This window comes from Cucumis melo, chromosome 7, assembly GCF_025177605.1.
Source record: "Cucumis melo cultivar AY chromosome 7, USDA_Cmelo_AY_1.0, whole genome shotgun sequence".
In the NCBI taxonomy this organism is placed as follows: domain Eukaryota; kingdom Viridiplantae; phylum Streptophyta; class Magnoliopsida; order Cucurbitales; family Cucurbitaceae; genus Cucumis; species Cucumis melo.
In genome coordinates this window covers 22,616,298-22,688,386 of record NC_066863.1, presented here as the reverse complement: position 1 = coordinate 22,688,386, position 72,089 = coordinate 22,616,298, and the positions used below count along the sequence as shown (strand labels likewise).

At 32.9% G+C, this 72,089-nt stretch overlaps 3 protein-coding genes and 1 pseudogene across 4 annotated transcripts; 2 read left to right on the top strand and 2 right to left on the bottom strand.

The window, feature by feature from the left end:
• The first annotated feature begins 19,833 nt into the window (after positions 1–19,833).
• On the top strand, positions 19,834–20,998 carry LOC127150153 (uncharacterized). The gene is made up of 4 exons (XM_051087041.1): positions 19,834–19,996; positions 20,087–20,302; positions 20,378–20,569; positions 20,651–20,998. The coding sequence occupies exons 1-4, from the start codon at positions 19,838–19,840 to the stop codon at positions 20,996–20,998; spliced, it is 915 nt and encodes a 304-aa protein (XP_050942998.1). The 5' UTR covers positions 19,834–19,837.
• Positions 20,999–27,519: 6,521 nt separating this feature from the next.
• Positions 27,520–32,350, bottom strand: LOC103493243 (ABC transporter G family member 51-like; annotated as a pseudogene).
• A 12,915-nt stretch (positions 32,351–45,265) lies between these two features.
• On the top strand, positions 45,266–53,213 carry LOC103492975 (polyadenylate-binding protein-interacting protein 9). 2 transcript variants are annotated; one of them, XM_008453574.3, is made up of 10 exons: positions 45,266–46,029; positions 47,871–47,987; positions 48,075–48,122; positions 49,666–49,738; positions 49,838–49,950; positions 50,052–50,111; positions 51,505–51,552; positions 51,650–51,718; positions 52,658–52,719; positions 52,803–53,213. In XM_008453574.3, exons 1-10 carry the CDS (start codon positions 45,766–45,768, stop codon positions 52,867–52,869), a joined length of 921 nt encoding a protein of 306 aa, XP_008451796.1. In that variant the 5' UTR covers positions 45,266–45,765; the 3' UTR covers positions 52,870–53,213. The 2 variants fall into 2 exon arrangements, with proteins under 2 accessions (XP_008451796.1, XP_008451797.1); XM_008453575.2 differs by lacking the exon at positions 52,803–53,213 and having other exon boundaries at positions 45,293–46,029; positions 52,630–52,690.
• Positions 53,214–54,211: 998 nt separating this feature from the next.
• Positions 54,212–55,705, bottom strand: LOC103493242 (exopolygalacturonase). The gene is made up of 4 exons (XM_017045662.2): positions 55,544–55,705; positions 55,153–55,461; positions 54,541–55,056; positions 54,212–54,439 (listed from the first exon to the last, which is right to left on the bottom strand). Exons 1-4 carry the CDS (start codon positions 55,703–55,705, stop codon positions 54,212–54,214), a joined length of 1,215 nt encoding a protein of 404 aa, XP_016901151.2.
• Positions 55,706–72,089: the final 16,384 nt, after the last annotated feature.

The window sequence follows — 72,089 nt, the reverse complement described above, 5'->3', positions numbered from 1 at the left end:
CACTCTCCATTCCACGCGTGTTACAGGATTAGTGTGTTTAACCATATACAACCACTTGAGAAAAAGTTTATATGATTCGTCACAGTCACCGAACACTTTTGCAACCGCTTTTCTTTTACCATCCCATACTCTGTGATAAAGAACATGATATCCAAATTTTGTTTTCATGTCAGACTGTAGTTGTGCAATGCTGATTGATGGTTTTTCTTTTACAGCATCATTAAACTCTCGGGCCATCATTGAAGAATCCAATTGTACATGACTCTGACTGAGTTCAAAATAAAAACACGTGTGTTACTTAGGTAATTTAGTAATCTCAAACATACCATGTGTTTTTTTCTTCGATGCACGAAGCCTCCACGTACACCCTTCTGCCCACTTCTTACATCAAATTGCCCAGATAGTCGGTGTTGATTCCACTACCTTATATGGTGCATGATTCTTAATGACAAAATATTTTACCATATGTTGAAGTGTTTCTTTGTTTTGACATATCATTCCCTTATACAGTTCGAAATTGTTAACAATCACAGGGGCTACAATTGGGTCGTGTTCACGAATACTATCTATTACATCTATATCTATCTGAGTGAGTGTATTTGATGGTAATTCATGTTCATGACCATCAAAGTCAAACTCTTCAAACTCATCATTTGTTTCTATTGAAAGTCCATATATTCATTATTAGCCACCGTTTCTTCATCGTCATATACAGACGATGCAACTAGATCAGAGTCAGGGACAATAACCTGAGTTCTATCTTCGAGCTGACCGAATGGTTCTGAATTTAGGTTTATATCCAAACCCACTCTACTCACATTGACATATAGATGCACCATGTTCGGGATTGGCATTGCAATTGAAAACATAGTTTTCATTGCTTGTTCATTTGGTATAGGGAATGACATAAACCTTATTAGTCCCGAGGGAGTTAGATTTGGATGTCTATATATAATTTCTATATCACTTATGCGTATATTTATACCTACTGATGATCCTACGATTTCAATAAATTGTTCAAAGACAATTTCACTGTTTACACTTATGGTAAAACCTTCACAAGTTGGTTGGTCATAATCAATTCCATCATACCATCAATCATATTACCATTCATAAACAACATAAATCCCAAAATTTTGTCCGTCATTTTCTAAGAAAAGAAAAACACGAATAATATATTATGAAAATATAAAACAACAAAATTATTTTTGATTATTTAACAACAAAATCTAATAAAATTATGTTTTACAAAATTATGCTTAATAATTAACCATAAATCTAAATCCCTTAAATTTAACAAAATCTAACAAAAATTAAAACAATTATAACAAATTATCTTTAATTATTTAACCACAAAGCTAACCAAATTTAATGTTTAACATAACTAATAAAATTTAACAAAACTTAATTAATTAAATATAAATCTAAACATTTTTAATTTAACAAAATTTAACAACAATTAAAATAACAATAACAAAATTATCTCTAATTATTTAACAACAAAATCTAACAAAATTATGTTTAATAAGACTAAAAAAATTTAACAAAATTATCTTTAATTATTTAACAACAAAACTAACAAAAATTAATTAAACATAAATCTATAACCATTCCCTTTAACAAAATCTAACAATAATTAAAATAATAACGATAATAAAATTAAAGAAAAACATACTCTGTCACCGAGGGAGATTTTGTTCTTCGTTGTAAAGAAAAAGAAGAAGATAAGTAGTGAATAATTCACCGGAAGAAAGAAAAGAAAAATATGTGGGAAAGAAGAAGATTGGAAAGAGATGAGAAAATATGTGGGGAAAAGAAGAAAATTGGAAGGAGATTTAAAGAAAGAAAAATGATCACGGGTAGTATTGTTGATGGAATGGCCGTGAAAGACCATTCACGTAAGCAGAAGAAGGCAGAGGTATCAGGAAGAAGCAAGCGTGAGATTCGAATTCTTTTTTTTTTTTCAACGTAGGTCTAGTCTTGAAGACTAGACATTTGTTTTGTTTTTTTGTTTTTTTTTAAATATGGGAAAAATCATTTATACCAAATTTTGAAAAAAAATAGATTTAGAGCCCCAAATCGTCTTTTTTCTTTTTCTTTTTTACGTAGAAGGTGTATAAAGAATCTTGTAAAAATCGGTTAGACATTAGAGTAACCAAAATTAAAAGTTCATGTATAAAGAATATTGAAAAAAAATTGTTTATACCAAATTTTGAAAAAACAAATCGTTTAGATTTGGAATAGGAAAATCTAAATGATTATACCAAATTTTGAAAAAAAAAATTAGATTTGGAACCCTAAATGTAAACGATCGTGTAGACAAATCTAAATGTACCCAAGTAATTAAACGATCCTGTACCAAATCGCGTTTATATTTGCACATTGTTGACGGGACATTTTTGGTATTTTAGACGGTGCCCTTTCCAATGTTTGGTCTCACACCTGTTTTCTTCTTTCCTTTTTTTTTTTAAATAAAGGAAAGACCAGAACTTTGTTTGTTTTTTCTTTTTTTTTTAAATGTAGACACCCGACCTATTAAAAACTACAATATTATAATAAATATTTTCAAAACAATCATATATATCTAAATATTTTCCTTATTTACTATATTTAAATAAAAGGTCTGCTAATATTTAGGTTCCTACACTAATGTTTGGGATTTGAACTTGTGTCATAATTACACTGATAGAGATTTATTGTTGGGTTCTTAATCACAAATTTTGGGTTCTATTAGATTGCATTCCTTTTCTAATTTTTGGTTGCGGCCGCTTGATCCATCTACTAGTTATATTATTAACCATCGAACACACCACAGCAAGCCACCGGAAACTTTGGAAAGATAGCGATCCCGAAAAGAATAAAATCTTTCTTTGGGAGCTTAGTTAGGCAGCCACCAATACTGCTGATTGATCACAGCACAGACTGCCTTATGTTCTCTTTATACCGCTTGGTGTCACATGTGTCGCAAAACATGTTGAATCTTTGGTCCATTTGTTTTTGCATTGTCCTTTTGCTACTAATTGATATTTTGGCTTCCTTGTTGGTGAGTCATCTTTTGGTGATACAAAGAAGATGGTTTGATTGCCTCTCTTTCGTGCTTTTTTGCACTGTTTGGGGTGAAAAGAACGGATAACTTTTCAGTGACACTTTCTTCTTTTAATTGTTTTATGGATCTAGTTTTGCCTACCACTTATTTTGGTGTAAAACAAGACTAGGCATCCTCAACTCATTAAGCTCCTCTTTTCAAGTCAATAATTGGTGATCTTTTATGTAAACAGTTTTGGTGCTGGGGGTTCTTTCTTTTATAAATGAATGATAATTATAATAATAAACAACAACAACACCAGCATCTCAAAAACATGAAAACAAGCGGAAGCAATGCATCTTGTGGTACGTTTTCACCTATGTCAAGAAAATATGAAAAAAAAGATGTTGAGTATTACTAGTAACCCCACCATTGGGGTCAGACTAGCAATCATGAGCTTGAAAATCTCTAAATTGGTGGGTAACAAAACTTAGTCAAACCTAACCAAAACTTAATCATTTCATGCTAGAACTTTGCCAATAAAACTTAGCCATTCTAGGCATAAAACTTAGCCACCCCATTCTAGAACTTTGCCAATTCGCACATGCAAAAGGTCCTACATAAAATCACAAATGATCCTGAAATACTATATGTACAAGGCTATCATTCAAAATTATCATATTCAAACACATAAGAAGGTATGCTTAGTCAACATTTACCATGTCAACACTCAAGATGACAAGGCCAACCACGTTATCATACCAATTTTGCATGTCTCTAGGCATTCTAGTAGTAGCGCCACTAACCTCAAAATCATGCAAGGTATTGTGGAAATAAACTTCCACTGCTTAGATCCTTGTGTAAAACCTACAACATTAACTAAACAAAGCTCTCTATTTTTAGAGCCTAACTTACACTTCAATTTCACTTAAAAAGTCCTTCCAGCAACAGCTCGAACAAAAAATGCTCAGAAAGATTACCCAACTTGTACCACACCAAATCAGTCTTCAGGCTTCAATGGATTGTCCAACTTTGAGCAGAGTGAAATTTTAAAATTTAGGGTCCAATCTACCATAATCATAATGAATTCAAAAGTAATTGGAAACTTAAGACTCAACAAAATGTGTTTTGAAATGCCTTCACCACTGCTGGACAGCACCTAAAAATCCTCCGAAGTTCCAATCTAACACCCAAACCTTTTGGGTAAATTAGATAAACATGCCAAATCCAATGGATATTCCAAAACCACTAACCAGCTGACAATTGACAGTGAAAGAGAGGGAGAGAGAGAATGGAAAACAAAGGAAAGAAGACCCGCCGCCAGCTGGGAGCGACGATCGGATTTCACACAGGAAATAATTGCCCAACTATGTTTTATTAACAATATTTTTAATTTCAATCCGATATATTTTTTTAACAATTCCTTACTTGAAACATTTACAATGCAATTTTCATTTCAATAAATTAGTTTCAATTTTTCTAATAAAAACAATGATGCATATCTTTTACCATCACTTTTTCAAATAGTAATGTAGAATTTTTTTTGTAAACTCACTACTTTTTAGTTGTATATCTTAAAAACTTGATTATGATCTTCATTCAATTAGCAAATACATGTTCATCTTAGACTTGGTGTTTTCCATTAAAGAGAAGAAATAAACACAGAAGTTCACGTTTTGCTTCAGAAAGAAAAGTAAGAGAAAAGAAAACCCAGAAGTTGGTTTCAAAATTAACTACTCACATTAAATAAAATGTAAAATAAAAGGAAGACAACATCGGAAAGGGGAGGAGACGAATACGAACGAAGGGGCCGGCGACTGGAAAACGAAGACGAACGCTGCACTTGGAAGACGCAGGCAGCTTAGCAGATGAGGAAGGCGAGGCGGTTAGACAGAGCAAAGGAAGAAGTCGACGACTAGGCATGTAGGCGCTCAATTATAGCAGAGTGAGACTTGAGACTAAGCATGACGCGGTGGTTAGACGGATGAGAGATGAGAGGGGAGAGAAGGCAGAGCACAGTGAGACTTGAGATATAGAGAAGACAACGTCAGATGCGCTCAATTAGGGCTTAATATGAATAAAAGCTTGGGGTTTTGGAGGCTAGAGCGTGAGCTATGGTAGTTGCTCTCATTGTTTGGGTCATTTTTATTCTCATAAAAATCTGAAGGGTTTGTTTTTTCACCTAGGGTTTTCCTCTGTCGTTTCTCTCTTTCTTCCTCACTTCATCCATTTTTACTTTCTTTTCCTTCCTCATATTTTCTTTTGTCTTCGTTAGATTTTTTTTCTCTCTTCATGATCCATCTTCGTCAATGGGTCTTCATCGATTTGGGTCTTTTTCTTCCTCACATTTTTCTTCTTCATCAGATCTGTGCAGCTGTGGTGGTTCGTCATATATCTATACCAGTGGTGGTTCTTTCTCTTCATTACCAGGTGGGTTTTAGACATTGTTTTGTTTGAAGTTTTGTGATTGTGTGAGTGTATTGAAGTTAATGACCTTTCTCAACGTGCAACTATAAAACCGACGTTCTAAATAGAAGGGTTTTTAGAAGAAGAAAGGTGTTATAGTGTAGTCGGCATTTTGAAGGTTAGATTGCATTAAGGATAGACGACGCGAGGAGGAAAGTATGCTTTAAATCTTAGTAACATGAGGAAAAATAGGAATTTTGGCTCAACAACGCGAGAAAAAAGGGCATGTGAAGGAGTTAGGAAAGTTCGAGAAAATTTTCTGATATTGATTAGTTTGCGGATTACGTGTTGGCAATAATTAAGAATGTTAGGAAAGATATTAAACACACTCCTGTAAAGCACAAAGTAGGAACTGACAAGATAAAAGAAGCTTAAAGGTGACTAATTCGACTTAGGATTAGTATAAAAGGACTTAAAGGTCTGAAAAGAGAAATATTAAGAGAAAATCCTAAGAGTTGTTCTATTGAGAAATCACTAGGCAAGCAGACAAGGATTCTGAAAAATTAGGCGTTACAGAAAAAGGAGACCTAGTTTGCATGAGTAGCCCTTCTAAAAGATTGAATAGAGTTCTGAAGCATTCTAAGTCTTGAATTTTTATGCAACATATAACTCAAGTGTAATTTGTTAATGTTTATGAGAAAACATGATGTTTGAAATAAAGTTTATAAGTTATGCTTCCAAGTTAAAGTTTTTCATATTATGATGATTGTATAAATTGCATGTATGTACACATAATGAGTCAAGGCAACTATGAGGTGAATGGACCAGATGGCGGTAAGAAGTCGGTCGATGCATTGAAAGGATAGCATTTGAGTTGACAACCTAAGCAACGGAAAATCAACCTGGAGTTCTCCAAGGGATGCTGACAATGATATGGATCATCGCAGTAGTCTATGCAAGGGAATCGTTCATGGTCCTAGAAAGTGAAATATGTAAAGGCTAATGTGTGTTTTATATTTTAGATAAGGCATTGCGGAACATGTTTGTGGGAAATGATTTTACTTGATTAACGACATGTCCCAAAAAGGATTTGTAAAATATCACTCACTAAATATTCGACTTACATTTTAATTTTTCCTTCCCTAGGTAACAAGGCGTAAAGGCCGAGTTGAGAAGGGTAAGGCGAGCAACTAGGCATTAAGGCGTTAAGCCAAGCATTCTAAAATTGGATACCGAGAGCTGTACAAGTTCTCGCTTTCCCTTTCACTTGCTAAGGCAGAGAAGGGGGAAGAGCAGAAAAGGGGGAAGCCATACAACCAGACGAGATATTGACTAGTAGGAGTCATCCGTCTTTCCAAACTTTCTGAAGGAAAGGTTATCATACTTCAAGAGATTATAGTAAATAGGAGTGGAGTGGGAGGGTGGAAACCACTATTGGGATTTTTCCGAGGGGAAAGTAGACTTCGAACATAGTTCTCGAAGTGGGACAATAAGAAGGAGTGTAAAGGCTCTTTTGTTATCTCTTGTCGTAGCGAGTGGGACTAGTTCGACTAAAGAGGTTATCTAATAGACGAAACCAAAAGGATAAGCTCTCCAGTGTCGGGTCTCTCATTTTGGGCGTTAAAGGCTTGGAGTTTTAGTCTTAGTTCTTGTATATAAGAAATATTGTAATGTGCATCTTCTGCATGTTGTTAAGTAAATAAAAGAAGTTTGTTTTCATTATCCCGAGTTGTGGAAATTATTACCAATTAGCAGTTTAAGGTTTCAAGTTCGAGCTAAGCAATAAGACTAAGGTTTATGGTTTGGGGCTGAGGGTTCTGAAATTTTTCTTAGGGGTGCCAGGGCTGCTTAGGTCACGTTCATGTCTTGCAACACGAGTGTTAGGACGCATTGCGAGGCGAGGTGTGACAATAACCTTCTATGCTTATTTTTCTCAGTAGGCTATAAACTCAAGTTGTTGAATCAGTCTATCTCAAACTACAAGAAACTCAAAACACATTCATTCAAACAAAACAGAAACAAAAATCACAAAGACCCAGAAAAAGTATAATCGCATTCGATTAAAATGAACAAAAAAGGATGTAAAAAAAAGAGAAGAAATTGTTCGTCACTCTAAGAACAAACATAAGCGCAAACATAAAACCATAACCATTATTTCCTGATACCTCATTTTCAAATGGCTTTGTTTGGGATGTAAGCTAACTACATAGTCCTAAATGGCAATAGGATAATTCATAAAAGAATTAAACATTTGTGAAGGGGGTTTTCACATTTTTTTTAATCATAATGGTAAAATTCATTTTCTACCACCTAGTCCCAAAAAATTCATGTAATCTTTTTCATTCCCTTTTTTTTCCTTTATACTTCTATTACTTTTTGAATTTTTGTAGTTGTGGATTGAAATTTCTTTACTATCCTTAGTATATAGACATTTTCCCCTTCAAATCATTATCCTCGTTTCATGATTTCATCAAATTAACTCTCCCTCTAAAATGACTAATTCTTACATAGTAGAAGTTTTTCTCATTGATGTGTGGATTTGTCACGCCCTGCCCAAAAGTCGCTTCTCACAACTAAGTGAAGGCGTGCCGCCTAGATCTTCCATGCTTACTACGCTGCGTAGTAAACGTTAAATGCCTTAGTAAGCAAAACGATTTCTCTTTTATATCCTTGTTGCAAAGCTTAAACGCCAAGCTTTTCTTAACATAACAATTGAGCACGACTTAATTTCATTAATCATAGCCTTGTCACAAAGCCTTTAAATCTTATCTTAACATACCCTTTTTGCTATTTATGCAACAAACACAAGATAACACAGTGGAATGAATACATAATTTTTTTTTAGTAACTTAGCACTTTTACAAGGTTTAAAATAACTAACACTTTTCCTTACAACAAGACTTAAAACATAATCTTACAGCTTCCCTTTGCCTAGTACAACATGTCCAACTTCACATCCGGTTTACACGCTTCATCATGTAGCATTGCATCATGTAGCTTTTCATGCCACGGTGGTAGAGGCTTTGTGAGACTCTCTTGTCACTGACACTCAGCCTCCGCTCTAGTTACTGCCCATTTCCTTTCTTTGCCTCTTCCGTTGCTTACCAAAGATACATTTTTCCCTATCCACAATCTAATGTTGCTTCTTAAGGCGGGATATTTAGGGGTGTGAAGCCTTCCTTCCCCTAGCTTGGTTCTTCAACTCTATTGTTCTCTGACTCATCGAGCTAGGCCTCACTAACCTAGGTATTTCTCTCATCTTCCTTCGAGTCGGGCCACTCTACACTAAGGAGCAACTTGCCTACCAACCAACTTTTTAAGCGTAATAGAAATTTGCAAGGGTAACGCGCAATATAAGGTTACTGAATAATTCAACCATTCCTCCTTAACTAGTTACAACACCTAAAGTCCATCCTTCGCTTCGCTTCAAAGCTTGACAACTTGGGGAGGGAAAAACTTTAAAACATTAGTCAAACGAACTTAGTGAATGATGGGTCAAGAAATACCTTTTTAGGTAAAACAATAAAATATTCAAATAACAAATATCAAGAAGATTATATTACAGACACATAATTTTCATCGCATCAAAGCACAACCACTATTTCCACAGGTATGAAAGAATTTCACGTATTCAAGCCATCACGTGTTTGTATCAGCCAAAACAATCGTCACCATAAGCACAATTAATTTCCATGCATTCGAGCCAACACGCGTTCATATAAACCCCCCAAAATCATCACCATAAGCACAATTAACTTCCATCCATTCAAGCCATCACGCGTTGTATCAACCACATCAATCGTCACCATAAGCACAATTAATTTCCACCCATTCAAGCCATCACGCATTCCAACTCATTATCAGCCTAAGGATTATCCCCTCGCCTGGGCTTGAGATTCACATTCAACCAATGTCATGCGAGTTACCCGATATATCCACCAATGCCTCGTCACATTCATCCTATTTCATTCAACCAATGTCTCACTGTGACTTACCTAGACTTTGGATTCTCCCCCTCGCCTGGATCTAGAATTCACACTCAACTAGTGTCACGCGATTTATTTGGGATTTCCACCAGCATCTAATGGTAGATCGCATCCTCCCTTGATAAACAACCATTATAAATGGTACACATAAAAGCTAGCACATTTACTTACATAGTATTTCAGTAGCCACCCGAATCACACAATAAGAATCATTATTAGGGTATTTTCGTCAACAGAACACACTTCTCACATATCATGTTTACAATTACGCGAACAACTAAATATGGAAGACATTCGCAAAATATTTCTTCCATTAATGAAAGATTCACAGGTACTAACTATTTATGGAAGACATTTGTAAACGTCTCTTCCCTTGGCTGGTATTCATATATATTCTACTTATGATAGCTACTCAAAGACAACAATGTTTACGAAGATACTCACTTGGATTTGGAAGAATCGCTCACAGACATTTATTCATAACTCATATACACAAACAAAGAAAAGATCTAAACATAAATGGAAAATTTTAAAAATCACGTTGGAATCTTATTTGTCATTCAGAAATATACTTAGTCTCAACTCCTTTCTTCTCTTCTTTTGGATGCCTCTTCTCGCCTAGTGATTTCCTCGACCAACCATCTATCATTCAAAATCTCTCTTCTTCACCTTCATTCAAAAGTTTAACTCTTTCAGAAAAAAAAACTCTTTTTTCCTTTTCGGTTTTGGTCCTTTTGTAGTGACCTCCCACATCCAAGAGTTGCTTTAAAACTTGACAAGTATCTCATTATCGACTCACCGGGCCATGCAGGCAACCCAAACTCAACATGTGGGCTACCCATCAGTAGTGATTGGATTTTTTCCTCGAGACACACACCTTATCTCTTTGGAAAGCAAAACTCTTTAATCGCTTGACCCTCCTATCTTCTCGGGAAGCAGCAAGCATTTACTTCCTCTCAGTGAGTGGTCAAGTCATCCAGACAAGACACATCTTCGCCTTCTTCATTAGGCATAGGCATTTCTTCTTGTATTACTATTCTAATTGCCTAACTCTTAGTGTCCAACACATGCTTCTTCCCCGTCAGCTTATCCTTATTGAACCACTTGCCTTCTTGCGATGGTACTTAAGCATTTTTTTGTGTCACCTTCTTACACCCTTTTCATGTTCCTTCGTGGGATATTCTATTCCCCTATCTAAAATGACTTTCCAACAAGAATTCTCTTCACCTGAACTTCTTTTCTTCAGGTTAGGGCTTCATGCATACTCCTTTCACGGAATATGTTATATGGTCAAGAATCTCCTTGCTTAGTATCCTTGTTGCAAGGTTTTTATTGCATTGATGGTACGCAATCAAGGCCTTAAAGGATTACTTTCTCAAAGACTCACAGTTGAACTCTTCTAACTATAGATATATTTCTGTGTCAACGAATATAGACCAATAACAGTAAGTTAATTCACGAACGTTCGTAACACCACTTGGATCAAATTACCGTTTTGCCCCTATTTTACCCTTGCCCTTATGCCCCCGTATAATCGTCTTCTTATTTTTAGTATTATTTTCCTTTTACTCATGCAGTAACTGCCTAATAACTAAAACACTTGTTTTTATTTTCTCTTTTCTCATGTAGTAAAGACCCTTAAAAAACAATCTACCCCTAATGCATAATAAATTCCATATATACATGAATAAATAAATAAAAAAGCACATTCTATGTCAACATACACGAATTTTTAAGATGAAAGTACCCTTGCATGGTGAGATTTCACTATAAAAGTATCAAACAAATTGATCAGTACACATAAACATAATAATTTTTAAAATGTCTATTTGTTTCTTGGAGAGAGAAACATTAAACCATGTCAAAAAGAGAGCTTAACATTTAACCACTCATTTTATTTGATGGAGAGGTATTCTATCAATTTTTTTCTTTAAATTTTTGTTTAACAAAATGTATTTGTAATGATCAAATTAAAATTTGCGTCAATCACAAATTAGTGGAGTATGTTAATTTCTTTTTTTAATGAGATCTTCGTTGAAAGGAACATGATTTGAAAAAACATAATTTATAAATTTAGAGAGATCGGGTGTGCATTCTGAATTGCTTTTCTATTTCAAGGTTGACCTCCTTTGATATGAAAGTGATGCATCCATTGGTGCAGAAAAAAGGGGATGTGCAAGAGAAGGCGAGGAGGAGCAAAGAAGGGGAAGAAGAGTGAAAATTGGTGGAACAATAAACGTATGATAAAAAAATGGAAAAGAGTTCGTACCAAATATACTTTAAAAAGTATTAGAAGAGTTCAACATAAACTCTCGAGAAGTTGGAATTAGTTATTTAGTTTTTATATAAAAGATTTATTTGAATTTTTTTAATAATGTTATTTTAGAAAAATAATGTCAAAAATAGGGTAAGTAGAAAAGTATTAACAAAAAATATTAATGTCATAAATGATAAACTGTCAAGGACTCGACTTTAAAGTCGTAGAATGGGTCAATGACTCAACATTGAAGTTGTATACCTAGTACATGACTCAACTTATGTCACGTCCCACCCCAAAGTCACTCGATCCAACCAAGTGGAGGTGTGACCACCTAGACACTCAACACATATCTTCTCGCGTGATAACACGTTGAACACCTAGTAAGCAGAATAAACATCAATCATTCTAATCACGTGCTAAAGACCTATTGAACGCTTACGAAAGAACTTGATTTGAAAGGTCCAACTTCATTTATATTTAGCAAAAATTACATTTGAAATAAAAATAAAGAGAGTTCTCACAAAATAAAATATATAAGTTCTTTTCCCATAACAAAAACTTGCTTTTCTCACCTAATTCTACATGCTTTGCGACTGACTATGATTGCTAACAAGATGATGCGACACAATTATGGCATGTCAAGTGATCAAGATGTCAAGTCAAAAGTTGGATGTCATTTACTACCTGGGGGAGAAACAAAACATTTGAAGATTAGACAAAAGAATCTAGTGACTGAGGTTTTTCACCAACATTTCACGTAACAAATTCTATCTTTGTACCCTCCTCAGCTCAAGTGTCACACACTCTTATCGTCGAGGGCAATGCGAAGTAATCTTAACACGTACATCAATTTCCACGAATTTCATTATGCGTAACGCGTCTTTCAATGCCAGAACACAAAGCGAGCAAAGGGCATCTCATACTAGAACACAAAGTAAGTATAAGGCATCTCATACCAAAACATAAAGAAAGTATGAGGTATTCTATCCCAGAACATAGAGCAAGAATAGGGCATACCATACCAGATCACAATGTAAGTGTGAGTTATTTCATAGTATAGGGTACTAAAATCGTTTTGTAACAACCATTCAAATTCATTTTCAAATCTGATTCATTTGTAAGCCAAATCCATTTTTCGAATTTGAAAGAAACATAATAGAAATAATTGAACTCAAGAATTTAAAAGAGAAATATGCAATGATTCAAACATAATGAAAATTCATTTAGTTCGCAAACATTATAAAGAGAACCACTTATAGTCGAATAACCTCCTTCTTAAGCTCTTAGCCAACTCTTTGCCGAAGCTGGACTCGTGGTAGCTTCCAAGATTCTTTGCAACTTCTTCACTCTTTTAGGTAAACATAAGGTAGAAAATAGGCTCTTAAACTGACCAGACTTTCCCTATTTATAAGCTTTTTTCGGTGAAGTTTTTCAAGCCAAAATGATTACCGTTGCTCATTGGTGAGGGTTATCCAATATCAACACACCGTGTGGCCACTGCCACTACCTTGTCCTGAACGAAATGGGTGGCAAGGTCAAATCAAACACTGACTTATTATGTAAGGTGGACATCAATTACTTCGTGGTGAAGAAAGCTCACATCGCCTTCCATCTCAACACATAGCCTTCTTAATGCATGGTTGGAATTTCTACACAGCTTACAATGCAACACTTTCCATCATCAATTCTCTGTTGGTTTTATGTTCTAAAAAACTCTAGATAATAAATGTAATCTGTTGACCGTTATTAATAGTGTTATTATAATTTCAATAAAGCGTTATTGATTATATTATTAGTTTTATCTTAATAACCTAAATCCAGCAAACTAGTATCTTAACCTGTTTGATAAATCGTGAGCAGTATGTAGAGACATATAGGGATCCATGTTTGAGATACAACTTAAAGGGTCTACAATATATGAATAAGGTTGGGTACCTCATCCTGTTAACACTATGGATACGACTCATTTTGTATGTGTCCTTTGATTTGTACGGGTGAGAGTGATAGATTTTCGGCTCAATATGCTTATCATTTTGGGGATAAGACGGAGTAGGGAGTTGGTAACATAATCACACAATATGGAAAATACATTTATTCCCGACTTTAGGGTAACTAGATGAGTGTTCTCTTAAATGGTGTTTTCGGGACTTGAACAAAGAGTGCTGCCCTTTCTATGGTACGAGAGAGGTTTCTATTTATTGGTTGGACCATAAACAGGTTGTTCATTAGAGAAGCACTTGTATTTAAGGAATAGAAGTAACCCAGTGATAAAATGATAATTTGACCCAGCTAGTGTTAAGAACACTTGTAAATGACTAACTTACTATTTTTAGTCTATATTCGTGGACACATAAATATATCTACAATAAGAAAAGTCCAGTCGTGAGTCTTTAGTGAAGTGTACACATTGTTAACGAATGTTACTTAATGTGGTTAATGAGTTTAGTCAATGAATCTCATATCATTGTAGCTTCTGATCTGTAGGTCCACTAGATCTTATTCTTAGTTCGTTAAGTGTAATGAGGTTTATATATATTGGTTATAGTTTGAAATGTTCAAATTTACTTTGAGAATTAATATAATATATGGTGATACATTATAATATAAAGTTTATATTTTAATTAAACTTTAGGGTAATTATAATAGGTAGCAATTTTTAGAATAATTATTAAGTATGTAGCAATATTTTAAAAGAATTACAAATATAGCAAAATCTATCAGTGATACACTTCTATCGTTGATAGACTCTTATGGTTTATCAGTGATAGACCAACATCTACTACATGGTCTATCGGTAATAGACTTCTATCATTGATAGATTTTGATAGATTTTGCTATATTTGCAATTTTTTTAAAATGTTGCTATATACTTAATTATTTTGAATATAATTGCTAAATTTGCAACTATCCCTAAACTTTATTATACATAAATTTAATTTTGGATATAATTCAAAATTAATTTATGAGAGAATAAAATATTTGAATGAGTTCAAATATTAATTTAATGTGAATTAGATTCATATTAAAATTAAGATTAAAATTTAATGTGTATATAACACACATTAAAACTATAGGTTATATATGAGAGAAATTTATATTTAAATATTCAAATTTAGATTAAACTAAATATATGATATTTAATTTACCAATTAATTAATTAATAGTTTAGTTTAGTTTAGTTTAATTTAATTTAATTTAATTTAATTTAATTAAAACTATAGATTATGTGAAAATATTTGTTTGAATATGATTTAATTGAAATATTAATTAAATAAAATTTAATTATTCATTTAATTTAAATTAATAACTCCCCTGAGTAAGGGAGTTATGTAGGGAATGTGGGTTACCACTTATCCTAAATTCTCTTTAACTTCCTCTACTTCAGTCTCAAGATTAGGGAGGTAAGGGTACATCAGATAGATAATAGAGGTGTTTCTAGAAGCGTACTCTACGTATTCTCTCAAGAAAAAAAATTCTCTGTAAAAAAATTCTCACTCCAATTTTTGTTCACAAACCAAAATCTCATTCTTAGGGAATAAGGAGGTTTCCAAGTGATAGTGTCTCATTCTTGATGTTTTAGCAGATACAAGATCGTCAAGCAACGTAAGTATTCCTTTCCTCTTCTTTGTAATTTATATTATTTGTAAAAGCATGTTAGCCTTTAGGTTATAGTAAATTAGCTTATGTAATTCTTTTTCCAATGTAATGTTATTTTTATTTTTTCAATTAAATTGACTTTAGGGTTCTGTTAAATTATTCCGCAACGTAGGATTTTTATCCCTTTATTCTCATCACGTGCAGTCTTAGCGTAATTTCATAATGCGATCAAGGTCTCACAGCTTAGTCGGTACACGGCTCCATCAATTTAAAAACCATAGCCGATCTCCATTTTGCCATCCATCTTTGTTAAAAGAAAAAAAAAAAAAAGGAACTACCTCCCTTTCCCTTTTCAAAGGCTGTAGTCGTCCTCCCCTCTTCATCGCTGTCGCCATCCATTCATCATTCATTGATTAGAAATTCTAAGGTATGATTATATATGTTTTACATATATTTATGTTTATATAATGTGAATGTATTCGTATGATTTTGTTAAATTTATAGAATTTTGTTTACATAGTATGAAAATATTTGTTTTATTTTGTTGAATTTACAGTAGTTTGTTTAATAGTGTGAACGTATTTGTATAATTTTGTTTATATAGGATAGTACTTATTTGATTTTATGGGTTGATGTATATTTTAGGGTTTGACATATATTATTTATAGTTTTGTATAGTATATTGATCTGTAAATTTTAGGGCTTCATGTATGGATTACATTGTTTGTTTTATAATCCATTGTATTGTTTTATAGAAGTGTGAGATTCATATATTGATATGTACGTTTCTAAAACAAAAAATAGATGTTGGGCATATTTTAGACTATAAACTTAGATTGTTTAAATTTTAGGTTTTTGATGTAGATGTACTTTAAATAAAATTGGAGACAATATTTGGATTTTGATTAATTAGTCTTTGTAGAGTTTAAGTGTAATTTAGGCATATGTAGAGTTTTGATTTGGGTATTGAACTATTAGGCTTTGTTTAATTAGAGTGATGTTGATCTTTGATGATGGTCTGTTATTTTTCGAACTTTAACAGTTGATTGAAGTAAGCGTAAGAGTCACGAAATGTTTGAGATTAATAAGCCTAGAGGGGAACATTCATGTTTGTATTGAGAATTCACACAAAATCACTCACAGTTCGATTCTAATTTCATGAGCATTGAAATTCAAAATATGCCTAAAGCTGATCTCGATGTTAAATTCTAGTTATAAACCAAAGAAATTAAATTCTATCCTTTTAAAACCGTACGGATCACATTTGTAATTTAACCTAAAAAATTATATAATTGTTATTCTTTATTATTATATACGCTACGAGAAAATGGAGCATTCCCGACGTCGAAGAGCACGTCGGCATAAAGAACGTCGGGAATAAGGGCTTTTCCGACGCCCTCAACAACGCGTCGGAAGATGCGTCGGGAAAACCATCTTTCCCGACGCACCACGAAGGCGTCGACAAGAATACGTCGGGAAAAGGGGTTTTTCCCGACACCGTGAACAGTGCGTCGGGAGCGGCGTCAGGAATAGGGTTTTTTCCGACGCCGCGTGAAACGTCAGGAAAAGGGGTTTAATGAGCGTCGGGAATTCCCCTTTTCCCGATGCATTTTGAGGGATGTTCCGACGCCACGTCACTGCGTCGGGAAATCCCCTTTAAATTCGTTTCAGTTCTGTGAATTACAGAACCGAAACCGAGAGGAGGAGAAAAAGAAAGGAGAAGAGTCGCCGTCGTTCAAATTTCTTTTTGTTCCGCCGCCGTCCGTCACCGACCGCCCTCGCCGTTGTTCCTCACCGCCGTCTGCCACTTTAGGTAAGTGAAATATGTAAATTTATTTAGTTTAAGTTTATGTTTTAGGGTTTTTTTTATGAAAATTAGTTTAGGGTTTTTTTTTATGAAAATTAGTTTAGGATTTTCTTTTGGAATAGATTTTTGTTTGTTAAATGTATTTTTGTATAGAGTGTGTGTAATTTGTGGTTGAATTGAAATTTGAAATTTGAATGGTTTAGGATTTTTGTTTTAGAAAATTGAATAAAATTGAATGGGGGTTGAATTGGGGGAGGGGGTTTATTGTTAAATTGAAAATTGAATTGGGAGGGGGGTTTATATTTGAATTGAAAATTGAAAATTGAAATTGGAGGGGGGGGGGGGGGGGGGGTTAATAGTTAAATTGAATTAGGGGGGATGTATAGTTAAATTTAAAATTGAATTGGAGGGAGGGGGTTAGTTAAATTGAAAATTGAAATTGGAGGGGGGGGGGGAGGGGAGTTAATAGTTAAATTGAATTGGGAATGTAATATGTGTGTTAAGATTTGTTTTGGCTATCCTGCAGTTATGGTAGCCTGTTTGTGTTGAATATTTTTATTGTTGATTTCATATGGCTATCCTGGAGTTATGGTAGCTTTTTTGTTTTGAATTTGTTTATGTTTGGGATGGCTATCCTGCAGTTATGGTAGCCTTTTTTGTTTTGAATTTGCTGGTATCAAGGGATGGTAGTTAGGATAGCTTGAAGTATTTTGTTGTTAATAATTAGGTTGTGTTGGCTATCCTGCAGTTATGGTAGCCTTTGTAGTTTGGAGGGGTTTGTAGGATGCGAAGATATTTTGAAGTATTTTGTTGTTAATAATTAGGTTGTGTTGGCTATCCTGCAGTTATGGTAGCCTTTGTAGTTTTGAGGGGTTTGTAGGATGCGAAGATATTTTGAAGTATTTTGTTGTTAATAATTAGGTTGTGTTGGCTATCCTACAGTTATGGATAAGGGTTGGATGAAACTTAGAAATAAGTTATCCCTTGAGTATAGACATGGAGTGACCCAATTTTTAGAATTCCCCTTTTCCCGATGCATTTTGAGGGATGTTCCGACGCCACGTCACTGCGTCGGGAAATCCCCTTTAAATTCGTTTCAGTTCTGTGAATTACAGAACCGAAACCGAGAGGAGGAGAAAAAGAAAGGAGAAGAGTCGCCGTCGTTCAAATTTCTTTTTGTTCCACCGCCGTCCGTCACCGACCGCCCTCGCCGTTGTTCCTCGTTGTCGTCTGCCACTTTAGGTAAGTGAAATATGTAAATTTATTTAGTTTAAGTTTATGTTTTAGGGTTTTTTTGATAAAAATTAGTTTAGGGTTATTTTTTATGAAAATTAGTTTAGGATTTTTCTTTTGGAATAGATTTTTGTTTGTTAAATGTATTTTTGTATAGAGTGTGTGTAATTTGTAGTTGAATTGAAATTTGAAATTTGTATGGTTTAGGATTTTTGGTTTAGAAAATTGAATAAAATTGAATGGGGGTTGAATTGGGGGAGGGGTTTATTGTTAAATTGAAAATTGAATTGGGAGGGGGTTTATATTTGAATTGAAAATTGAAAATTGAAAATTGAAATTGGGGGGGGGGAGGGGAATTTATAGTTGAATGGAAAATTGAAATTGGAGAGGGGGGGGGGGAGTGGAGTTAATAGTTAAATTTAAAATTGAATTGGAGGGAGGGGGTTTAAGTTAAATTGAAAATTGAGATTGGGGGGGGGGGGGGGAGAGGGGAATTTATAGTTGAATGAAAAATTGAAATTGGAGGGGGGGGAGTTAATAGTTAAATTGAATTGGGAATGTAATATGTGTGTTAAGATTTGTTTTTGCTATCCTGCAGTTATGGTAGCTTTTTTGTTCTGAATTTGTTTATGTTTGGGATGGCTATCCTGCAGTTATGGTAGCCTTTTTTGTTTTGAATTTGTTTATGTTTGGGATGGCTATCCTGCAGTTATGGTAGCCTTTTTTGTTTTGAATTTGTTTATGTTTGGGATGGCTATCCTGCAGTTGTGGTAGCCTTTTTTGTTTTGAATTTGCTGGTATCAAGGGGTGGTAGTTAGGATAGCTTGAAGTATTTTGTTGTTAATAATTAGGTTGTGTTGGCTATCCTGCAGTTATGGTAGCCTTTGTAGTTTGGAGGGGTTTGTAGGATGTGAAGATATTTTGAAGTATTGTGTTGTTAATAATTAGGTTGTGTTGGCTATCCTGCAGTTATGGATAAGGGTTGGATGAAACTTAGAAATAAGTTATCCCTTGAGTATAGACATGGAGTGACCCAATTTTTAGAATTTGCCAAATTTCACGTTGATGCTTACGGACGATTGAGGTGTCCATGCAAGAGATGTTTGAATTTAAATTTGAGCTCATTAGAGGGTGTGGAAAGACATCTGCTGACTATAGGAATATCCCCCTACTACACAGAATGGGTGTATCATGGAGAGTCATTAAGCTATAGAGGTACAGAAAACTTTGAGGAAGGAACTAGTAGTAATCCTTTTAATGAAGGAACTAGTAGTACACAATTTAATGAAGAAGGTGATATCTTTGGTATGCTAAATGATTTACAAGCCCCTATTGAACATGAAGAGGAAATAGAGGAATTTCGTTTGGAAGATGAAATGGCGATGAATGTTGGGGTAAATATAGATGAAGATACAACAAATAATATATTTCAGGACTTATTGAATCAAGCACGTAATGAGTTGTACCCCGGTTGTTCTGAATTTTCGTCGTTGAATTTTTTGGTTAAGTTAGAGCGCATTTCGATGACGATCGCCCCTGGAGCGGAGAAGCCTATTTCTCCACACGCCGTTCGCTTCAGCCAGGCGATAGGCGTGTGCGTGCGAAAGACATTTCCCGTCCGCTGTCTTAAGTGGGCGGACGTTGGGAGAGAATACATTGAGGTCGTCAAGGGCGACCTCCAGGTAATTAAATGCACTACACATTTGTATATGATTTCATTTGAAACATATCTAACTTTAACCAATCTAATGTGTTATGTTTGTAATGTGCAGCGATTGTTTGTGCTTGATTTCAATGATCATGCAATGAACAGGTTTGTTGAGCATCAGATGCTCACGACCTTTAAAGAGTTTCGGGCCGACTGTCATAGACATTTCAAAAAGTACAGTGACCCGGAGGAGGCTCGTGCCAACCCACCAAACGCATTGGTTGGACGTGATGAGGATTGGCACTTCCTTTGCGACCATTATATCAGCCGTGCATTCCAGGTATTTGTCATGATTAATTATGATAACAAGTTTTAATATGTATAAGAAATAAACAATATAATTGTTTTAATGCAGGAGCAATCACGGACAAACAAGGCTGCTAGACAGAAGCAGCCTTACAATCATAGTAGCGGGTCCAAGTCGTTTCTACAACGACAGTATGAGCTCGCTGAAAGAAGAGGGCAGCCGGTCGATCGTGTGGAATTGTTCCGGGAAACACACGTTCGAGCTGGGACATTCGTGTCGCAGGCTGCCGAGGATGCGCATGTAAGTTATACCCTTATTAATTATCCACTTTTATTATATATTTTTGCGCATTACCTAACATAATTTTTAAATTTGTTGCAGAATCAAATGCTGGAACTCCAATCCCAGCCTACCCCAGAGGGTAGTCAGCCACTCTTTGAGGATGAGATATGTGATCAGGTGTTGGGTAGACGACCAGGCTACTCAAAAGGCCTTGGTTGGGGACCCAAGCCGAAGGCCCGCAGAACGGCAAGTGCAAGCAGTTCGTCGACATCTTGTTCGCAGTCCACACAAAAAGAGATTGAATTACAAGCTAAACTTCATGAAGCTTTGGAACGGATTGAAGTACAATATAGAAATCACCAAGCATTAGCTTCACAAGTGGAAGCTATGAAAAAGATGATTGAAGACCTAACTCGTGCACAACAGGGACCACCACATGATCCCTAGCTCTGTGGTACCTCGTTGGGAGATTTTTCATTATGTTTATATTTTTTCTATATTGAGAACTATATTTTGTTGTAGTCAACTTATTCGTATTATTAATTTTAATTCTATTTTTTTAATTTGTGTTTGTATATTTATTAATTTATTTTAATTTAATCCAAAACGTCGCGAAATTTTTTTGAGCAATCCGAACATCATTGTGAATGTTTGAGCAAAATATTATAAGGAAAAAAGTAAAAATAAAATATTTAAAAAAATATAAAAAAAATATTTCCCGACGTTCATTACGTCGGGAAAAAAACGTCGGAAAACAGGTTTTCCCGACGCCGTCGATACCGACGCATCTCCCGGCGTCGAGAAAGCCTCTCGCAACGCATTTCTCCCGACGTTCTTCCCGACGCCGTTTTGTACGTCGGGATATCCTTTCCCGACGTACTTTTCATTTTCGCCGACGTATTTGTGCGTCGGGAGTACCCCCGTCTCTTGTAGTGATAATTTATAACCTTATATATTAATGTATTATATAACCTTTTTTATAACCTTAATAAATTCAGCATAATGGAAACCAACAAAACGATAAGATATTTGGACTCCACTGCTATCACCAATAATAGCTATCAGTAGCCATGCCCAACCACTGCTCACATGCTTCTTTTCAATTTTTTCGCCGAAAGCTATCACTAATAATAGCTATCAGTAGCAACTTTAAATTTTAGAAATGTGTTATATATCAATTGCTATTACTGATAGTTATCATCATTGTGATACCACCTAAAATGTATTATCTTCCTCCGCTTAATTCGCAATTGTTTTTAGGTTTTCTGAGTTTATCTTATTATTTTTAGGTTTTGAGAATCCAGAGATAGAACAAGGTGTTATTTACAAAATAGAGCTAAAACGGGTGTTGGCACCAAAATCAAAGTCATAAGGGTGTATGCTCAAAGTGAACAATATCATACCATTATGAAAACATATGAAGGATATGTTGTCCTAACAAGTGGTAGGCGGTGTGCTTTGGGAAAAAGAGTGAGTTGGGATGGTTGGAAATGTGACCGAAGTCCCATAGGTATATATAAGTGAGGACATGCAACTATCTCCAACTTCCATGAGGCACCATTTTGGGTGGTACAAAAAAGAAAGTCATAGGGGTGTATGTCCAAAGTGGACGATATCATACTATTGTGGAGATATTTTGCTACGATGCACAATACTCGGAGCATAGTGGCGCTAATAAACTTGAAAGTGTTAAGTTTATTTTTACCAGGATATAAGTAGATTATGGTCTATCATTGTCGATTATAGGTTATTGGCAATAAGATTTTATCATTGATTGACTTTAAGTCTTAAGTTCGGTGATTTGTTTATTATGATTTTAACAAATGGACAAGAAAAAAAGTTATCATGGAAAGCTGAAAAGAGAAAATGGCAAAAATAACCTTGAAACTTGAAGGTTCATATACCAAGCAAAATATTAGAAAGAAAAAGAGAGAGAGAAGGTATTCATTATTTGCTAGTGTATTTCTAAGTTATGTAGCATATTTATAACTTTTTTTTTTCTTTAAACCGAGAAAATGAAAGTCTACCTTCAAAGTCATTGTCTAACTTAATCTACATGTTATACACCATATATCACTGAAAGCGTATCAGTGAGATGTCTAGATTTATTTAAGGAAGGAGCATTTTGACAGTTTTTAAATTTGAAAATGACCAAAATTTCACACTCGATTAAAGAATGCTTTTAACTGTCATTGAATATCCTGCGACGTTGACCAAAAGCAATTGTAATAATCACTCGTAACACTCACAAAATAAATCAAAACACTAGAATATCCCATCATAGTTGGAATAAAAATAATGAAAATCTCAACAAATGTTTTGTTCCGCTTTACACCATACGAAAATACCTTTTTTTAAAAAAATATTTGATAATGCACCCAATGTCAATGTGAAAATTAGTTTCATTGCATTGTAACGGGGACTTCTCCAATACACAGTTCTTTGTTTGCAGAGAGGCAACTCATGAATTGAGATAATTTATCTTGAAAATAAGTTTATTCAAATTTTAATGGCTCTTCACCCTCAACAAATGTTTTGTTCCGCTTTACACCATACAAAAATACCTTTTTTTAAAAAAATATTTGATAATGCACCCAATGTAAGGCCCTAATTCCGTACCACCAACACGATAAAGATCCTGCGGTAGATATCTACGAAAGGATTGTTGATAGTGGGACATGTTTCACAAAAAGATTATGTGATGGATGCGCCACTACGAGAAGAAAGTACACGGCAGGCAATTAGGCAAATTAGGGGTACCTCACCTAAAAGCAGTTATGTGACCCTATGATGTCAGTAGGTCAGCGATTGATTGGACCGGCTAGCCAATCTGAATTTAGGACAAGGGTTGGATAGAAACACATGGCGTTTTGAGATTTGGCCAATTCTCGCTGCCGAAAAGACTAATCATTCTAACATGGGAAAGCTCACCAGGAAAGACCTATAAATAGAAGAATCTAGACAAGTTTGAAGTTGTTTTTACCTAAGCTCACTTAAACGAGAATTAGAAAGACTTCTGAGGATTTCTGAGATCCAAAACGAGCATGAGTTCGACGAGGATTACGAGAAAGTGCAAAGGAAACTCTTGGCTCAGGAAGCCAGGCTGAAAAACTAATTGACTGTAACTGTGAGTGGTTCTTCTCATAAAATGTTTCCAAATGAAAAGGATTTCTAAAATATGTTGAATCCTTAAATATATTTCTAATTTAGACTATGAACCATATGATTTTCCTTATGCTTTTTAATCCTCAAAATGCATATGACTTATACATGAATTGGATTTATTATGCATTGAAATGATGTGATGAAATGATGCATTCTGAAGATTGCATGAGATCCGATAAAGGTTGTAGTGAGATGATCATACAATATGATATGAATTATGACAAATGATTTAAAAGAAGTATTTTTGGAGAGATTTTCCAAAAGAAAAAAAAAATGTTTTGAAAGAACTCTTTGAGTCTTATGTTGCATTTATGTTTAACACGTTGTATTTGTTTTATTGATCTTGACATTGTATATTTGAAAAGAGAAAACTAATGTTCTTGAAATAATGATTTCACAAGAATGCATGAGACGGCGTGAGGTTTGAAATGAGATGATCTGTGTACCATATACGATAGAATGCATTATCCTTGCTGTGTGATCTGGAATAAAATACCTTATTCATGAATAGGATGTCTCATACTTGTATGACCTGGTATCAAATGCCCTTTGTTTGCTGTATGATCTGGCATTGGAAAACACGTTATGCGTAGTAGAATTATTGATGGAACTTTCTTTATGCATTGAGATTACTCTACATGACTTGTGAGTGGCAGAATAGTTTGTTAAGTTTGCTATTTATTTCACAACCCCCATATTACATTTTGTATTATTTCCCAAACTTGTGTTATTTTCAAACCTATATTATTTCTCAACCTTTATATTATTTCCCAATATGTATTATTTGTTGCATTATTTGTCAACCTATAATATTTGATGTCTGTATTATTTGCCAACCTGCATTATTTACTGTATAATTTACCAAGTTGTATTATTTCTCAACCTGTATTTCTTATCTTTCACATTGTTTTGCTATATGATTATTATTATTATTTATTTTTCAATTTCTATAATTACAAAATGTATGAAATAATTCATTTGTTTTTAGCCACGTGAATTTAAAATTTCGAGACGGGAAAGAAGTAATGTTTATTTATAGATTTTATGATTTAAATTCCATAAATACATGAAAATTCTCGTTTTGAAAAATTAATTAGTAAATTATTTTTAAACAAAATATATCAACAATTTTATATTTTAAAATGGAACTGAGCAGTGTTTTCTTTAGAATTTATTAATTCTTTAGATACATGAAATTTTCCATTAAATGTCTATAATGGAGATCAAATATCAAAGTTTGATATTTTAATATTCTTGAGGTGAATAAAAAAAATCATCTTTTAAAACAAAAAATAAATTTCATATTTCTAACGGCTCTCATGCCATCTATAATTATCAATTCACGCTTAGCTTTTTTTTTCTTAGATATGAATTGAGATCCATGGAACATTTAAAAAAAACTAAATAAAAACTCTGTTTTGTGAACCTTTGTAATTTATATTAAAAGATAAATTTTGGTAACTATTTTTATAGGTGTTATAGGATGCTAACAACTTCCCTACACTGATTCCCGAACCTAAATCTGTATTTATGTATACCAATGTTTCTTTGGTGACCAATTACACCTTAATATAGTTGATGGCGACTCTGAACCTATTTTTTATTAAGATTAAATAATCGAGGATGTCGGTTACTTCGCGTTGCGATCATGTCGTGACAGCTTGTATATATAAAGTCTTTTTTTCTCCTCCAGACTGATTCCTGCTTTTATTATGGGCAACAAATTTTGATTTTTGAAATGCTTTTTTTATTCGTATAGGTTTTTAAGAAGTAGTTATGAAAAGTTCATGACCATGAGAAACTTCTCTTATATCTTTCTTATGGTGTTAATATTATTTAATATAAATATTTTTAAAAAGGTTGAATGGTATATAAGATTGAAAAGGTAAATTGGATTAGATTTTTACGTAAAGTAAATAAATAATAATTTACTAAATTATTATACATAAAACTAACAAAAGTGTAAATTATTTACGGCCCGGGTAACAAGACCCATAAAATTAGCCATTTTTTAAATATTTCTGGTTTGCTCTTCCATCTTTCTTTTCTTTCTCGTGATTCGTCTTCCTCTTATTTCGTCTTCCCGTCTTCTCGTGCGATTTCGTCTTTTTTCTTTTCTCTTTTTCTTTTCTGCGATTTCTTTCCATCGTCTTTTTTATTTTTTTATTTTTTATTTATGTCGTTTAATCTTTCCATCGTTTTTCTTCTTTTCCTCTCGTTTTTCTTCTTTTCCTCTCGTTTTTTCACTTTGATTTCTTTCCATCGTCTTTCTACTTTTCCTCTTCTTTTTTGCTGCGATTTCTTTCCATCGTCTTTCTTCTTTTCTGTTTTTCTTTTACGCGTTTACATTTGGGTAACCAAATCTAAATGACTGTGTATAAGACTGTGTACAACAAAACAGCAAAATCTAAAAGATCGTGTATAAAGAATCTTGAAAAAAAAAATTCATTTAGATTGGAGTAGCCAAATGTAAACGATCGTGTAAAAAAACAAAAAATTGTGTATGAAGAATCTTGAAAAAAAATCATTTAGATTAAAGTAGCCAAATGTAAACGATCATTTAAAAAAATAAAAAAAAAATATCGTGTATAAAAAATCTTGAAAAAAAATCATTTGGATTGGAGTAGCCAAATGTAAACGATCGTGTAAAAAAAGTAAACGATCTTGTAAAAAAAGTAAATGAGTAAATAAATCTAAACGATCGTGTAACAAAAGAATTAAAAAAAGAGTGTGCCAAATTTTTTTAAAAAAATCATTTAGATTTGGGTCCCCAAATCTAAACGATTGTGTAACAAAATTAAACGATGAAATTGAAAAGATAAATTGTAGCCATATCTAAACAATCGCGTATAAATTGTAGTCATATCTAAACGATCGCATATAAATTGTAGTCATATCTAAACGATCGCATATAAATTATAGTCAAATTTAAACGATCGCGTTGTAGCCATATTTAAATGATCGTGTATATATTGAACCATATCTAAACGATCGCGTATATATTGAATCATATCTCAACGATCGCGTATATATTGAACCATATCTAAACGACCGCGTATATAAATTGTAGTCATATCTAAACGATCGCATGTCAAACAATAACCAAATTTAAACGATCGCAAATATATTACGCCTGCGTTATTGACGGCGTGGTTGACGAGGAATTTTTGGTATTTTACATGGTGGACCTCTGGGTTTTTTCCGTTTTTTGAATTGTTTTGTAGAGTGCAAATATTTTGTCGCTTTTTTATATTTTTGTAAAGACTCCTTAAACTAATTTATTATTTGATCAGTATAAAAATAAAATAAAATAAACATTGTTAGGTTGTTTTATTTTATTTTCATTTGATAAAATTGTTAAGACTTTGCATTGTTTTTAATTTTTTAAAGTGTTGTTTTAATTGAGTAACATCAAGTTGTATTGTTATATTTTCTTTGATAAAAAAAATGTTGGGATAGTTGGAAATTGTTGTTATTTATATACTTTAAATTTTTTTAAAAAATTATATTTAAACACCTTAAACTTAATACATGGGCAGAAATGGGGTTTTCTTTTTTTCGAAAGAGAGGATGCCAGGATTTACTTTAATATGATGAACCACTAAGTTAATGATAACACTAACACTAATTTTTATTTTAAGAATATATAACCTTTCAAAGATCACTAAATTCATAATGTAAGAATAATATTCTCCTCTACAACTTTGATTAAATCAATACATATAAAAGCAAAATGTAAAACTAAACGAATCCAATAGTTTGTTTTGAAATGATCGAGAAGAAAAGGAATATGTTGTTATGATCTATCTATTCTGAAAATTGATGAGTTTAAGTGAGGTTGCATAGATTGAGAAGAAAAGGAAGATGAAAGCAAAAAGCTCGCCACTGAAACTCCAATCATTCCATCACTATATCCTAAGCTTACTTCAAAATATTGCTTCACAATTCCTTCAAAACCAGGTCCTTCAATCATCGTCTCTACATCACGAAGCTGTAAACTTATAATTCTCCTTAGTGTCCATGAAACATGACAAACATAGTAAACCCAAATCCACCAACCTGGAATACTCTAATTTACCATCCAAAAACAAAACAAAAATATCAAAACCAAATTAAACGACGCAGATATTAAAATAGGAAATTGTTATAAATAACTTTCAAATATTTCATCTTTCACAATTAATGAATTTTCTGAAAGGGTGCTAGTCACGAAAAACGAAAAAGTTTTTAAAGCTACTTCTGACAATCTTTCCATTAAAAGATGAGTAATTATTTGTCGTTTTAGGGACGAGAAAGCCATTGAAGAGATTTGGTAAAGAGTAAAATAATGCAGAAAAAACAATAGTTGTCGTATGTTATGTAGAAGTGAGTCCACCAGCCATCATACCATAACAAGTGAAGTATGTGAATGTCAAGAACATGAAAAGGATATAAAGTGGAAACTTCCCTGCAAAAAAACAAATCATATTCCAAAATTATATATAAACCAACATTTAAAATAATTTTGCAAAACTTTGATTGGTACAACAAAATCAAATCTTACCTAAACTTCTTTCAAAATTAACCATTAAATATTTGATAACTCCAAAGATTATGGTTTGTGCAACAATGTATAGAATATGAACCTATTGAATGTGGTTAGAAAACTTAATTAGTGAATTGGTTGTTGTTATAAATAAATTGTTTAGAGTAAATTAATGAATTACTTGTGCTAATGCATGAACAATTGGAGAATATATTCTAGCTGCTCTCTCACGGTAGAATACTGTTCTTTCAATGGAAACAATTGGTTGAAGCATTATTTACTCCTAAGAATAAACATGCAGTATAAAGAGCTCCCATTACAACGAACAATTCTTGAGTTGAATTCCTTTCCATACCAATATTCCAAAATACTAATCCAAATATTAATGCACCAATCAATGTGAAAATTAGTTTCATTGCATTGTAACGGGGACTTCTCCAATACACAGTTCTTTGTTTGCAGAGAGGCAACTCATGAATTGAGATAATTTATCTTGAGAATAAGTTTATTCAAATTTTAATGGCTCTTCACCCTCAACTGGAACACTATAATGTTTTATGGAAGCTCCAATATCTTTATATTGTTTTGAGTTTTTGTAAATGTCAGCAAAATCTTTCCCAATTCTTTGCTCAAAAGTCGGTGTTGTAACCTCTAACATCCAAGTGCTGGATTGTATGATTTTGGTATTTGAGTACCTCCACTAATTCTCTGAAAAAAACCAATCATTAATCCATTAGATCAAAATCGAAATAGAAACAACCTGATTTTCTGTTCCAAACGAGATTTTGAAACATTTACCTCAAAATAGTCGATTATTATATGCAAATGTGTTCCTAGCTTTCCCCCGAATATAATTTTTCTTCCTCGTTTCATAAGAATTAGCTGCACAAGAATAATGTCAAATCATAAAATATGCTAATTACTATATTCCCAAGTATGCTAGTGAAAAGATTCAAATGAGACTATGACCAACTAACCTCATCAAATGCCTCAAATATGTCGATACTAGGTTGACGTATAGTACAAACAAACTGTTCTTCCAGTATCAACTGTATTACGAACAACTCGCATTACAATGGCGGTGGCGCGTGCATCAAGTCCAGATATAGGTTCATCCATGAAGATAATGCATGGAAGGATTTGCAACAAGTTAACTGCAATGGTTAAACGTTTCTTCTATTCTATTGATGAACCCGTGCCAGGAATGCAAACCAAAGCATGCCTAAGTGTGTCTAGCTCAACTAAACTCGTTACTTCTTCTACAAACTCCTAAATTGATTAATCTAACGTTACAAAATCGACAAAAAATGCATAGACATCAAAGAGTCGTGAAATCAAATTTACCTTCTGTTTTTGTTAGTAATTTTGTTAGGAAGACGAAGAGAGGAGGAAAATAGGAGGCTTTCTTCCACAGTGACTTGAAGTGAATGAATATCATTTTGCTCGACAAATCCTGATATTTTAGCAAAGTTATTTTGGTCTTTGGGATAACCTGGAATTCTAATATCACCTTCAATGTAACCACTGGTTTTTCATCCAGCTAGAACATCCATTAATGTTGGTTTTCCTGCTCTAACTTGCACCAACTAATGCTGTTAGAACACCAGGACGAAAGACACCACTCACATTTGATAACAAGTGCAACTTCTTTTCTCCTATTGATGATCCTTTTTCTTTCAATTCCTGTTATAAAAAAATAAAATGAAAATTAAGGAACTTAAATACACAAATAATCATATCATATGAACGTAGTTAATGATTTTTAAACCTTATAGACTAACCTTTGGAGTATCAACAAAATAACTAACATTGTGAAAAGTCATTGTTAATGGTTTGAAAGAAAGAATCATTCCTTTTTCTTTCTTCCTTGTTGCAACTGATGGTGTTATACTGTCTTCCGAACCTTAACAAATTAAATTAACCACATAATCTATAGTATATATAAAAGTTTAGATGAGGAGAAATTTTTTATGACATTTTTACCTTTTCAGTACTGTATCATTTTTTGTTATTGCATTGGTAACAATTTTATCTTTTCACTTTTCTATTCTTATGTTAATTGAAGAATAAATGAGAGGATTTTATAAATACCTTATGTATTTATTAGATTAATTGTAACTCATGAACAACTTATAGTTCAAGAAAACCAAAACTCATCCAACTTCTAAAATGAAAATAATCAATAATTCATTTTCCTCTTATAAATTTGTAACTAATGAATAGTTTTATAGCATAAGAAAACCGAAAAGTTTATCCTAACTATTAAATGCAAAAAATTAATAACTAAATCGGTTAACTAATATAATTAACAAAACTTTAGAAATTCTTAAATGATATCAATTAGTTGAGGTTTGGATGGCTATAAGAATCCATTTTTCTACATCCCAAGTGTGAAAACAACAATTTAGATAGCATTCAACTAATTAGAGTTTCAAGGTAAGCCTTTTCTTTTCTCTCTCTTTTTATTTTACTTATTTATTTATTTTAGTTGTTTTAAGCTTTTTTAATGTGTTTGTTTTAAAATTATATCTCTAGAAAATCGTTTACATTTCATCAACGTTTCAAGTTGATATTGATATATAGAAATTGCATATAACATATTCATTGTTTATCGAGTGTCTAATCAATCTATGCACCCAAGACTAAGCTAATTAGATCGAGGGATTTCTGGATTTGGTCTAATATGTAAATCCACAAGTATTAGTAAAAGTAAAAGCACATACGAAAGTCCATACAAACAACAATAGAAAATGACAATACATCCTTAATTGATAGGCTATTTGGTAGTGATTTACGAAATCTCATCAATTGTCATGCATTATTTAAGAATACCTATATGTACATGTATAAGAGAAAAACTTTGTTTTTGCCACTTCTCTTGATTTGTATTTTTATTCCATCATCAACTCTCTTTTTTAAAAGTTTATAGAACTTAGCATATAAAACTAATGTAACATAATTAATTCATTTTTCTAATGGTGTCAAAGTAGAATTGTCTAACAATCATGTAGCGTTCCTTTTTTAAGAACTATTTATTGATTTAATTTTAAACACCATTTGGAAAGAAAACTAATCGCTCGAAAATGAAGATACTCAACAAAGAAAAGGTTGTTATCATAAAAAATAATCTAGCTAATAAAATGAAAACAAAATCCAAATTTCATGTGTATGACACGTGTGAAAGACTAGTTGTTAAAAAAACACAGAACTAATATATAAATAAGGCCAATTCTCTCCAGGCATATCTATTGGAATTATGACTTACCATTAACTTCAGCAAAGTTGGCATCTTCAACAGGTATTATATTATAGGTTTGGGCTTTTCTTAAAGTTGCAAATAATGAAAGAATAAAAAAATTAGGAAAATATTTCGAACGAAAACTAGGATCGACTTGAAATGGTTTAGCAATTAGTGACTAATTAGAAGTTAGATGATCATTGTCACACTGCAATTTATGTCCTAATTTGTGTACGAAATTTTAAAGAATTTCTACAAAGAAGAATTTTGAAATATCTATTAAAAGTCAAAGATATACTTACGATGAAGATAAGTCAAAAGCGAAAGTGAGTACAACATTAAAAAGGATTGCATAAACAAATAAGACACCTACACCCAACCAATATCAAGAGTTGCTACTAGGGATACTAAGTGAGTGAAGAATGTTGTATCCAACCGTTTCATTATTTCCAAGCAATAATGCTGATTTCTGCAAACTATAAATTTACCAAATTAAGTCAAATAGTAATAATACGAAAACATTGTGTTATAAAGTTTTGAATATTAATACATATGTGTACCTCCATCCACCTTGCAGCAGTAAATTCATTCACAGATATTGCACGTTGGTCATAAGTTAATGGAGACACCCAATAACCCCATGACCACCATGGCAGCTTAATCATTGCTGAAATTAAAGTGAATTTAATTTATTAATTACTTATGTAATAATCTCACTTAATTAAAATGATATAATTAAGATAGTGTTACCTTTTGGTTGCATAAATCCACCAAACAAAAATATGATTAATAAGGCAGCTGAACCAAATGTATTGACAACGACCATATCCCTTGTTATGGATGTTATCATACGAAATAGCCCCAATGCCATTTGATGAGATGAAAAGAGCAATAACATGGATTGAAAGAACCTAAAAGTTTTAATTCATCATTTTAATATAAAGTTAGTAATATTAGTTTTAGGCAAATGATTCTAAAATAATCAAAAGTAATGGATGATATATACTATCGGAGAAACAAATTTTGATTTATGAGACGTTTTTTTTTTTTTTTTCTAATTTATTTGTATAGGTTTTAAGCAACCGTTTTAAAAAATTTATAACAATGAGAAACTTTTCTTATATGTTTCGTATGGTCCTATTATTATTTAATATAAATATTTTAAAAAGATTAAAGGGTAATTAAGATTGAAAAGGTAAATTGGATTAGATTTTCGTATAAAGTAAATAAACAATAACTCATTAAATTATTAATATAAGATTTAAGAAAATTTAGACAATTACACGATTTAAGAAAATTTAGACAATTGTCTAATAAAAGTCTTTAAGTTTATTTTAAAATTTATTTATATTTAAATTTATTTTTTAAAAATCTTTAAGCCCTAGAATAAATTATAATTAACATCGTAAATTTATACAAACAAAAGAATAAATATGTCATCTCAAAACAAAGATAATAAGCATCTCAATTTTCGATATTTTTAAATAAGTTTGAGAATCTTTTGTCATTAATATTATGGCAATATAAATGATAATTTGTTCATATTGTATAATTTTGTAAGAAACAATAAAAAAGATGTCAATTCGTTCGACGTTAATATTTGAATATCTATAAATACGTAAAAATCCCAAAATTAGTTAATAATAACATAGCATTTTACTATTATTAATATAGTGTTTTTAAGTATAATAAATTGAAGTAAATCAAACCTAAAAATACAGGTGTCATGGAATTTTAAGGACAAAAATTATTTTGCCCTTTTTTTCTTCCTTTATTTCATTCCAAAATTACTAAGTTGACAAGAAGACTAAGATTTCATTGACTATTAGGAACTTAGTGTTAGGTGAGTCCTATTTTAAGTGATGAGAGAGTATCAATTCCACTTATTTGAGATGACATTTTTTTCCACTTTTGACTAATCTAACCATAGACTAAAATTTTCATTCATTCAATTATATTCATATTGTTACTAATCTTTTATCGATATATGAGAGTGTACTATCTTACTCTCGATGATAAGATCATAATTAATGGTTATATTAATGACAATAAAGTTTTAACTTGCTTGAGAAGTACGATTTTTTTATTAGTTAATACAAAATTTTATGAGTCTTTTATATTTTTCATCTTCTAGATCATATTCTTCTAAATTGATATTTTGTTGATATTCTATTGATGGTTTGATTCGAGTTTGGAACATTTTGTAGATATTGTTCATATATAATTTTTGTTTTTTTTTTCTATAAGTTAAATTACAAGTTTAGACCTTGATTTTTTAAAGTTTGTATTTTGATAATATCTAAATTTTCAAATTGTCTATTTACTCTTCTTATAGCTTTAGTTGTAATTTAATTTTGTACCTAATAGGTCATGGACGCATCTAAAAAATTAAGTTATTTGATATATTAGATAAAAACTACTGTCATTGTTATTTGATAGATTCAATGATGATTTTTAGTTATGGAATATGATTTCAATTTTATGAATTAATAATCAATTTATTCATTTAAGTTTAGTAAAAATTTTAATTTTTTTGCATGCAAATTAATGCATAATGCTTTTATTATTTTCATCATTTAATAAATGATTATTATTTAGATTTCAGCTTGAAGGGTCGGTATAAAGTTGGTTTAGTGGTCATTTTAAAAAGTTGTGTGTCTTGTTTTTAATTTTTTATTTGGTCTTTAACGATCATATAGAAATGTTCTAGCTGTGTAGGATACATGACTTGTCTAGCTAAGAGATTTTTAAATGTTTTTATCTTCTCGATTGACTCTATGAAATTGCACATATATATTTGATAATTCATTTTATTATATTAATTTAATTAAAATACTTATATTATAAAAATTTATTTATTCTTTTGTGCGTCTCTTAATCTTTTGACTAAATGTTAATTGTTATATTGATTTGAGTTTTAAATTTTAGAGGGTAGTATTTAAATTAGAACCTGAGATTTAGTTTTTCTAATAAATGTTGTTAATTAACTTTTAAGGAGTTTTGGTTTTTGGAAAACAACAAGAACTATCTACTCATAGTCATAGTGTAAGATTTAAAAGTACTTGATAAAAATACTCTCTTTAAAAATAGTACAAAAATATATTAATAAATTATATTTTTAATATTTAGTAGAAAAATTATAGTTTAATTTTAAAGAAAAAATATACCATGCAAATTTAATGCTATGCATTTCAACTATACATAAAAATTAAAAAGAAATCATATTTTCAATATTAATAGAAAAAGAAAAGTAATAGAAAAGGAAGATGAGATATTTTTGGTTGACAATGATGGAAAAAAAACATCAGAGAAACATGCAACGGAAGACAAGGATCATGTTTTGCTCTATATGCATCTAAATGATTTAGAAATTAACATGTTGTAACTAAGTGACAGACCTAAACGAAGAATATAGAAGATAAACGATGAGCTTACCTTTGTAGTTCTCAACTTCTTCGTTCCAAAACTTTTTCTCTGGCTGAAGATCACGAGCAAAGGACAACCACTATGTTGACCTACTAATCTCAAGACTAAGAACCGAGTTGTGGAACTCACTTTTATGAAGGATATCTTAGAGAGATAGAAGGAGCACTACAAGAAAATGGATCATTCCCGACGCAGAAAACGACGTCGGCATAAGGAACGTCGAGAATAAGGGTTTTTCCGATGCTGTGAACACCGCGTCGGACAAAGCGTCGGGAAAACACTCTTTCCCGACGCACCAAGAAAGCGTCGGCAAGAATTCGTCGGGAGAAGGGTAAATTAAATTTAAAAATCAAACTATTTCCAACGTCGTGCACAGTGCGTCGGGAACGGCGTCGGGAAAAAGGGTTTTTTCCGACGCATTATGAAGCGTCGGGAAAACCTTTTAATGAGCATCGGGAATACCACTTTTTCCGACGCTTTTAGGGGGATTTCCCGATGTCGCGGCACTGCGTCGGGCAATCCCCTTTTTAATCATTTCAGTTCAACCGAAACCGAGAGGGAAAACGAGAGGAGAAGCCGAGAGGGGAGAAGAGAGAATCGTCGTCGCCGTTCCGTGTTTCGCCGCCGTCCCTTGCCGCCATTCATCCGCCGTCTGCCACTTTAGGTAAGTGGAAAATTAAATTTTATTTAGTTTAAATTTATGTTTTAGGGTTTTTTTTTTAGGAAAATTATTTTAGGATTTTATTTTGGAATAGATTTTTGTTTGTTAAATGTATTTTTGTATAGAATGTGTGTAATTTGTAGTTGAATTGAAATTTGAATGGTTTAGGGTTTAGGGTTATTTAGAAAATTAAATTGAGGGGAGAGTTTATAGTTAAATGAAATTGAATGGGGGTTGAATTAGGGGAGGGGGTTTATTGTTAAATTGAAAATTAAATTGGGAGGGGGGGTTTATAGTTGAATTGAAAATTGAAATTGGAGGGGAGGGAGGGAGAGAGAGAGAGAGAGAGAGAGAGAGAGAGAGAGAGAGAGAGAGATTTATAGTTAAATTGAATTTGGGGGGGGGGAGGAGATTTATAGTTAAATTAGGGGAGAGGGGTTTAAGTTAAATCGAAAATTGAAAATGAAGGGGAGGGGGGGTTAAGTTAAATCGAAAATTGAAAATGGAGGGGGGGGGGGGATTTATAGTTAAATTTAAAATTGAATTGGGGAGAGGGAGGTTTAAGTTAAATTGAAAATTGAAATTGGAGGGGAGGGGGGTTAATAGTTAAATTGAAGCCGGGGGGGGGGGGGGGGGATTTATAGTTTATGTTTTGAATTGAAAATGTAAAATGTGTGTTAAGATTTGTTTTGGCTATCCTGTTTGTGTTCAATATTTGTATTGTTGATTTGAGATGGCTATCCTGCAGTTATGATAGCTTTTTTGTTTTGAATTTGTTTATGTTTTGGATGACTATCCTGCAGTTATGGTACCCTTTTTTGTTTTGAATTTGCTGGTTTGAATGGGTGGTAGTAGGATAGTTTGAAGTATTTTGTTGTTAATAATTAGGTTGTGTTGGCTATCCTGCAGTTATGGTAGCCTCTGAAGTTTGGAGGGTTTTGTAGGATGCGAAGATATGTTGTTAATATTTTGAAGTAGTAGTTTGTTTTCTATGTCCATAGCCATTATATCATATCGACGATCAAATTTTATGGAGACGGACGATATGTTCCTCCAGTTTGAGGACAATTTAGATAATAACATCACGGGAGGGTCGTCATCTGTGGACGACAATACGGGTGAGTCTAAGAATTTTTTTCATTTTAACTTACAAATATTTCATGTTCTTTTTTCTAACTTTATATGTTATTATCGATTTATTGAGCAGAGTCTTCTTCTCAACAAGCAACTCCGACTCCTAGGAGACGTGCGCAATCTCAACTCTTGGAGTTAGAGCGCCACGTTGCAATAAATGGGCGCATTCCCATGACGATCGCCCCTGGAGCGGAGAAGCCTATTTCTCCACATGTCGTTCGCTTCAACCAGGCGATAGGCGTGTGCGTGCGAAAGACATTTCCCGTCCGCTGTCTTAAGTGGGGCAAACGTTGGAAGAGAATACATTGAGGTCGTCAAGGGCGACCTCCAGGTAATTAAATGCACTACACATTTATATATGATTTCATTTGAAACATATCTAACTTTAACCAATCTAATGTATTATGTTTATAATGTGTAGCGATTGTTTGTGCTTAATTTCAATGATCAAGCAATGAACAGGTTTGTTGAGCATTAGATGCTCACGACCTTTAAAGAGTTTCGGGCCGACTGTTATAGACATTTCAAAAAGTACAGCAACCTGGAGGAGGCTCGTGCCAACCCACCAAACGCATTAGTTGGACGTGATGAGGATTGACACTTCCTCTGCGACCATTATATCAACCGTGCATTTCAGGTATTTGTCATAATTAATTATGATAACAATTTTTAATATGTATACGAAATAAACAATATAATTGTTTTAATGCATGAGCAATCACGGACGAACAAGGCTGCTAAACAGAAGCAGCCTTACAATCATAGTAGCGGGTCCAAGTTGTTTCTACAACGACAGTATGAACTCGCTGAAAGAAAAGTGGAGCCGGTCGATCGTGTAGAATTATTTCGGGAAACACACGTTCGAGCTGGGACATTTGTGTCGCAGGCCGTCGAGGATGCGCATGTAAGTTATGCCCTTATTAATTATACACTTTCATTATATATTTTTGCACGTTACCTAACATAGTTTTTAAATTTGTTGCAAAATCAAATGCTGGAACTCCAATCCCAGCTTACCCCAGAGGGTAATCAGCCACTCTCTGAGGATGAGATATGCGATCAGGTGTTGGGTAGACGACCAGGCTACTCAAAAGGCCTTGGTTAGGGACCCAAGCCGAAGGCCCGCAGAACGGCGAGTGCAAGCAGTTTGTCGACATCTTGTTCGCCGTCCACATAAAAAGAGATTGAATTACAAGCTAAACTTCATGAAGTTTTGGAACGGATTGAAGTACAAGATAGAAATCACCAAGCATTAGCTTCACAAATGGAAAGTATGAAAAAGATGATAGAAGAACTAACTCGTGCACAACAGGGACCACCACATGATCCCTAGCTCTGCGGTACGTATATGTCTCTATTATTCTTAAATTTTTGCAATATATAATTATGTACTAAACTTAGTTATTTTTATACCATTTTTAGGATCAAAGGTGTAGAATGACGCGCATACGCACGTCGTTGGGAGACTTTTCATTATGTTTATGTTTTTTCTATTTTGAGAACTATATTTTGTTGTAGTCAACTTATTCGTATTATTAATTTTAATTCTATTTTTTTAATTTGTGTTTGTATATTTATTAATTTATTTTAATTTATATTTAATTTGTTTTAATTTAATCTAAAACGTCGCAAAAATATTTTGAGCAATCCGAACATCATTGTGAATGTTTGAGCAAAATATTATAAGGAAAAAATTAGAAATAAAATATTTAAAAATATATATATAAAAAGGATTTCCCAACGTTCTTTACGTCGGGAAAAAAACGTCGGCAAAAGTGGTTTTCCCGACGCCGAGATATGCGTCGGCATAGACGGCGTCGGGAATACCTTATTACCGATGCAAGATATGCCAACGGATATCTTGGTGTTGGGAAAATCTTTCCCGACGCCGTTGTTCACACGAGATTTCCGGAGAAATTTGATTCGTGGGGTTGAACTTGTGTTGATGTTGTATTTATGTTGATTTGATGCAATGTGGTTCGATCTCTAGAATTTGATCCTCTGATTCTCTCTCGGCTGGATGCTTACGCTTGATTTGAGGAAGCGAAGCACGTGATGTTCTTGGAGTTGGAGTCTTGGAAGAAAGCTTGTATCTTCGAAGAAGCTTCAATCTTCGAGGGTGTTCTTCAAGTTAAAGTCTTGGAAGAAAGCTTGGATCTTCAAAGGAGCTTCAATCTTCGAGGATGGTCGACTTTAGGAGTTGAGGAGGCTTCTATCTCTTGGGAGAATTCTCCACAAGTTGTTCATAATCTTGGTTGGGTCAAAATATTATTTTACCCTCGAGATTACGTCTTACTCCTTAAGACCCACTGATCCACTATTAAATAGTTGGTTTAAGGTCCAACCTATGAACCTGAATCCTTCTCGGGCCAATGAGAAGATGGGGCCCCTTGTTCAAGACTTAGATTTAGACCTTAAGGAGAACAACCTATCTATTATCCTAGAAGTGGGTAGGAGTGAATTCCGTCTTACACCCTATGTCCCTAGCTATCCACTCGGTCTTATCCCTGAAATGGGAGGCTTATTGGGCCAACGATGATGAGCTGCTCTCACCTATGAAAACCTAAGGATACACTGAATGAACAAAAGTTCATAGTTAGCTTAGGATTAAGATCAAGTTACCTAGGTTATTAAAATTAAAATAGTCAGTTTATAGTTTATGGCGTTATAACTAAAAGTGACTATTTCGTGGTTCCAGTCTTATGAAAACCATTTACATAGGACACCCCCACTCCCATGTCTCTACATAAACGATTCAAGATTACATCGTTTGTACTAACTACGGAGCGGGCCGCATCCATAGTGTTTTTCCAGAATAAGGCGCCCAACCTTATTCATACACTATAGACTATTTGGGCTATTAACTCGAACTTAATCCATGTTTATGTCTCTACATAAAGATTAAGTGTATTGAAAAACTTAGTAAAATAGTCTCAGAATCTTAATTTATTGGTTTTAAGATTATAACATTCAATAATAAATTTTATTGAATCAAATAACAAAATACGAGTTTTAGGACATAAATTCCAACAAACTCCCACTTGGCCTAAAACTCCCAGTAGGATATACAAAGTTAGAATTTTAACAATGAGAGAAGAATATATATGAGTACAATAAACATATATATATTAAACTAGGGCATATTCCCAATAAGTCTCCCACTTGTCTTAGTTTACAAAGAACATAGACCTAAACCATGGAGGTGGCTCTCAAACACTTTAACCGTGAGAGCTTTTGTAAACAGATCAGCTATGTTTTGCTCGGAGGAGATTTTTGTTACTGTAACATCTCCTCAATGTACGATTTCCCTGATAAGATGGTACTTTCTTTCAATGTGCTTTCCTCGCTTATGACTTCTAGGTTCTCGTGAATTTGCAACTACACCACTGTTGTCACAGTATAAGGTGATTGGCAGATGCATATTTGGAACAATTTCCAAATCTGTTAAGAACTTTTTAAGCCATACTGCTTCATTTGCTGCTTCACAAGCTGCTACATATTCAGCTTCCATAGTGGAGTTAGCAATATAGGTTTGTTTTATGCTTCTCCATACTACTGCTCCTCCATTCAGAGTGAAAATTGATCCCGATGTAGACTTTCTAGCATCTTTATCAGATTGAAAATCAGAGTCAGTGTATCCAACAAGGATTAGATCCTTAGAACCTTATACTAGCATGTAGTCTTTTGTTTTTCTAAGATATTTTAGAATATTTTTAACGGTTGTCCAATGATCACGTCCAGGATTGGACTGATATCTACTAACTATCCCTACTGAATAGCAAATGTCAAGTCCAGTACATAACATTGCATACATCAGGCTCCCAACAATAAAAGCATAGGGAATGTTACTCATATCCTCAACTTCTTGAGGTGTTTTTAGACATTGTTCTTTTGAGAAATGAATTCCATATCTGTACGGCAACATACCCTTTTTGAAATTCTGCATCTTATATCTTGACAACATTTTGTCTATATAAGATGTTTGAGACATGGCTAGTGTTTTGTTCTTTCGATTCTGAACTATTTGGATACCAAGAACATATTGAGCATTTCTCAAATCTTTCATTTGGAATTGCGTAGCTAGCCATTTCTTAATATCAGTTAGATGACCTATATCATTCCCAATGAGTAGAATGTCATCTACATACAGAAATAAGAATCTATAGTGGATTTGATCATCCTTTTGTAAACACAAGGTTCATTAACATTTTGTTCAAAACCATAAGATTTGATTGTAGTATCAAACCTTATATTCCAGGATCTAGATGCTTGTTTTAATCCATATATGGATTTTTGAAGCTTACAAACCTTTTGTTCTTGACCCTTTTGTATAAACCCCTTTGGTTGGACCATATAAATACTCTCCTCAAGATTTTCGTTCAAAAAGGCTGTCTTGACATCCATCTGTCAAATTTCATAATCATAAAAAGTGGTGATGAATAAGAGTATTCTAATCGACTTTAGCATGGCAACAGGAGAGAAAGTTTCTTCATAATCCACTCCCTCCTTTTGTGTATAACCTTTAGCCACTAGTCGAGTTTTGAAAGTCTGTACTTTACCGGCTTGGTCTCATTTTCTCTTGTAGATTCATTTACAACCAATAGGTTTTACATCATTTGGTTGATCTACTAGAGTCCAAACAGAATTGGAATACATAGATTCCATTTCGAGGTCCATGACTTTGACCCATTGATCACAGTCCACATCATTCATTGCCTGTTTATAGGTCAATAGATTCTCTATTTCATTATCAGGTATGACAATTTGAGCTTCACTTAAACCCAAATAGCGATCAGGCTGTCGTACAACCCTCTCACTACGTCGAGGTTCTCCCAACTCTTGAGAAAGATGTGTTTGACAAATATTCCTAGTTTTATCAACTATTTAAGTGGATGAGTTAGGTTTATCTGTAGTATTTTTGAAAATTTCTTCTAATACTAGTTTACTACGAGTTTGATGATTTCTTATGTGGTCTTTCTCTAAGAACGTAGCATTTGTCGATACAAATACTTTATTTTCTTGAGGGTCATAAAACAAACCACCTTTAGATTCTTTTGGATAACCTACAAATAGGCATAATTTTGAATGATGTTCCAACTTTTTAGGATTTTGCACCAACACGTGTGCTGGACATCCCTAAATTCTAAAGTGACGTAAACTACCTTTACGCCCTTTCCATAGCTCATAAGGTGTTTCAGAAACACTTTTAGAGGGAACATTGTTTAAAATATAGATAGCTATTTCTAAAGCGCATCCCCAAAAAGAATACGGCAACTGAGCAAAACTCATCATAGAGCGAACCATGTCTAACAAAGTTCGGTTTCTTCTTTCTGATACACCGTTCTGCTGAGGTGTACTAGATGCAGAGAGTTGTGATGGGATTCCATGATCTATCAAATAGTCTTGGAATCGCAAGTCCATATACTCTCCACCTCGATCTGATCGAAGTGTCTTTATTGTTTTACCTGATTCATTTTCAACTTCAGCTTTATATTCTTTGAACTTTTCAAAAGAATCAGACTTGTTCTGAATTAGGTAAACATGACCATACCTTGAATAATCATCAATAAAACTAATGAAATATTCATATCCTCCCCGAGCTTTGGCATTCATTGGTCTACAGAGGTCCGAATGTACGAGCTCTAAAGTTGTTTTGGCTCTAAAACCTTTTCCAGTAAAAGATATTTTGGTCATTTTTCTTTCAAGACAAGAATCACATGGAGGTAAAGAGTTATCTTCTAACTGTCATCAATAAAACTAATGAAATATTCATATCCTCCCCGAGCTTTGACATTCATTGGTCTACAGAGGTCCGAATGTACGAGCTCTAAAGATGTTTTGGCTCTAAAACCTTTTCCAGTAAAAGATATTTTGGTCATTTTTCCTTCAAGACAAGAATCACATGGAGGTAAAAAGTTATCTTCTAACTGACTTAGAAGTCCACTCTTAACCAATCTCTTAATCCTATTGAGATTTATGTGACTAAGTCTTAAGTGCCACAAGAAGGCATTGGAAGAAACTTTTTGTCTTTTATTCTGAGTTTCAGCTGTTCTAAACATTTCAGTATTTAAGACAAAATACATAAAGGTATTTTTCATTTCGGAAAATGAACGCTTCATTAATTTCAAAAGATATTTTATACATATATTCTAACATATAAGAGATAGATATTAAATTTCTCTTCATTTGAGAAGCATACAAGACACTCTCGAGCATGAAATATCTATCATTAAAAAACAACTTCAAGTCTCCCACTGCTTTAGCTGAGATCATTTCTCCAGTTCCAACTTTGAGAGTGATCTCGCCCTCAGAAAGCCTTTCCCAAGAACTATTTTCCTGAAATAAAAAGCAAATATGATTAGTGGCTCCTGAATCTAATATCCAGGTAGAATTTTGCATTTTCTACTAAACATGTTTCAAGAACAAGTAAATCATATTTACCTTGTGCTTCCTTCTCTGCATTTTTCTGAGCAAGGTATTTTGGGCAGTTTCTTAACCAATGCTCATTTTCACCACAGTGTAACACTTACTTTTTTCTGTAATCTTCTTTCACTTGTTCTGTTTGGGAGTCTTCCCCTTTTCCTTCTTTTCTATCTTTCAATTAGGTTTTGAGGGTCCAGCTTTAGATTTAGAGGACGATCCTCTTGAGAATTTTCTTTTTGTAGTAGCAACATTTGCTTCTACTCCTTTTTCCTTACCCATGGTAAGATTCTGGAAATGTTGGAGCTCATTTAGAAGGGTTGTCAGATTAAACTCTATTTTTTCACTTTAACAAACAAAAATTGTGCGTTTATATGTTTTTCAATATAAATTAAATTTTATAAAATACCAACAAATATTGGGCATGTTATATGCTTCTAAACTTTGAATCTTTCATTTTTATTGTTTTGTACTTCAAATTTTATTTTAAAAATTCTTTAAATTTCAACTTTTAATTCATTCCAAAACACATAAAGGTAAAGTTAAAAGTTAACAAGATAATTTAAAAAACGTAATGGATTCTTTTGTATTAGAGAAAAAATGACTTTCAAGATATTATTTTAACATATTTAAAACTTTTAGGGACAAAAGTGGACTTTTATAAAATTTGGGACATAATTCAAATATAGTCCAAAATTTAGAAATATTTATATAATTAAACCTACATGAAGCATCTTCATTTTTAAAAAAAGAAAGATAAGACTATTCATATTCTATACCTTTATTATATCTATTTTATTGGTCAATAATTATATGCATAGCTTTTTACAATACATCTAAATTTAGTTTAGCTTTTGATATTCCAAAACATTTTAAAACTTTTTGAAATATTTTATTATATGTATGTATATATATTTGTTAAAATTTAGAAAATAACCATGATAGATAATACTATCATTTTGTTAAAATTTGCAAAGTGAATACAACTAACTTTTTGTTGCAGAAAGTTCCATAAAGAGGGGACAACTTTTACATTTTCTAATGTTGGTGTTTGTTATATTTAACACAGTTTTCTTGAAATTTAAACATCATTTTATAATACAATTCTTTTTTAAAAGAAAAAACAGTTAGGAGCAGCTACGTCATCTTTCTTCTTCACTATGAATATATTATACACTTTCTAAATAATACAATAAATTATAAATTATAAACTTTCCCATCCTTAAATATTAAATGTTTATTGACCATTTAAAATTTATATTTTATATTCTATAATGTATGAATCTATTTGATAGTTTTTAAAATTCAGTTGACTCTTTTTTTAAAATTTTAGGTAACTAACGTATTTCAATTTTGTATTAAATATATGATCACTTTTAAAATGTATAATATTTTTATTAGTCATAAAATTGAAAATTTATGATATGTATTTAAAATTTAGGGATAGGACTAAACTGGACTAGACAACTGATCAATTATTTTAAACTTAAATATTACATATTATAACAAATCTCTCAAAATCATCTAAAAATAATTTAGTTTTTAACGAAAAATCAAACAAATATGGAGAATTTGCTTTAAAGCACAAATAGATACATTTTGAATCGTAGCCAAACATAGTCCAAATTGAGTGAAAATGACCATGCTCCCAATTTTGGCCTCACAACTCTCATGCATGACATAATTTGAGAAAATTAAATAAACAATGTTGGACGTGACCTTAAAAATGTATCGCACACTTATTTATATATAAAAAAATATAATATAATATAAGTATAGCCATTTAAATGATTTAAAGGAAGTATGAAATATTTATATATATTAATTTAAAGAACTCTTTGGTTAACATATGATTTATTTTGAAACTTTGTTTTTAGATATTTAATTTTTGTTTTTATTTATAAATCATTGTATTATCTATGTAACAACTCTCTAAACTTTTTTTTTCAAAAACATTGAAATAGACCAAATAAGAATTATAAATTCTAAGTGTGGCATTTTAATTGAGGTAGAATATAAAGCTAATAAGTCAAACATCAAAGGATGATTTTTTTTTTTTATATATATATATATATTTAAAAATATTAATTTTGTAAGTAACGGAGAAATGGATATGTCATCATTTACGTTTCTTTTCTTTGTCCATTTTTGTATTGAGATGAAAACGTCCCCACAATCTTCACTCACTTTAAGGCGCACTCTCTCTCTCTCTTTTCTGCTAGAGAGGAATAAACCCCCAAGAGAGATGTGAGTTTGGTATTAGTAGGCCAAACCCAAACCCAAATTCTCAATTCCCTCCTTTCTCTCTCTTTGATCAATTCCCCTTCCCAAGAACCCTAATTCACCTTTCTCTCTTTGATTTTTTTTTCAAAAGAAAAAAACTATTCTTTTTCTTCCCCATCTTCCCATTTCTGGCCTCTCTCAAATGGGGTCTCTTCAATTCTTCTCTTAAATGTCATCCTCCATCATCCCAATTGGAGTTTATCCGATTGAGAATTTCAACATGGACTCACACACCCTTTTCTTCCATTTCAATTTTGTTTGCTAATTCTCTCTTCTCTTTTTGTATATTATATACCTTATATACACTTTATATAAATATATATTTTTTCCAATTCTGTTTTTTGTCATCTGCGTTTGATTCTATGGCCGCGGTTGCTGAGGATTCCAGTGAGGCAGCGGCTGTCAAGAATTTTGATCATAACATGAATCCCAAATCAGAATTTGATGCTCATAAGCTTGCTGAAATGTTCAGCAATTTGAACCCTTTGGCTAAGGAGTTTTTTCCATCCTCTTATTCTCATCATGATCGCCAAGATTTTCATTTTTACTATCAAAATAATAATCGATCGTTGGCCAAGAACTTTCAGGTCGCCGATCAACTGTTGCATAGTGATAACAATCGCAGGGTATTCTCATTTTTTTTCTTTTTTTCTCTCTTAATTCTTTAATCTGATCTGCTTTTATTGTTCTTGTTTTGATTTGGGTTGTCCAAATTCAATCCATGATTTAAGTGTTGGAATTGGATTGAAATGGAGTTTGTGCATAATCTTGGATTGTCTGTTCTGATTGATTGATTGCAAATAAATGTATTTATGTTTAATGTAATAAAATTTACACTGGGGTGTCTGAATCTGTGGGAATTTTTCAAAAAGTGAGTTCTTGGAAATGATCAGTGTGCTATTAGTATTATTTGTTGTCATTACAATGAAAATTATTGAGGATGTATTCATTCAACCGATAATTTAATTGTCAGAATTTGATTCTGTTATACTTTGTGTGTTTGATCTGGGACTATTTGTTGTGCCTTGATGATTTCAAGTTAATGTGTATATGTTTAATGCGATGAATTTTACTCTGGGAGTCTGGATCAGTGGTACTTGTGTTTTTTCCGAAGTGAGTTCCTGGGATTTTTTTAGTATTAAGGTCCTTGACACTGAAAGTTATTTTAGTAGTCTTTGTGTATCTTTATTTCGCATAACAAGTGAATTGTACTGCAATTTTTAGTAATAATATCATATCACTGAATCCTATAAGTTTCAATCACGACTGAGATCAGTTCAGAACCTCAAGTGAAAATTTTATGGCTTTGGATTCTTTTTTATCACGCTGGCTGTTTTTTTTTTATTATTTATTTTATTATTATTTTTTTTATGAGAATGTCTGTCAATTAACAAGTGTTTGTATTCAATCACCTTCCAATTATCTTTTAAAGCACCTCTGGTCTGTTTGGTAAAGTGCTAACTAGTTTTCAGTTTAGGTTGCTTCAAGTCTTTTATTATTGCGGATGATATATTGATTTTTACTTCTTTTCACCTAACTTCTAAAGATTATCATGAAGAGATTCATATACTATATATTATTTTCTGTTTTTCACTGATACACCCTGTTTAGCTCTTAAAATGAGGAGCATTTCCTTGCTGACTTTTCAAAACAATGAGAATTTCTTTATACATGAATTGAATAACATTGGTGGTGCATAATAATTATTGTAGATGTTGTCATTTGCGTTAAGTTCTTATCTCTGCATTAGATGCTTAGCTCCTGTTTCAGTGTTATTTTGTCTAGTATTGGGCTCTTAAGACTGGTAATTTTCACTTAAAGTTTGTGTTGGGCACGTTGAACTAGGATTAGCCCATCTTATGCAATATTAGTTTGACAATCTAGTCTCTCTGTGCAACTGTATAGTTGTTGCCAAAATTGAAGAATGGAGCAGAACTACCAATCTTACTATCCTCTGTTATTATTTACTATTAATAATTTTTTACCTTGTTGATTGTATGAAAATATCTGAAAATGTTTGTCTAAATTGTGGCTTGTTAATGTATAGAACTAGAAGAACTAGGACAATCCATTTTTGTAATTCTTGTAACTTATTGACTGTGTTGAAACTATCTGAGCTCCATTAGCATGCTTGAGGTTAAGTACAAAAGATATTACCATACAAAACATATAGTTGGACAATTGGACACATGATAGCGTGTAGTAATATATCTCCTTTGAATCCTGTAGCACTCTCTTTCCTCCTATAGTTATTGTGTTGCATCTTATTTGTTTTCATCTGCTGCAAAAAGTTGCGATGCTTTTATAAAGTCCTGTCAGTCAATAAAATTCTGTTTCTTTTCAATTTTAGAATCATGGATATAGTATGCAATTGACGGAAAAAAAAAAAAGAATCAATCACCATGATTGCAATTGAATGTTATTGAACTTTTCCTATGCTATATGTTAACACTCCTCTCTCTTTCAGAGAAGGCCCGACTTTAATAACCAGGGGAGAAGAAGAATGAATAATAATAGATCTGTCAGAGCTCAGCAAGAGGAAAGTATAAGGAGGACCGTTTATGTATCTGATATTGATAAGGATGTGAGTGTCATATCTAGCTTAGCCTCTTATTAGTTATTATAATGCATCAAGATAATTTTAAATGAGGATCTTGTTTTTGAAATCTAGGTCTCTGAAGAGGAGCTTGCTAAGGTATTCAGAGAATTTTGTGGTTATGTAAGTATGCTCAATCTTTATTCGAAGAATTATTTCACCTCACATATTTTGGTGAAATAAAAAGGTTTCCTATGTATTTTGACAAGCGTGAACTATGATTCACTGAGACATTTCCTACACCTTCCTCCTTTCCCTGTCCCACAAACAATAATAACACACACATGAAAAGGAACAAGATTCTTTTTTAAAAAATTAATTTTTATTCTTATATTTTTTAAATGATAGGAGTCGATTGTCTTTAAAAAAACATGACAATAAAAGGAGAGGGAAGTGAAGAATTGACCAATAATTTACTAAATATTCAGTTCTTTTGTGTTGTTCTGCCCATCACCACTGAAGTAAATCAATTCAGCTAACTTCTTTGTTTTTATATATATTGGCTAACTATATTGATCTAGATGGGCCTATCTACGAGTTTCTTATCCCCAGTGGATTTATTTTTCAGTTTTTGGTCTTCCCTCTTTCAGTTGCAGATCTTTCGCATTCCTTTGCCTATTCTCATTCTTGCAAACCAAACATAGCTAAGGTCCAATGGAGAAATGGGTACTGTCATTTTGTGGGGATGGGAGATGTCTAAGTGGATGTTTTTTATTGATGTTGTTAAAGAGTGATGTCAAGGTGGGTTGTTCAGGCCTAGGTTTTGGCTTTCAACTAACGTTTTCTGTAGCTATCCTCTTATTGGTAATCTTATTAATGAAAAGACAGGGTTTGATTTGTTTTATATTGGCCATTGGATGATATGAGCTATTTTTTTGAAGTAGATGCATATCTTCGCATGATATCGTGATTAGTCCTTTCTTTTCAGGAAATAGTGTACATTTAAGGTTTCAGGATGTTGATAACAAGATTATCTTGAACACTAATCAAGTTCAGATCTTGATGTTCAAAAGAAGATACAAATGTGCACTTTCATAGAAATTATGACTTTTACATGATAAAAGTATATTGAAAAGATGAGTGTTAAATTTTAGCTCAATATCCTAACATGCATGTGAAATTAGAGTCCATTTACATGGTAAATAATTAGAAATCTTTGTTGTTTATGAAAATACAAGGATTGCTTGTCATTTTGACTGGCAAATTGGTCTATCAAGTATAAGTTTCAGTCCAATAAAAAAAAAGTGTCTGAAGGATTTCTAATAGCATGGTTGAGAAAAGAGGATCCCGTGTCTATTTTCACTATGAGGATAATGGATCGTGATTAACTGTGGGATATTGTAATTACAAATTAATTTGGAAAACTAATTATTCCCGTTCCATATGTTAAACCACTCTTTTTTCTCAGATAAGTATAGCATTCACCTTTGCGTTGGTTATTGATGTGTATGGCATGTGCTTGTGTATAAATAAAAGCCATGCTTTTATGGCAAGAGATGTGAAAGTTGTGCCAAACTATGTTTCATTTAGGTGAACGGTTTTATAAATATGGATTATTGTGCTTGAATGAGGAGCTGTTCTGGTTTAGATTTTTTATCATTCTTCAGATTGGCTTATGAACTTAATTGAAGATATTGTTTATGTGTAAATTTTATATTGTTGAAAGGTTAATGATTGCCGAATATGTGGCGACCCCCATTCAGTTCTTCGTTTTGCTTTTGTGGAGTTCGCTAATGAGCGTAAGTTAATCTTTGCACCCTGAAATTTTTTCCAAGCACTTTTCTGAAAAGAAGTATATAAGTTAATCTTACATGCCACCTGGAATGTTTTGGCAACAGATAGTGCTAGAGCAGCCATAGGCCTTAGTGGGACGGTGGTAGGGTCTTATCCAGTTAAGGTATTACCTTCAAAGACTGCTATTCTTCCTGTCAATCCTACCTTTCTCCCCAAGGTAAGGTGTTTCCTTATCTCTTCCTACATGGATATATACTTCCCACCAAAAATTCTCTCATGACCTGATTTGATCTTTTGCTCTTTTGTGTTTAATCTCAGTCAAATGATGAATGGGATATGTGTACAAGGACTATCTACTGCACAAATATTGATAAGAAGGTATTGTTGCTTTCTTCAGTAGGATCATATGAACATGATTAATGTGAATCTTGACGTGTTTGAAATGTTCGAACAACATAAAATTGAAAAGAAGAAAATAAGAGTTGCTTCACTTCATTTTTATCCTTTGTTTTTCCCACTAAAGAACTTTAGAAGCTCTCCTATTGGGCTCCTTAGCTTCCAAAAGCCAACCTCAACTGTGTTTTCCCACAAGAGCATATCTTTTCTCATGTTAACTTCACCTAGACCATCCTTAAATTTTAAAGTCATAAACTTTTGGCTCTTTAACCACATGAATACTTAAACATCACCTCTTCTCCTTCTGCTCCTCCTCTTTTATTATCTATCCATCTATGTTAATTGTGTCATAAATGTTTGGCTTCATTCTGCTCATAAACATGTCAGGCACGTGCTTCATCTGCTTGCAGTTTTTAAAAGATATTACTTGGTTACATTTTTCCAACTAAGAAGAGATTTAGCACAATTAGTGAAGAAGAAAGGACCCATAGTTTCCACGGATCCCCATAAGTCTAGCATATTTCTTATTTAATCAATTATTTCAGCTATGATGTTGGGGTGACCTTTTATCAGTCCTTTGACTTCTATTAGTCTTTTGCACATAATCTTTAATTCAATGGAACTTTGTTACATACATTTAGAAAGATCAACTCCGTTGCTTTTTCTTTCATATCTCTGCTCTTGTACTGGAGATTTGTTTCTCTAGATTTCTCTAATTTTAGAAATTCAACAACTGATTGTTTCCTGGAAGAATTCAACCGTGCAAAGAATTCTTTCAGTGGAAAAACGAGACATGGTTTCTGAGTGTTGTTATTTTCTCCTCTTTTTTTTCTTGTTTTAAATCTTATTATCTTTGATTAGAAGTAAACGGGGTTGTTGAGAATTTTTTTAAGAGAAAACAAAACAAAACAAAGTCCTGGATTATGCAGTTACATAAAATATACTGATCTATTATCTGATGAGACAATGGCACAAATGTTTCTAATTTTTTAGACCATGTACTACTTTTTGCCACCCATACCATACACATTTGATTTACTTCAATTTTAATCTGAGCTCAACAATTCCCTGTTCCGCACACATGGTCCATTTGACTCCCTATTAGCCGATCTTTGTATTCCATCAAAATCTGTGAAAATATTGGGCTGATGTGATATCTACTATGAATAATGGGATATTGTCCAATGAATTTGATGACCAGCTCCGACTTGTGCCCTTGTTTACATTCCAACTACATCATTTAGCGAATAGGCTGCCATAGGTATATAGTGGAGAAAATTGGTTTTCAGAAGCGATGGATGCTTTGTGAATTGTATGGATATCTGGATCTGAAAATATTTTAAATTAAATTTGTTTTATTTCTTTTTGTTTATAGGTATCTCAGGCTGAAGTTAAGAGTTTCTTTGAAACATCTTGTGGTGAGGTAAGATATAACTTATAAGCAGATGGCATATTTTCCGTGGGTGTTTTCGTGTTTTTAACCGAATATTTCGAAAATAAAATCTTATCTGTGAATTTAGGTAACTCGCTTGAGGTTGTTGGGTGATCAGTTGCATTCGACCCGTATAGCTTTTGTAGAGTTTGCTCTGGTAAGCTTTTTCTCATTACTCGAAAGTTAATAGTATGTTTAAAAGATATAACTGATTAGTTGCAACAGATTTTATCTAGCGGTATAGCTTTTTCTAATTCATGCCGTAGCCTGCCTTCATTTGGAACAGGTTTCTATACTTTTATTTGGTAGTGCGGATATTTTGTATATTCATTTTTTCTTAAAATTTAGTGAAAGCTGAAATTTACTGGTGAGCCTCTAGATAATTCTTGGTCTTTATCAATTATATGCATTTGTATGTCTATATTAACTTTGATTATAATTTTCTCTTGGGTTGTTCTTGTTCATTTAATGTCCCTGTAATTTAACATTAAACAAGACTCAATCATGAAGAAAAGAAACCATCAGCAAAAGTTTTTGGGCTACAATCGAACTAAATACTTTTCTAAAATTCAATTAAGAACACGTCTAGCCAACAAAGTGAATTTTGTCCTATCATTCCATTGCAATGTCCTTGAATTGCTTCTTCTATGTGAAGCCACAGCATCTTTTCTGTTTCTGCATTTTATTTTATTTTTTTCAAAATGAAATGAAAGTTGATGTTTTGATCTTGTCTTATGCTAGTTTTTAACGACAAAGAGGACTAGTATAAATCTCTGAAGATTGTATTATGCAACTTATCCATTTATGGGGAGTTGGTTTGTTTACTTTAAGAAACATCTTTTGCTTTCTTTAATGATACATTCTTAGTTTGTTTGCATTTCTTAGACCAGTGAACTCTCACATTCTTAAGTTAGCTAAAATCATATTCTCTTACCTGACATGAATGGCGATTATCATTTCACTATTTTCATTACATTGATGAGTTATAAGCATCATTTGTTTTCACCGATGACGACTTGCCTAGCTTTGTTACGTACATAATGGTTGCATTTGTTTCCACTTTTGTAGTAATAGTTCTGTTCGTTTCTGTGAGCAGGCAGAGACTGCTCTTCAAGCACTCAATTGTAGTGGCATGATCTTGGGTGCTCAGCCTATCAGGTATGGTCAAATTCTCTCACTATTCTAAAATATTGATTTGATTCATGCATTTGTTTATTTACATTGATTGTGGAAATTTGTAGGGTAAGTCCGTCTAAGACGCCTGTTAGGCCACGAGTTACTCGGCCGGGAAGCATGAAGACACCTTGAAAAGCAAAGTCTCCAATAGGAATGGATGAAATTTCAAACAATGTATGAATTGTCCCAAAGTGTTGGTGATACTTTTCATTACGATAGTTGGTTGGACAATGAAATTCAGACAACTTGTGAATTGTTGAAGTGTTGGTGAAACCCATTTGTCACAAAAGTTGGATATAGCTTATGTGGCTGAACTTTGTTCATAACTCTTCTTCAATTGAAGTTCCATTTGACTGAGTTTCAATCTTTGACAATTATGTTCCCTTCCCCTTCACTGAGAGCTGAGGCCTTGGTTTTTCTTCAATCACTAGTTAATGGTTTTTTTATTATCTATAGAGTTGTTGGAGTTATTACCATATTGCCTACTTTCATCCCTTATATCTATAGAGTTCTATTGCTGGTTGTTCTTGAATGGATTACTGGTTTTTCTAATAGCTATGGTGTGCTTTATTTAAGGTTTGTTAGGTTTAAACTGTACTTTTATTTTTTCTGTTCATGTATGTTTTTTTTTTTTTTTTTGTTAAATGTGGAATATGTACTTTTAAGATTTTCAAGTTTATCCTTTAATTTTGAATTGGAAGGTGAAGTTTGAATCAACGACATTTAGAAGTTTATTTGTAACATCAAAGTAATTGCAATTGGGGCATGTACTCATTACAAATTCTTCGTAAAAAATAATACTTACATTTAGGTTTGCTTCTCTTTTAAATCCAAGACGAGTCTTTTATATATTAAAAGTATTTTAAATCTCTTTCAAAATAATATTATATAGTTTAAGAGAGGACTCAAAATTTGGATCCATGAAGGGAATTATAGATGCTCAACCAATTGAGCTATTCTTTCATTATGTTTTGATCTTGAAAAATAAAACTTCCAAATGATATTACACACTAAATAAAACTTCCAAACGATATTACACACTGACTCAAATATTAGCGTTGAATATAGTATAAGAGTTTGATGAAAATAATGTCTTTGCATAATTCAAAAGCAAAATGAGCAAACTCAATACATTGTGAGTGGTTTGTGTCCTTCTATCTTAAATCTAATCTTTTCGGTAAAGTGAAAATCAATCTTAAAGTGGTGAGAGGGCATCTTTATATTACCAAGTCTAAGGAAATTTCTTTTGTAAATCATTATGAAGACCTACCACATGTTTCATACAAAATTTGGAATTAATTGTCATATTTTGCATTTCTCCCGACCTTATCAGAATTGGATTATATTCCTAAGTGTACAAGTAGCTTCTAGACCAATCTCCAGACCAGTGTTGAGAAAATTAAAAAAGAAGAGGGTGGTAAAGAAAAAGAATTAAAAGATAAGGTTAGTTAGTAAATGAATTATGGAAAGAGTTTTACAAACAAGAATAAGGGCTTTGATTGCCATAAGAGAAGCCATGAACATGAAAACAAGAAGAAAAAAGTTGTCCTACATCGGGAGAGCTCATGAGATTGATATTATCAAGCACTATGTTCTTGCATGGCTTCCTTTTACTGCATCTCAATGTCACTGCACTCGCTGACTTGCTACTTCCCCATATGTTTTTGAATGTCACATAGCTTATTTGTATTCTTGAAGATTCCTATAATCCAACAAAATCACCGTATAAAATTGTCAGTCAAATCATGTACGTGTCACTCTTTGAAAGAAAAAAAAATCTCGAAGTAGCTAGATGATTCTTACTTGTTGATTACAGGGAGAAACAGGGCAATATTCTTGATCTATGATGATTGGATTTTCAACTCCATCCATGAATATATCCTCGTAGTAAATGTTGTAAGCATTGCCCATTGAAGGTGCTGCCCATGTTTTAATTCTCACACCATCAGTTGTATTCTTAAAAGTACAATTTTTCACTGTGATCCCCATGACATCCTCTTCATCCTTATACTTTCCTAAGCTTCCGATGCTAATCCCATGTCCTGGCCCGCAAACAACATTCGAAATGTAGAGATTCTTGCTTCCTGACAAGATTGAAATGCAGTCGTCACCAGTGCCGATGATCGAGTTTCTGATATCAATACGATCGGAGCTTCCAATTTTTATTCCATCAGTGTTGGGGCTGTCTCCAGGAGCGGAGATTCGAATGTTGGTGATGTTCATCTTGCTACACCCAAAGAGCGTGAAATGGCTGTTCTTGCTATCGATTGATCTCAAGTTGTGAACTTTTGAATTTGTTATAAAATCAAGTTTCATAGTCTAAAAGAAAAAAAAAAAAGATCAATTCATGAATATTGTTTGAGATTTTAGATATAGAACTGCTTTTAAAAAAATAAAAAAATAAAAAAATAGTACCGTGGGAAGAGATTGGCAATTGGGGTTGTTTTTGCAATCATTTCTTGGCCAAGCTATAGCTCCTTGACCATCCAATGAACCACCTCCACCAACAGTCAAACGATCGACATAACGAAAATTGATCCAACTGTCACCATATAGAGACGACATGTCGGTTGAAGCCTTTAGAATGCCCTTTATTATAAAGGCCGTATGCCCTTCACATGGTCCCAAAAAAAGCACTTCTCCCAATTTGAAAGTTCCTTTTGGGACATATACCCTTCCCCTCCCCTTCCATTCACATGCATCATTCCATGCCTTTAAAAATGCCTTTAGAAAACAACAAAAACAATTACCAAAACAAGAAAAGAAATGAAAAAAAGATATAGCAAACGAAAAAGACGAGTTTTACCTTAGAGTTATCTGTCATGCCATCCGGGATAGCTCCATAGTTAACAACGTTGAAGAATTTGGGTTTGCCTGCAGCATAATTGTGAGCTTCTAATTCTTGGATTGAAAACAATAACAAACCGATCAAAAAGACCTCAAAGACATAACATTTCTTCAAACCCATTTTCTTCTTCTTCTTCTTCTTCTTCTTCTTCTTCTTCTTCTTCTTCTTCTTCTTCTTCTTCTTCTCTTGTTTTGAAATGGGATTTGATGATGGTAGTGATTATATTGATATAATGTTGTTAAAAATGAAATCAGGTTTGATATTTTGTTACCAAGTTTGTACACAATAGTTTTTGGTGTATATATATATATTTTTTTTTCATCCTCTTGCTTATTTTGGTAATTTGGTATGTTTAATACTTTTTTCCTTTTAGTTTTTCTTGATTATCCAAAGTTGGAAAAGGATTTTGTAAAATTGGAAGAGGTTTGAAGAGGGGGGATTCAGTTTCTGGTGTAAAAATTTATGCAGTGATATTCCTGTGAGGTCGGGTTTAGGGTAATCAAAATGATGGACGTTTGGATCGAAGAGGGAGAAAAATGGAATAGGAATCTAAGGGGTGTGGATGGAAAGAGAAGATGGGAATGGCTGTGAGTGTTGTAGTAGTGGATTATTGGGGATGGTGTTAAGTTGAGGCCTAAATTTATTTAGTTTGTATGATATCCCATAATTAATAAAAGATTTTATACCATTTGCATTCATTTATTTTTGGATAAATTGCATGATACTCCAATTGCTACTTGTGACGTTACAACAAGATTAATAATAATAATTTATAAGTATGGTTTCTAAACTTATTCCTAATTCAACTCACATTTAGTACGTGTTAGGGATTTTTTTACATTTTCAAAATATTACATTTTTTTCGTTCAATTTGAGTTTAGTAAATTTCAAACCGTTAACTTCTCAAATAAATAAATCAAATTAAAATCAATTCAAAACTTTACTCTTTCTCTTCTTCTTCTTCTTTTTGGTTGAATTTTGATTTTAGTTTCTACTTGGCCATTATTTTCTTTACTATATACTTATATCTCGAACTTTTCACATGTATTACTTTTTTTGTTCATTTTGTGTTAGTTTTCTATTAAATAGTTTGAAAGACTTAAATGAGTTATAATTAAGTTGATTTTCATTAGTTTTATTTTCCAAAATTGAATATTTCCCACGGTTGAAATTAACTAAAAATTGCTTACATGAACTCAATTCAACTAGTAATATGTAATTGAGAATAAGAGGTCTTAAGTTCAAATCTCTCACCTCTAAGTTGTATTACAAAATCTATATATATTAAAAAGACTAAAAAGATGTATTACAATTTATTTTAAATTAGTTAATTAAAAGTTATACAAAAGATTTGTTACTAAAAGCACAACCATATCAAAGTAAAAAAAAAAAAAAAAAACACACACACACACATATAACACATATATTATAAATCTGAACACGACGAATTGTGGTTGTCTCATTTAGACAATTTTACTCATCCTAGTGCCGGAGTTTCAGGAGTAATTGTCTCCTAGGATAAAATAGATCACCTTTCTTCTAAAGATAGCCCCAGATCCAGAAAATCAACGAATGAAACTTTGTGGATGTACCAAACTTCAACAATTTTGAAAATGGAGAGAAACCCTTTTTTGGAGAAGGCAAAATATTATGGAAACAAAATGTTGTTCTCACAAATTGAAAAGAGTGCTTAATTAAAAGACTTATTCGTAGTCATTTGAATAGTTGTGCTCTTTCTCTAATTTGGTTAGTCTCATGAAGTGAAGCAACCATTCATGAGGGAATACCATTTATTCCAACAATCCCCCTCATAAATGGTAATTTGACAAATTAAGATAGAAAATAGAAGAAAACATTCAGTATTTCTAATGGAAAATTTGCATCAAGATAAATAGTAAAAACTTTGAACTTTCCCTAATGAGCATCAATCGAGTTTACTTGGTTAATCAGTGACATGATGCCTTGAACTGTCAACTATTCTAAAGTAAACTAAGACAATATGTATCACACAATTCTCATTATAATAAAGTTTGTTATCTAATTGTGTCTGTTGGGATTTTGTCAAAAAGATTTTATGATATTATCTTTTATTAATAAGTTATTTCCAAAAAGAGAAAAGATCTTCTTTTATTTTAGGAATCTTGTATCAATATCTTTTTTAGATTATTGAAGAAATGTGTATATATATATATATACATACTACGAAACTTGTGGTTTTTGTTACGGCTAATGGAACAATAAGCTCCTGCAGAAGTTTAGCTGAGTGTGTAGTCGCAGAAGCTACAAGCATAAAGAAGGTAGTGCGACTTATTATCTATGGAATCAACTTGTTGACCCGGTGATGAATTAATGATGAGTAATGTGAAAGACGAAACAATGATCAAAGAGATCACCTTAAACTCAGGGGGAGTATGAAGATTTTGTCAAGTAGATTCGCTCATATGTTCAGAGGGAGCATGAAGTCTTAAGCTACTAAGCATATTAAAATAGTCATATATTTTAGCAGAGATCACTTGATGTATTGATGTGTATTGACTATTGTGAATCTTAATAATATTACTCATCTGAGCTGTGTACAGCTCCCTAGTCGTAGGCCATATTTCCCGAACTGGGTTAACAAAGTTATCTATGTTATTTTCTTCTGTTGTCCCTTTAGCTATTACAATAGTTAATTACTTAAGAATTAACTAAATGTTTATTTAGTTATCTCACACTGCTTTTTAGTATCCATTTTGACCTTGGATACAACATGCGTCACACCTCCTCCCAAGGTTAGCCCACACAATCCAAAGAAGGTGTGACCACCTAGGCTCTCAACACCTACCCCGTCGTGAGATAACGCATTTGGCGCCTAATAAGCAGAATTACCTTATCTTTGTAATGTATACCATCAATTCCATTACGCATGACAGGTCTTCCAATGTCTGATCAGAAAGCAAGTAAAGAGCATTTTATACTAGATCACATAGCAAGTATAAGACATCTTACACTAGATCACAAAACAAGTGTAAGGCATCTCACGCTAGATCACAAAAGCAAGCATAAGGTTTTATTCATAAGGTACTAAAACATTTCACAAAGCATAAACCATCATCCATTTTCAGAACATGCTCATTTATAAATCAAATAGCAATATTAGATAACATCAATACTCAAGAGTTTAAAGATGAGTTGAAAATCATTGGAGTTCCAAAGAATTTTAAAACCACTCACAGTAAAGATAAAGTTTTCTTCTAGTCTAAGCACCTGACCAACTCCTCGTCATCCTTGAACGCGAGACTAAATATGAGGAAAATCTCCTCAATGTCTTGCAGTTTCTTCATATCTTACTTAGCTCAAAATTCGAATTAAAACTCTTGAAACTTGCTCAGAACTCTTTTATTTATAGACTTCTCTAGTGAACACTTCAAGATCGTCATGATCACTTCTGCCCGACGATAAACTTCAGCAAATCGCATACTGCCACATAACTCTTTCACTGTCCTAATTCTGGTTAAAACGGGTTGTAGGGCTAGAATGTTGACTTACCAAGCATCACCTTTCAGTCAGAAGAATGACGTCAATTACCTTCTTATTAAGAAAGCTTTGGCTATCAACTACTAGAATGCATAAGAATTTCCTCAATGCCTGATTAAAACGCCTCATTGCATCAAGTCACAAGAAACACTTCTGCGCTTACTGCATAAAGTTTTATCATGTAGCATAGGACGGCGATCAGGGTCTCACAACTATACTACCTTCATATTGGAATTTTGTCCTTGAAATTCGATAACTTAAGTGAACAGTTGAGTACACTTGGTTTTCATAAGTTCTTCACTTTCCCACGTAGCCTCCTCAACGCCATGACTATTCCATGAAAACTTCAACCATAAAGATAATCTTTGTTCTCAACACTTGCTCTTTTCTATCCAACATATGTAAAGGTCATTCTTCATATGTTAAGTCTTCCTTTATTTCTAAAGGTTGCTCTTGAAACACATGCGAAAGATCTTAAACATACTTTCACAACATGGAGACATGAAATACATTATGAATTTCAGACAAATTCGCAAGCAACACTAACTTTTAACCATTGGTCTCACGCGTGCTAGAATTTCATAAGGTTCTATATATTTTGGACTTAATTAGCTTTCCTTTTCTTCCGAACCTGATCACACCATTCAAGGTGATAACTTAAGGAAAAGCTTATCTCCAACCTCAAATTCTAAAGCCTTGCAATGATTATTTGCATAGCTCTTTTACCTGTCACATGCAATTTTCAAATTTTCTTTAATCAACTTAATACTCTCTTTCTTTGCCTGATCCAACTCTATCCCATATAAATATCTCTTGCCTACTTCCTACTAGCAAACTGGTGTTTTACAACGCCTTCCATATAACGCCTTATAAGGTGTTAAACCAATGATAGAGATATAACTATTGTTATAAGCAAACTGAATTAGTGACAAGCATTCCTCCCAGCTCCTCTTAAATTGTAGGACACAAGCTCTAAGCATATCCTTCAATGTCTGAATAGTCCTTTCAGATTGACCATCTGTCTGAGGATGAAACGCAGTACTAAAATACAACTTGATTCCTAATGCTTCTTGTAAGTGTGGCCAAAACTTCGAAGTAAACTGCAAATCTGTCAGAAACTATGGATATCGGGGCTTCCTACTGACTCATAATTTTATCTACATAAAGCTTGACCAATTTATCCAATGAAAAGGTTGTCTTTATAGGAATAAAATGCGTTGTCTTGGTAAATCTGTCAGATGACCCAAATTCCATCAAAAACTACTAAGTGCTTTGGCTAATCCAAATAAAAAATCCATTGTGACATGTTCTCATTTCTACTTTAGACTAGGCAACGGACATAATAATCCTCTAATCTTTTAGTGTTTCTGTTTAACTTGTTGGCATATCAAACACTTAACCACAAATTCATTTATTTCTCATTGCATACCTAGCCACCAATAGTAAGGCTTCAAGGTTCTGTACATTTTTGTACTACCAAGGTATATAGCGCAAGATGAACTATGCACTTCCTTTAGAATACTTTCTTTCAACACGTTATTTCTTAGAACATACAACTTTTTCTTCTTAACCAATGCGCAATCTTTTATGAACGCATAATCTAAATGCCTCTCACATCTAACTTCTTTAGCCAACTTCCTCAACTTTGGGTCTTCGGGTTGCTTCTTTATAATTTCTTCTTCAAGTGTAGGCTTAACTTGGAAACATTTTTTTCAAGTTCCCAACAGATCCTACGACCAAAATTGCCTCGCAACTTCTTAATTCTTTGAATAAGGCTACTCTTTCTTTGCTTGCAAGACTAGAGCCTTAACTAACTCAACGCATCAGCCACAACGTTGGCTTTTTCGGAGTGATAAACGATAGTGCAATCATAATCTTTGATTAATTTCATCCATCGCCTCTACCTTAAGTTCAAATGTTTATTATCAAATATGTACTTAAAATTCTTATGATTAGTAAAAATGTTATATTTCTCCCTGAATAAATTATGTCTCTAAATTTTCAACGCTTGTATTATAGCTGCCAATACTAAATCATCCATTGGATAATTTTGTTTATTAGCTTTCATTTGTCTTGACATATAGGCTATTACTTTTCCTTCTTGCACCAACACGTACCTAAACCTTGACGTGATGCGTTGCAAAACACATCAAATTTCTTTTCAAGTGTAGGCTAGGCGAGAATAGGTGCGGTAGTGAGTGTATGCTTTAACTAACTCTTCTTGCACTTTTTCATCCTTTCAGACTTTGCTGCTTTCTTTGTTAATTCTGTCAAAAGAAGTGCCAACTTAGAAAATCCTCCAACAAAATGTCTATATTAACTTGCCAAACCAAGAAAACTTAGTAATTCATATATTGCCTTAGAACATTCCTAACTTTTACAACCTCAACCTTTTTTTAATCAACTTTTAGCCCTCAATTGATATATCATAAGTCCAAGAAACATGACTTAATTTAACCAAAATTCACATTTTCTAAACTTGGCGAATAACTTTTCTTTCTCGTAAATTTTGTTCGTCAATTTTGTAAGGCAACTCTCAAATGTTCAACATGTCTTACAGCATTTTTTGAGTAAATCAATATGTCATCAATGAACACAATGAAAAATTGATCTAAATAGTGATGAAACACTATATTCATCAAGTACATAAAAGCAGTTAGTGCACTAGTTAAACCAAAAGGCATCACTAGGAATTCATAGTGTCTATAACACGTTTTGGAGGCAATCTGACTCCCTAACCTTAAGCTGATGATAATGTGAACTCAAGTCTATCTTTGAGAATAATGAGGCCAGCTGGTCAAATAGGTCATCTATACGCGGTAAAAGATACTTATTCCTAATGGTTACTTTGTTCAGTTGGACTCTATCTCTCTATAAGGTGGTAACCTACTTAATTTCTCAAAAAATACATCCAAGTATTTATAAACAATTGGCATACTCTGGGGATCTTTTCTCTTCATTTTAGTGTACACTATATGAGCTAGGTAGGCGTTACAACCCTTATTCATCAACTTCCTCGCCTTTAACTATTAAGATAATATTCGCCAAGTTCACTTTCTTGTCGCCTACAAACTTAACTCTAACCTTACTTGGTTTCCTAAATACTACCTCCTTATTAGAGCAATCCATGGAACTATGATACTTAGTCAGAAAATCCATCCTCAAGATTACATATAGCTCATTAAGATCCAATAAGATCAAACATAGACGCATTCTCAACTTTTACCTCACAATTTTTACACGCGCTAAGTCAACTACCAGCACCTTGCCTGTAGGCGTGCTAATCAACATTTCATCCTCTAGAGGTTTTACCTTGCGATGCAAGGATTTAGTATGCAAAATAGAAACAAAAGAATTTATGGCTCTTGAATCAAACAACTAAAAGCAAGAGAATTACAGATTAATAACGAACATGTAATCACGTTAGGAGGATTTCCGGCCCCCATCTTTTCGTAGCACAAACCTTCCCTTGTTGCCTTAACCTTCCTAGCCCTTTACACTTGACTCCACTTAGCGCTTCTCCATTTCCAGCAGAAGAGTGTGGCTGATTTACTGATTACAACGCTACCCCTTGATCATTTTAGGTTACAAAGCTAAGACAATTCCTGATGAATTAGCTTGGTTGACCACAATTGAAACACACCTTTGGACATTGAGCCTTGTATTAAGCTCATGAATTCATTGATCTTCGCATCACAGAATGAACGAGGGTAAAACTTATTATGAAACACTCTTTAAACCCTTCCTATAAAACGAAGCCTAATCCTCTTGCTCTCACCTTATGCAGGATTCACCAATCCTCAACGCTTTTTCGCAATAAGAATGTTGCTAACTTCACCTTTCTTTCTTTAGGGCATTTTGTTACCCTAAAAAAAATTTTATTACACTTAACCATTTTTCCACATCAGTTGGGTTCTCTATTCCTTCAAACGTAGAAGCACCTAAGGCATTCAATCTTTCGATTCCAAACCTTTTATCTATGTTAGAGGTGTTGGGTTTTATGTCCTAAAACTCGTAGATAGTAAATATAATTCGTTGACCGTTATTAATAAAGTGTTATTATTATAATTTCAATAAGTGTTATTGATTTTATTATTAGTTTTGTCTTAATAACTCAAATCCAATAAACTAACATCCTAAGTTGTTTGATGAGTCTTGAACAATATGTAGAGACATACAGGGATCAATGTTCAAGATCAGCTTAAAGAGTCTATGGTATAGGGATAAGGCTGGGTACCTTATCCTGGTAACACTATAGATACGGCTCGCTTTATACTTAATACAAACGCAATGATCCAATGCGTTCGTGTAGGTAACATGCGAGTGTGGGTATCCTATGCAATGAGTTTTCATAAGACTGGATCGTGAAATAGTAACCACTAGATGTAACTCCGTTAACTAGTCAGGTTTCTATTTCATTAGGATGACCTTGTCTTAATCCCGAGTGTATTATGAACTCCTGTTTGCGAGGGATTTTCCTTTAATTTGTATGGGTGAGAGTGGCCAGATTGTCGACTCAATATACTTATCATTTAAGAGACAAGACCGATGATGGAAAAACAATAAGAGACATGTTGCAGCAGAAGGAAAAAGATCATGCTTTACTCTATATGCATCTAAACAATTTAAAAGGCAACATGCACATGCTATGCGATTGACCTAAACAAAGTGCCTAAAAGGTAAACGATGAACTTACCTTTTATTGTCCTGAACTTCAACTTTTATCTTTTCTTTCCTTCTCGACCTAAAAATCACGAACAAGGACCACCACCAAGTTGGCCTACTATGCTCAGGACCAAGAACAGAGTTGTGGGACTTGGTTTTGTGAAGTAAAACTTTTAAGAGAGAAAAGGTAGTTTATCGTTTAGGTGCTTTTTAGAAGAACATCCTCACTTCTCATTCTGTAATGAGAAATGTTTTATATGAAATCTTCATGCAAATTACATGCAAATTATTTCATATATGTTCAACACCTCATTAATCCATTAATTCTTAATGGAATTAGTGGCTTCAAATTCACAATAATTTGCCACATTTTCCATTAACCGTTAATTAATAGAATAATTAGTCAAAGGGACATTTTAGTCATTTGATCAATTAAGTCAAAGTCAAACTTTGACTTTTCATAGTCAAAAGTCAATTTTTTAACATTTTACTATTTTTCCTATCTTGACTAATTCTACTCTTCCGATTATGAATTCACATTTGTTTTCCTAAAATTCAAATCATATTTGAATATAAACCCGGTCGAAGTTTTGTTTCTCAAAGTTTAAAAATCAACAAGTTGACTTTTACAACTTTGACCATTTTAAAACTTTTCAAGCTTTTAAATATGAATCTATATTTATAATTATTTAAATCATATTTAAACACAAAGCTTAAAGTTTATTTCTACCGACTTATATCTTTTATATTTGTCAATTTCTCTCTCTTATCTTAATTCGAACAATTCGAGTTACTTCAACATTTTGTTTTTAGTTGAATCCATATGAGCTAGTGGGGGAACCTAATGGACCTATAGATCATGGGTTCTAACGATTCGAGATTAACTGGCTAAACTCTTTTAGACCAAGCTTAACTAACATTCGTTAACTAAAAAGTCATTCCACTAAAGACTCTTAGTTGCACTCCCCTCACTATAGATATATTTCTGTCTACCTGATATAACCATGATGAGTAAGTTGATCTTTCACAGGTTGTTCATAATCTTGGTTGGGTCAAAATACCGTTTTACCCTCGAGATTACATCTTATTCCTTAAGACCCACTAATCCACTATTGAATAATTAGTTTAAGGTCCAAGCTATAAACCTTAATCCTTCTCGGGACAATGAGAAGGTGAGGCCCCTTGTTCAAGACTTGGATTCAGTCCTTAAGGGACCAACCTATCTACTATCCCAGAAGTGGGTAGGAGTGAATTCCGTCTTACACCCTATGTCCCTAGCTATCCACTCGGTCTTATCCCTAAAATGGGAGGCTTATTGGGCCAACGATGATGAGCTGCTATCACCTATGCAGACCTAAGGATACTACCGAATGAATAGAAGTTCATAGTTAGCTCAGGATTAAGATCAACTTACCTAGGTTATTAAAATTAAAATAGTCAGTTTATAGTTTATGACGTTATAACTAAAAGTGACTATTTCGTGGTTCCAATCTTATGCAAACCATTTACATAGGACACCCCACTCCCATGTCTCTACATGAACGATTCAAGATTACATCGTTTGTACTAACTACGGAGCGGGCCGCATCCATAGTGTTTTTCTAGAATAAAGCGTCCAACCTTATTCATACACTATAGACTATTTGGGCTATTAACTCGAACTTAATCCATATTTATGTCTTTACATAAAGATCAAGTGTATTGACAAACTTAGTAAAATAGCCTCAGAATCTTAATTTATTGGTTTTAAGATTATAGCATTCAATAATAAATTTTATTGAATCAAATAACAAAGTACGAGTTTTAGGACAGAAATTCAAACAACCGAGTGGGGAGCTGGGAATATAATCTCACAAGATGGAATTCACTCATTCCTGACTTTAGGGTAAGTAGATAAGTGTTCCCTTAAATGGTGTCTCCGAGACTTGAACAAAGGGTTCTATCCTCTCTATGGCACGAGAGGGGTTTCTGTTTAGTGGTTAGACCATAAACAGGTTGTTCATTAGAGTAGCATTAGTATTTAAGAACAAGAAGTAACCCAAGGGTAAAATGATAATTTAACCCAGTTAGTGTTACGAACACTTGTGAAGGACTAACTTACTGATATTGGTCTATATCCTGGACACAGAAATATATCTACAGTGAGAATCGTTCAACTGTGAGTTTTTAGTAAAGTGTACACACAATTAACAAATATTGATTAATGTGGTTAATAAGTTTAGCCAATTAATCTCATATCGTTGTTACTTCTGGTCTGTAGGTCCATTAGGTTCCCTAAAGAGTAATGAGATTTAATTGTATTGGTTGTAATTTGAAATGTTCAAATTTACTTTGGGAATTAACATAATGTATGGTGATACATTATAATATAAAGTTTATATTTTAATTAAACTTTATTATATAAATTTATTTTTGGATATGATTCAAAATTAATTTATGACAGAATAAAGTATTTGAATAAGTTCAAATATTAATTTAATGTAAATTAGATTCACATTAAAACTATAGGTTAAAGTTTAATGTGTATATGATACATATTAAAAGTGTAGGGGTTATGAGAGAAATTTATATTTAAATATAATTCAAATTTGAATTAAATTAAATATAAGATATTTAATTTAGTAATTAATTAATTAGAGAATTAATTAATAGTTTAGTTTAATTCTATTTAATTAAATTTGATTTAATTAAATTTGATTTAATTAAATTAAGACTATAGGTTATGTGAGAGATATTCATTTAAATACGATTTAAATGAAATATTAATTAAATATGATTTAATTAATTAATTCAATATTATTATTAATTTAATAAAATTAAATTAATAGAAAACGTGGGTGGTTTTTCCACGTTCGCACACACGTTCCCTGATTCTCTCCAACTTTCCTTTTCTTCATGAAGAATGGGGAGTTATACGCAGTTCACAGAATAGTTCTGGAATGCGTGTCATTTTTCTCTCTGAAAGAAATTTCTTCTCTGTAAAACAAATTTTAGTAAGAGTGTATGTGTAAGAGTGTGTGTGTGTGTGAATTCAAGTAAGAGTGTGTGTGTAAATTTTAGTAAGAGTGTGTGTGTGTATAAATTCAAGTCACAAAAGGGAAAAAGAAATTTTAGTAAGAGAGAATTAAAGAAGAAAGAAGAGAAAGTTAAGGGATGTAAAAACAAAACAAAAAGAAATAGAAAAGGGAAGTTGATAAAAGATAAGAGAAAGAGGAAGAAAAGGATAAAGAAATTAAGATTCAACCGGTGCATGTTTTTCCTTTAAGAGTTCTCCACCATCAATTCATTTTTCCTCCATTTTCCATCTTCTTGTTCATCAAAAATCAAAGAAGTGATGAGGGAGAACCTGAGAAAGAAGAAGAAGGAAACAACTATGATTTTGAGGTTGAAGGAGATGAAGAAAGTTTAAAGAAAAAGGTAACCATGGCAGAAGCTTGGTGTACACAGATCATCTCTGGTTTTTATTTTGGTTTGAGCTACACGAGTGGAATTAAAAGGTAAGGTTGGATTTCTTTAAAAAGTTAACACAATTTCTAACAACTTTTATGAAAGAAGCTTGAGCAAATATTGAGGTTAAGTGGATGAATTTTGAAGCAAAAAATAGGTCACATATGTTTCGTGCAAATCTAAGAAGCCTCTGGTTTTCGAGTAGCCCAGAGTGTAGATAGAATTAGAAAATATATTTGTTATGGTTGGAAAGCTTATTAAATGTTCTATAACTACTAGGAAGAACTCGTAAACCAATTCTAATTGGAAATATGCTTAAATGTATGAAGAAAGTAGAAGGTTGCAAAGAACGAGATTTACTCGTGAACCATAATGGAGTTTCTTTCTAAATTCCCTTCTATGTATGTTTAGCTACGTCTTTGCTATTTACTCTCTCGAGCAGTTGGTGACGAATGCTGGCCAAGCGATTGAGTTAAGCTCAGCTAAATAGGATGAGACTTATAACTAAAGAATCATTATCAAATACAAAACATACACTTTAACTACCTAAACACATCAATAAGATGAATAGTAAAGAAATAAAAGAGAGACAGTGGATAACAGTACATTGTAATGACAATGTAGGCCTTTCATCCATGAAATGAAGAACATTCATACAATAAATCACAAAGTACAGAAATAGAAGAAAAAGAAATATGTCGAGCCGCAAAATGCATTGGTTTGCATTCCCTAGCTCTTTTACAAGTTAGGGGTAATGCCAAGGGAAAACTTTTCTCTCTCTATTCTCTCTCTATTCTCTCACTAAGCTCTCACTCAGACATTGACCAGAGAAGAGGTGGAGGAAGAAAGACTATTACAAATGGTAAAAACTCTAAAACTCGTCCTTTCATTGGCCTCTTCGATCTCTCTATTCATGATGGAGTTGACTTCTTTTATATGCACACTTTAGAAGAGAAATTAATTAATTGATCTATGCTGCACATTTGTTCTTACTATCCTTGCCTACAAATGTCAATGCAGAAAATAGTCGTTACTTATCACATCATCTCCAACTATCACTCTTATCTTTTAAAGAATCATCTCGCATAATGATGTACATCTCGTCAGGCAGCTTCTTATCGTTGAGTTAATGCACTCGATCCTCGCTTCATTTCTTCTTTTTGCCAACCTGTATGGAAAAACATTTGAAAGCATAATTAATCAGACGTAATGACTTATGTAAGGTGTATTCTCTAATCATTAAAAATTTGCACCAAACGCTACGTGTTTTGACTTCATTATTTTACCTAAAATGCCACAATAACTTGTATTTCTTCAAGTTATCAAATCTCATTTTCACTTCTTCAAGTAAGTTGTAAATGGTTCCAAAATGAAAATTTTTATATAAAGTAAATTAATTTTGGTTAGGTATTGAAGAATTTAAGAGTATTTGGAGTTTTCCTATTCAAGCTGAAATTTATGGGAAAATATGAATTATGATTTTATTTGTTAAGTATAGAATTCATGAGCGTCATTGTTTGTGTGTCATCTTAAGCTATTATAGAAAGACAAGACTATTTATGGTTATGATGCTTGGTTTTGGATTGTCTAACAGGCCAAGAGGAAACATGCCCAATTTATGGGCCAGGGAACCAACTCAAGACGGTTAGTGACACTTTGATATAAGAGTTATTTATTAAACATGGTTTCAAGCTACACAAGCAATAACTTGGGAGTGACAAAAATGAGTTTAAAGTTTTAAGCATGCTTTGATGTTTAAATATTTGAATATACTAATTTAAAAGGTGTTTCCAAAGCATGAATTTAGAAATATTTTGACAAGCATGTATTTACTGATGTGATTTACAAGCAAGCATGATTATATTAATTTTCCAAATTATTTAAATTGAGAATGATTTTAGCATGTTTTAGTCTATATCTAATGGTTCTAAGATATATAGCACATAATCAAACTAAATTAACAAAGCAAGTTGTTAATGAGATTAGAGCTTTTAATGAAGGCATTTAGTAAATACCTAGTTTCCATCATCGGTACTTGTTAATAAGATGAGGGCCTCTACAGATACCTTGTTTCCACCTCAAGAGATGAGGGCCTGTATGAACACCTAATTTTAATCTCATTGTTTGTAGCTATAATGAGCAAGGGCACTACTATGCCTAGTTTCTATCTACTAAATATCGCTTCACGAGATGAAGGTTTCAGGCCTAGTTTTCGTCCTTGTGATTCTTAAGTTATAGCAATTGAAAGAGAAAGTTTAAGATTAACTATTTGAGTTTGATATTTAATTATGCTAAGAGTTAAGCTTTAAAAGTTTTCATTCTTTCCAAGTACAAATTGTCCCGAATGTTGAGCTTGTTATTATTGGGCTAACCAATTTTTAATGATATAAAAGAATTAATAGATTATTTGAGTGTTTAAAGGTTAAGATTGATAGCTGGTAGAGTGTTCATATTCATATACTTAAAATTTGTTAAATGTCCTAGAGAGATTATCTTATAAAAGTTGTTTTTCTAAATGGGTTGCATCTCTGTTTTGTTTTATATGAACGTTATTGGCTTTCACTTGCATATCATTTAGAGGTCAGTGGTTAAGGGTTAGTTGGTATCGTTTAGAAGGGAACGATGTCGGTTGACTTCATACCGTCTCTCGGGTCAATAGTAGGTGATCCGAGAAGGGGTGTGACAATATGGCATCTTTAAATGTTTGAGGCTCATTTTCTAACAAATATGTTAAAAGTCAGGCTCAAATGATTTTGAGATCTTCATCCTTTTACTTTGTCTAAGTTTCTCATCCTTATTTAACTCAACATTTGATCTATATTGAGATTCACTTGTTATAGCATCGAGAGAACGTTTTTGTAAACTTACTTCTCAAGACATTTTGTGTGAAAAAATATTCTCAAAGAATGTTGTTGTAATGGCTCAACTCTTTATACTAAGTTGAGGTCATTACCTTAAAAATAAATAACAATTTTGACACTTTATTGAAAAAAGGAAAACTAAATTTTTATTAAAATAATTTCAAACAATTGTCCATAAAATATAATTTGACGAAATCAATACAAATACCAAGAAAACATGCTCTGGCTGGTTTTAACTAATTATAAAGAAAATAATAATAAACAATTTAAATAAAATATTTAAAATCAAAATACTGAAAACGAATAATGAAAAGCAGAAGCAAAAAGTGAGTCCCCATATGGCATGTCACCGGCCCTTTTATCGCTCGCAACCTTTTCATTTCCTCTACTGTTGCCTGAAATACTAAACATTGAAAAAGGGTGAGTATAAACATATACCGAGTAAAGGACCTACTAATGGTCCCGCTAAATGATCTATTAACCTCCTAGTAGAAGGTTACATAAAATATTAATAATACTTTTGGGTACAACTGTGAGTACATTTAGTTTAAACAAATCATCACTCAAATAACCCTTTCTAATATACATATCATTCTTGAAAAGTACAAACTTATCAGATACAAATACCAACTCAAAGCCGTTCTTGCTAAGCAATGAACCAGAAACTAAATTCTTGCAAATGTCAGGAACATGAAGCACATTGTTGAGATTGAGTTCCTTACCGGAATCATTTTAAGGATCACTTGTTCCTATTCCTCAACCTTTGAAGTAGAAGAGTTACCCATAAATAATTATTCTGCACTAGAGACTAATGTGAACATATCCTTGTTAGCACAAAGATGATAAGTAGTACTAGTGTGTACCCACCATTCCTCGAAATTTGCCATTATGTTGCATTTTGAAATGACTGCACAAAGGTCAGTAAATGCAACATCATCCCATACTTCATCAACTTTTCTAATTAGAGCTTGAGCATGTTGCACTAAAAGTTCTTTGGCTTATGACAATCCTTATATTGATGTCCCACTTTGTTGCAATTGTAGCACTTTCCATTGAATTTTTTTATGAATCGTGATTTTTTACTTAAACCTTGACCTGAAAACTTTTCCTTTTTGGTTACTTTGTGTTTTATTTTCCACGATGTTGAACTGAGAATCTATTGCACTATCTCCATAATAGAGTATATTTTTATGTCTTTCTATTATCCTCTTCAATCCCAAGTCGAATCACAAGTTCCTCAAATTTTATCTCTTTGTTGGAGATAAGTTTTGAAATCTCTCCACAAGGATGGCAATTTTTCAATTATTGAAGTTATCTGAAAAGAATCGCTCAAATTCATATTCTTAGCATATTTATATTGTAGAATTACTTGGATTTTCTAGACCTGACTGATTATAGTTTTGGAATCCACCATTTTGCAATCCAGAAATTTTTTGACAATAATTTTTTTTGAACCAACAAATTTAGTTTTGTACTTTTTCTCTAGTGAATTCCAAAGATTTTTGGTTGAATCAACATCACTATACACATTTTACAGTGTGTTGTCCAATCCATTCAAGATATAATTCTTGCAAAGATATTCTCCACATGTTTCCATGCATCCACTGCAAGTTGTTTTTCCTTGTCAGTTTCTCCCTCGGATAAAATGCAATCATCATCTTTGAGAAATTTGTCAAATTTAAAATTGTGAGATTAAACAGCATTTTTTGTTGCCAACGTTTGAAATCAACAACACCAAAATTTTCAACTTTCTCCCCATAGACAACACCAGTTATAGGAGGAACTAAATTAAAGTTGGTTGAAGTCATATCCTCGAAGCAAGATAAATTAAACAAGTAATTAAAAAAACTTTCATGTACAAACTAATGCAGAATTTTCTTTTTTAGAAAATCCAATCATTAATATCCTAATGTGATTGTTTAACAATAAATTTTGGGACCAATCACACCATTTACCAAATTAACGGTAATACTAATAATTGAATTCGAAACTAATTAAAAGTTGGAAATTGAAGA

Coding starts and splice junctions, on each gene's coding strand:
- LOC127150153 (XM_051087041.1), top strand. CDS start 19,838: ATGACGATCGCCCCTGGAGCGGAGAAGCCTATTTCTCCACACGCCGTT. Junction 20,303..20,377: donor ATATCAGCCGTGCATTCCAG/GTATTTGTCATG, acceptor GTTTTAATGCAG/GAGCAATCACGGACAAACAA. Junction 20,570..20,650: donor AGGCTGCCGAGGATGCGCAT/GTAAGTTATACC, acceptor AATTTGTTGCAG/AATCAAATGCTGGAACTCCA.
- LOC103492975 (XM_008453574.3), top strand. CDS start 45,766: ATGGCCGCGGTTGCTGAGGATTCCAGTGAGGCAGCGGCTGTCAAGAAT. Junction 49,951..50,051: donor ATCCTACCTTTCTCCCCAAG/GTAAGGTGTTTC, acceptor GTTTAATCTCAG/TCAAATGATGAATGGGATAT. Junction 51,719..52,657: donor CTTTTGTAGAGTTTGCTCTG/GTAAGCTTTTTC, acceptor TTCTGTGAGCAG/GCAGAGACTGCTCTTCAAGC.
- LOC103493242 (XM_017045662.2), bottom strand. CDS start 55,705: ATGGGTTTGAAGAAATGTTATGTCTTTGAGGTCTTTTTGATCGGTTTG. Junction 55,462..55,543: donor GCATGACAGATAACTCTAAG/GTAAAACTCGTC, acceptor TGTTTTCTAAAG/GCATTTTTAAAGGCATGGAA. Junction 54,440..54,540: donor TTTCTCCCTGTAATCAACAA/GTAAGAATCATC, acceptor GTTGGATTATAG/GAATCTTCAAGAATACAAAT.